The sequence below is a fragment of the Suncus etruscus genome, chromosome 11 (genome assembly GCF_024139225.1).
Source record: "Suncus etruscus isolate mSunEtr1 chromosome 11, mSunEtr1.pri.cur, whole genome shotgun sequence".
Classification (NCBI taxonomy): Eukaryota; Metazoa; Chordata; class Mammalia; order Eulipotyphla; family Soricidae; genus Suncus; species Suncus etruscus.
Genome location: NC_064858.1, coordinates 8,851,875 through 8,919,679, shown reverse-complemented (window position 1 = coordinate 8,919,679; position 67,805 = coordinate 8,851,875). Strand labels below are relative to the sequence as shown.

The window sequence follows — 67,805 nt, the reverse complement described above, 5'->3', positions numbered from 1 at the left end:
AGCGCAGCAAGTCCCAGTGCTCGGACACTGAGCTGGTGGAGGCCGACTTGGACTGAGGAAAGCCCCTACCCCCGCAGGCCCCGCAGACCTCTCTCTGGCTCTGACCTCACCATTGGCAAGGGGTGCCGCCCCCCACCCTACACACAGACATACCTGGTGCCCCAGCTGGGAGCGGAGAGCCCTCCTTAGGGGCCCCCAGCTATTTTTGTGCATAGAGACAGGTTTTTCCATTGTGTTGTTAGCTTCCAAGACGGGCCACGGGGCCACTGGCCGCTTTTAAATCAGCCACATCTAGTTTCCCTATTAAAAAGAGAAAAAGAGAGAAAGAGAGAAAAGGAAAAAAGTGTCTCAGGGGCAATTTTGCTTTGCCAATCAAAAGCTCTCCCCGGAGGACCCAGAAAACCAAGGGGGTGCTTCGTGGGTGTTGCTTATGAATACACAGGGCTTGGCTGTCGGGGCCCAAGCCCCTGGCCTCGCACCTGCCCCCCCCCCCCAGCCAAACTGTAGAGGGGCTCCCCCACGCCCTGCTATGGATGAGAGTTGCCTGGGACACTTGTGAATAAACCCAGCCTCCCGGGTGTCCCTCACCCTTAAGAGGCAGGGTGGGGGTCCTGGGGGAATTTGATTTTTGACAAGGGCTTCAGGTGGTTCTTCTCACCTCTGGGAGGAGGCCTCCTGCAAGGCTATAGAACAGGGAGCAGTGCATCTGCCCCAAGTTTAAGGTTGGGGCATGCTCCGGCATGGAGCATGGTTACCCTGGGCAGTTGGCAGGGAACTTCCTGTATAGAGAAAATGCACAGAGGCCTGGATTCTGAGTGTCTCTGGTGCTAGGACCCAAGAAAAGCCTTGGCACTTACCTGGCACAGATGCATAGAAGGTGGGGCACTTGAACGGTGGAAATGGGCTGCTGGAGTAGAATGACCGACTCAGGCCACTGAGCTTCAGGTAGATACTTTTGGGGGTACGTGGGCGCCTTTCCATTCCCCAACTGTCCTCATGGGCAGGGGCATTGCCGACCCCCTCTCTTTTTTTTTTTAACCTTTGCCCCTCATTTCAGAGGAACCATGGCTGTCCCTTTGGTTAAACTTGGTCTTTGTTAAACCCAGGTCTCCTGCACTCTGGCCTTGGGTGACCGAACCATTGAGAAGTTGGGTCTGAGTTTGGTGGCGGGGGTTAGAGGGTTCTGCTTAGAATTCAGAGTTAGAGTCCCATGTTCCCTGGTCACCTTCCATCGGGTAGATCTCTCCAGAGCAGCTCTTGGCTTCGAGACCCCACCCACCCTTGGCTCCCCGTGCCTGGTTCTTGAATCTGTTGCACTTTGAGAAATCTAAGTCTTTAGCACTTCTCCAGAACATTCGCCGGACACTCGTGCAATGAAGGGCAGAGACCTAGAAAAGAATGTGGCCCTCTCTGTCTCAGTGGCTTCAGCCAGGGCAGACACAAATACTACTAGTGGGTCTCTGCATGTGTGTGTGTGTGTTAAGGGTTCATTTAGGGGTACTGGCAGCACCTGAGGGCAGGACCTTGCATCCCCATACACACACACACATACACACACATAGCTGAGTAGTTTAGGCACTGATTGGGGGCCGTATGACAGAGGCCTAGCACCTGAACTTGTTCTCTCGACAATCACCGTGTCATCATGAGTCGTGTTGTGGCCCCGAAAGAGAAAGACGAGACTTGGCAGGCTCAGCCGTTGACCATCAAATTTCCCTTTGTTTCTTCTCGCACTCTGCTTTCATGGGCCCACGGGTTCCGTGCGTGTCCTCCTCACCCTGGTCTCCCAGCGCAAAGTGGCACTTTATCATCGTCCCCCATCAAAGTGGAAGCCAGGTCTTTTCGCCTCACCCCCCTAGGAGGAGCTGGGCTGGTTTCCTGCCATGGCCTTTGCTTCTCAAGCCTCTGTGATCAAGACTTGCTGGCCACCAACTCTTCCTGGGGGCTTTGTTGGCTCTGTTGGACACACCTTCTTGGGGGGCAGATCCCAATAGGACATGCCTTCTGGAGGCGGGGCTCCATCTTCCCTTTTCTTTTTGCCTTAGGACACATCTCCAAGGTTCTGACCAAGTGGCCATTGGGTCACAGCTCCATCTTGGAGGGAAGGGACAGCTCTGAAATCCCACAGCTTGTGTGTGTCTTTGCGGGGGGTAGAGAGGGGGTTGCAACGTGGGGAGCCTGTCCTGCCCTGCTTTGGAGAGGAAGTACTCAAGCCTATGTTTGGTCCCAGTGGTTTCCTGTTCTCAGCTGTGCCTGGGTGATACTTAGCTTTTTTTTTTTTGACTCACTGGAGCCCTAAGTTCACACCTCTGGTGCTCTACTAGGCATGGAAGTCGAGCCAGGATTGCGTCCAGCCCCAACCTGAAATATTTTTTGGTCCCTGGATGAAAATCCAGAGCACCGGCCTTTCCATCAGCCTTGCTTGCCTCCCCTCTTCTTCCGGGCAAGGCGTCTTCTTCCTCCCCAGCCACCCACCACAGCTAAAACCAAGCCTTTCTAATGAGAGGACAGACATCTTCACATCTGGCAGAGGACAAGACGGGCACAGACCCGGAAGATTCCACTGTAGGAATAAGACGCTGGCTTGTGGTTCGATGGTACAGCACCAGCCTGGCACCTGTGATGCCCTGGCACCAAGAAAGAGAAAGAGTGGAAGCTCATGCTTGACCCCAGCCCCTCATTTTTTTCCTCTCCTGAGCAAGTCGAAGACCCCAATGAATTCTTGGACCTGAGGAGATCAGAAATCTCAACTTAGAAATCCACACCGGCTCCTGAGAATGCCCCCACTGCTACTGGGCTGTCAGCTCCCAGAGGGCCATTTATCCGAGTTTCTGACTGCAGCCCTCGCAGGAAGCCCCCACCTTCCACACTGGAGGGCTGGCCAGGCCATGCTGCCAATGGGATGAGGATCCCAGCTGTGCTGAGTTTTTGCCCTGAAAGCAACTTCCTCGCACCCTCCGGAACTATCTCTCCGTCCAGAAAGCCTTAACTTGCCTCTCAACTCTCCCCAACGGGGGCGCCTGTACCACGGCACTGGAATATAAGCTCCTGCGAAACTGGGGACACATCACGTGGCCTGCAGACGCCAGGTCAGGTCAGGCCCAACCCTCCTCCCCGATTCTCTGCTGCCCAGGACCCCTTAAAGAGACGTGGGGGATCCCTGAGCATCCATCCAGCTCCCTCTCTCCCTGACCCAGGGTGGCTTCGCTTTTCTCAAATTGTATATGGAATTGAGGGACAGGGAGGAAAAGGGGGGGTCTCTGGGGACAAAGTGCTTCCTGTTGCCAATGTGGGAACTACTGTCTCTATAGGCTGGTCTTAGGGATCCCCACCTGTCCCCAGAGCCCCAGATAGTAGGCAGTGGTCCCCGCTTTGGGACAGGCAGGACCCCCCCTCCCCCAGACCCCCACATCCTCTGTACATGTACATGGTCAAACTTCTGTCTCGCTCTGAGTAAGCGGAACTTTCATTCTGAACCAGGGGTGGGTCCGATCTTTGAACTCAAGTCCCGTCAAAGTCCTGTTAATCAGTCACAAAACCGACCATGCCCTTTTGCTCCGCCTTCTGGTCCCCCATAGCCAAGAAATTTATTGCCATAAGTTGGGGTGCCTGTCCCCTTGGAGCATCTGTAGATGCTTGCACCCTCCCTGCCCATGGACACACTCCTTCCAGAACATTCCCCCCACTCTGGGGGTTGGGAGGACCAGGCCCCTGGGAGTTAAGAGTTATTGCTTTTTCCCCCCAGACGAGGCCTTTGGGGGGACTCTTTAGTTTGACTAAAGCCCAAATCCATGTGGACCCTGGTCCCACCTCTCCTCAGGTGCAGATAGCCTGGGGGGCCCCCACCGCCTCAGGAAGACCCTCCACTGTACCTGGGCTTTTCCTCTGCCACAGTGGCTGCCTTAGCGACGCGGGGTGATGGGGACAAATGTCTGTCCCCTCGCCCTGGCGAAACTCCAGTCAACCACGGCCTCCTTTCCGGGGGTCCACCCGCATCCTGGGTCCCCAGACCCTCCACTTCCACATTCCTCCTTCCAGTCCCTTTGCTTTTGGTTCCTTTTCCTTTAGACACCCAGAAACTTCTGGTATTGCCCTGAAAAAAATACAGTGCTTTTTACGTCTTTTTATTTTATGTATTCTCTTTGTTTCCAAGGCTCCAGGCCGCTGACCTTGAGGAGTGAGTTGCGGGGAGGGGAGGGTGGGAAAAGGGGGTTTTGAGGGGGGATGTTTAAGATCTGCAACTAGCAATGCAATTTTTTCTAAAGGTGAGACTCTATTTGCCTTTGTTAAGAAATTCTACTAAACAGCAGTGTCCTTGATCATTTTTTGTTGTTGTTGTTCTCAATACTTTGGGGTTCTCTTGGGATTCCGTGCCCAGTGATAAGCAGAAGTCATTCCAAATGTAAAAACTGTAATTTTGTTATCTTTCAGTCAACGGAATTTCTTTACTTAAAAAAATAAAGACTAAAAATTTGGCGCTGAGGCTTGATGGGTCTCTTCTTTCCCCTGGTGCTTCCTCTGGGTCCATGCACAACAACCAACTTTGGTTTTGGGGGATTTTTGTTTCGTTTGCATTTTTGGGGGAGGGAAGAAAGGGAAGGAGGGAGAGAGGAAAGAAAGGAAAAGGGAAGGAAGGAGGTAGGGAACAAGGAAGGAAGGAACTAGAGGGAGAAAGATAAAAAGAGCACAACAACCAACTTTGATCCCCAGAACTACATGTGATCCCTCCAGAACCTTCCTCCAAAAAACACCCCATGAGCACTTGAGTTCTAACTTTTTTTGTTTATTTTGGGGGGTGGTTATTTTTTTTTTTGTCTTGTTTATATTTTGAGTTTTTTGACCACATCAGGGGTTACTCCTGGCTCTGTACTCAGAAATCACTCCTGGCAGGCTCAGGAATACCAGGGATTGAACCTGGGTCCATCCTGGGTCGGCCACATGCAAGACAAATGTCCTACCACTGTGTTATCACTTGGATCCTTGGCTTTGATTTTGAGGCCACACTGAGGTGCTCAGTTGTTACTCCTAGTTCTAGAGCCAGGGGTCACTCTTTTTTTTTTGTGTGTGTGTGGTTTTTGGGTCACACCCAGCAGTGCTCAGGGGTTACTCCTGGCTCCATGCTCAGAAATTACTCCTGGCAGGCACCTCCATGCTACCTCTCCAGCCCCCCAGGGGTCACTCTTGACAGTGCTCAGGGATGCTAGGGATTGAACCCAGGTCAGCCACATGCAAGGTAGACACATCCTCCCCACTGTGATATCTCCCTTCCCTTTTTTTTGTTTGTTTTTGGTTTTTGGACCACACCCGGTGACGCTCAGGGGTTCCTGGCTCGGTGCTCAGAAATCTCTCCTGGCTTGGGGACACCGGAGATCAAACTGAGGCCTGTCCTGGATCTGCCGTGTGTAAGGCAAATGCCCTACCACTGAGCCACCGCTCCAGCCTCCTCTTCTGAGTTTTTAATAGAGGGTTTTTTTTTTTTTGGGGGGGGGGGGGTTGGGCCATACCCGTTGGTGCTCAGGGGTTACTCCTGGTTATCTGCTCAGAAATAGTCCCTGGCAGGCATGGGGGGATCATATGGGACGCCAGGATTTGAACCAATGACCTTCTGCATGAAAGGCAAATGCCTTACCTCCATGCTATCTCTCCGGCCCCCTAATAGAGAGCTTTGTATAACCCGGTCAATTGTGCACAGACCAGTGACGTGAGCAACCAGCCGTACACCCATCTCCTGGCTGGAAAACAAGGACCTTGCAGTGGAAGTCACATGTCCCAGTCCTGGGGGTAGGTGTTGGGGAGCATGGGTACAGAAGCAAAGCCAACTCAGGAAATAACCCACACAAGGTTAGAGAGATAAAACAGGTTCAGAACTTTCCACCACAAGCTATCTCCAAGCAGGCAAAAGATACCAGTAGGCAGATAGGCTACCTGTGGAATGGAAGTGGCAAGTAGTCTCTCTGATGCGAGGTCTTTATTGGGAAGAGTAGGGCCACCCCATGGGTAGAGAACAGGTAGGGGTAGGGAGCCAATCCAGAGATACTTCCTGCCCAGGAAGGTTAAGCACAAGCCAAGAATTATACTGAATATGGTAAAACCCAGTTACTCCAACAGGACCTGAGATGAGTGAGATCCTCACTCCAGGTGGTTTCATGAGAAAATCACTCTTGGAGGAGTCAGGGCCCAGGGTGCCACTTGGTTGGGTACACAGAGGGGCCATGCCTGGGCATGGCCAGCAGGAGTTGGTGCAGCTCACAGTCAGGTGACTTGCCCAGCCTACTCATGGTACCATTTCTGGGCCACCATCATTAGTGTTACTGCCCCATAACTTGACTTAAACAGCCTTCTTTTTCTTTCCTTTGAGGACCTTACTGGGCTCCTGGGGACTGATCCTCTGCTCCCAAATACACAAGCAAGTGCTCCCCCCTTACCTGCTGAGTCATTCCTGGTCCCTAGGGACGTGGGGAGCTATTTCCCTGTCCCATGGTTTCTGTAAGGTTTATTTTTCCCTCAGATTGTCACAAATCTAAAAAAAAAAGTTTCTAATCTCTTTTTTGAAAGCAGTTTTGGGGACTTAAGCACTCAGATTACATCTGCAAGATTATGGGGGGGGGTGCTTCATGGCGGCGGGGGCATCTAGAGGAGAGTGTTCAGTGCAGGACCCCACAGCTGCCATCTTCCCTTGCATATCTCTCATAGAGTCCAGAAGATCAGGGTCCCCCAAACTGAGCGCCTCTGTGCTTCTTTCCACATTCCTCTGGATCCCCTCACCTACTCACTAGCCAAAAGCAAAGTTGCCAGTTGCCCCTCACCAGCTCTGACAAGTCCCTGATGGTCTCTTTTATCGTGTTGGGGACAGTCCTTGAGGACTCTTAAGTTGCAAAGCTGGGTACTAAATGAGAATCTTGCAAAGACTGACTACAGATATCGGAGTAATAGCACAGCCGTAGAGCTTTTGCCTTGCACTCATCCAAGACCGGGACAGATCCCCGCATTTCATAATGTCCCCCAAGCCTGCCAGAAGCAATTTCTGAGCACAGAACCAGTAGTAACCCCTGAGTGCAGTTGGGTGTGGCCCCAAAACAAATAAACAACAACAAAAATGTAAAGAGTGACTACAGCCCTCCAGATCAGTACTGCCAGCCTCAGATATCAGGAGTACCCCAAATCCCCTGCATCTTCCTGGCCCTGGTCTCCATTCTACTGCCCACTCCTCATTTTACCCACACTTAGGGGTTTAAGTGGGACCCTCATCACTTAAAAATAAACAAAAAGCCTTTTCCCAGCTCTCATGGGGTCAGGATCTCTGAGGAGGAAGCCAGATGCTGGAGTTAGCTCCAGACTCAGGATTCGTCCCACAAAGAACACAAGAAGACGAACAGTACTGCAAATGCAAAGGAATTTATTCCATCATGCTGGGGTTCCTCAGTTAAGCAATGATCCCTTACTGAGCTCTCAGGCTTCTTTTATTGGCCATTGATTTCCATCATTTATTTCCACCATTGGGTAGTTGACGTTGAAGTTGATTGGCTGTTGTCTAGGGTGTTTCATCATGTCCTTTTATGACTAGATATCTCGAGTGGTATATTGTGGTTTAGAGGGCCTTGGGTTCTGCATCATTATTGTTGGGAAAGAAACTTAACATTCCCTTCTAGTTTCTAACACCAGGCCCTAAAAATAGGGTGCAGGTCATGGGGTCACCTCAGAGGGCTGTGCTTTCCACTGACGACCGGGGACCAAAGAGCTGCTCGGCCACCATGATGCCATTGTAAGCAGGCAGGGTTCCCCCAAAGTCCTCGGGCAGAATGTCCTTATCAATGTCCTGGAAGAAGCCAGATAGATCATCTCCGTGGACGAAGACCTGCAAATATGGGGGGAGGCAGAGCTGAGTGGGGCTCTCAGAGGGACCAGAGTGGCTACTGCAGACACAGGGGAGACCCCCCCAAGCCCTCCTGCCCGCCCTCATGTACCCGCTGTAGCAGCTTGTTTTTCAGCAGTGGTTTCACCAGATTGTAGGTAGTGGCAAAGTACCAGGGTTGATGGATGAAGTGGATAGCCTTGAACCGTGCTGGAAAGGAGCCCTGCCAACAGGACACTCCACTTAGAGCTGGGGCTCACTGTTCCTCCGCCCTGTCCAGCCCTCCCTCCTTTCCCAGATGGGCTAAATGATCTCGGGTGTGTGCCAAGGATGCCTGGCTGCATGGAGGGGGTCAGGTGCACACTCAGAAAACACCCCATTAGGCCATGTCTCTGCTGGACAGACAACCAACAAACTGTCCACTGGACAGCACACCAGGCTACAACAAACTGGCCAGCAGACTGCACACAGCATGAGCTCAGGGACTCGGGGCCAATGAAACCTGTTCCCAAGCCAATGGTCCAACTGGTCTAAGGCTGTTGACAGTGGGAGGGGCTCCAGTCAAAGGGTGTGGCTACAGGTTAGGGGTGGTGTCCTTATTTGGGCAGGGCTACAGGTCTGGGGTCCGATGTTCTACTTAGATGGGCGTGGCTCCAGCCCATGGCATGCTTCCAGGGTCTCCGCCCATAATTCATACCTTGGCATGGGCTGTTACATTTCCAAGAGTGCAGCACAGGACAGGAAATATGGGGTGGATGGATGATGGTTACTCTACTTCATTTTTTTATTTTTGGGCTACACTTAGTAGTGCTCATGGGTTACTCCTGGCAGTGCTCAGGGGACGCTTTGAGATGCCCGGGATCAAACCCAGATCTTCCGTATATAAGGCAAAAAAGCCTTCCCTACTATGCTATCGCCTCATGGGTTATCGACCAAACTCAGCCAGAGAGATCCAGGGTTCATGGACAATCTGACAGTTGAAGCCCCTGGGGTGGGTCAGGTGCTTGCCATTGCTCTGAATGGCCCAGTTGCTAGGCTGGGGGTGGAGGGGGCCCAGACCTGTAGCATGTCCACCATTTTCTTCAGGTCAGAAGTTCGCAACCCAGCCGCCTGCTGCAAGGTGAAGCCCTGGAAGTTCTCCACAATGCAGAACCCATTGATCTGTGTCTCCTCATTTTCCAGCAGCTTCTCCAGGATGAAGCAATAGGCCTGTAGGATCTGGGGTACAGAGCACAGGCCCGTGGAGACCTGCTTTTACCCCCAGAGGTCACACCACTCATGGTCCTGTGCAGGATGTGGACAATTGCACAGAGGTTCCTGGGACCTCCCACTTCTTGACCAGGGAGCCCCCTTGCTTGGCCCTGCAGTGGATTCTTCTTATCCTCTCCAGAGAGAAGATACATTAGAACAGCCAAAAATAGGGGCCAGAACCATGATACAAGTGGTAGAGCATTTGCCTTGCATGCACTGACCTAGGACGGACTATGGTTCAATCCCTGGGTGTCCCATATGGTCCCCCAAGCCAGGAGCGATTTCTGAGCGCATAGACAAGAGGAACCCCTGAGCGCCACCGGGTGTGGCCCCAAAACAAAACAAAAGAAAACAGTCAAAAATAAATAAATTCAAAAAGAAAGAGACCAGGGGCTGGAGCTATAGTACAGCTGGGAAGGCTCTTGCCTTGTATGTAGCCAATGGGTTCAGTCACCAGCATCCTATAAGGTTCCTGGAGCAGCATCCACTAGGAGTGACCAACCCCTGAGCAATGTTGGGTGTGACCCAAAAACAAACCAAACAAAAAATACTGCTAGCACAACAGGTAAGGCTTGCCTTGTACTGGCTGACTCAGGTTTAATCCATCCAGTATCTCTTATAGTCCTCTGAACGCCCCCAAGAGTGATTTCTGAGTGCAGAGCCAGGAGTAATATCTAAGTACTGCTGGGTGTGGTACAAAAAATAAGGCAAAACAGAAAACTAAATACAGAAATCACTTCTGGGGCCGGAGAGATAGTATGGAGGTAAGGCGTTTAAAAGCCTTGCATGCAGAAGGTTGGTGGTTTGAATCCTGGCATCCCATATGGTCCCCCGAGCCTGCCAGGAGCGATTTCTGAGTGCAGAGCCAGGAGTAACCTCTGAGTGCTGCCGGGTGTGACCCAAAAAAACAAAAGAAAAATAAAATAAAAATAAAAAAAAAATCACTTCTGCAGTGAGGCCTCAGGCTGGCTGTTAACCAGGCTGGGATTTATGCTCCTTAAGACCCACACACAACACAGATTCAACCCAGGTCCTCTCAGTCATTCATTCTCAGCTTCTCAGCAGATATGGCCCCAGCAGTCATTCCCCCTTGGAACAAACCCTACAGTGCAGACCTCCCCAGAGCCCTCCAGATCTCACCTCCTGGGAGGGGATTAGGGAGAAAGGAGTAAGGATCCCAGGGAAGCTGGAGAGGGGCCGCAAGACTGACCTCCTGAAAAGTGATCTCTTCGCTGTCCCAGTTCTCAATCTTGAAAATCAAGACCACACGGCCCTCTTTGTCCCTGCTGGACAGAACCCCCGGATACCCCGCCTCGATAGTGCAGCGAACAGCCTCGGAGCTCAAGTTATAGAAAAGCTCTGGATTCTGCAGCCGGAACTGGACGTAACCTGGTGGGCACAATACAGAGGAACCCCCTTAGGAAGTAGTACCCCTTCTCTCCTGCCCATATACATCACTTCCTGTCTCCCCCTCCAGTGCTATGGTCCCCACCCCTGAAAGGGGTCTTGATGGCTCACACCTGGGCTTAAGTCAGAGCGTGGAGACTGGACAAGGGCAAGGGAAGAAGCAGAGGCTGTTAACAGGTTCTGTGGGGTCATGGTCCCCCCACACACACACCTCCACGCCTCACCTTGGAGCAGCTCGTAGGCACGTCCAATGTCGAACTTGCGGGCTCGGATGAAGCGCAGGAGGAAGGCGCTGTCCTGGTCCTGCACTTTGTCAGCCACTGCAAGGGCCAGAGCCTGCCCGGACTCGGCCTGGGCCCTCACCACTTCCCGCAACTCTTGCACTGCCTCGGCCCGCTTCTCTTCCAGCTCATTCAGCTCATCCTTGGCCTGGATCCGGGTGGTGGGGTCAGGACAGCCTGTGGTGAGTCCTGGGTAGGGGTCCTTGGCCCATAAAAGCAGCACTTGCCCCTGCAACTGTCCCCCCACTTCCTTACACCCACCTTTCAGGCTCTGTGACAACTGGAGGAGTGAGGGTCAGCCACAGGGCTGGAGGGTTACCAGGCATGACCATGAGGGATGCCTTGTCTCACTTCTAGGACTAATAGCTTCTAAGGCTTTTTTTGTTTGTTTGTTTTGGGGCCACACCTGGCAGTGCTCAAGGGTTACTTCTGGCTCTGTGCTCAGAAATCACTGAGCAGTGTTCAGGGGACCCTAAGGGATGCCAGGGATTGAAGCCAGGTCAGCTGCCTGGAAGGTGCTCTTAATCCAGAAATTTCCAACGAACAAGATACCTAGCAGACCTTTCCCCAACTGCACATCCCTGGCATGCAGGGCCTGACCTCTGGAGTATCCCAGATCAGACAAGATGAGTGGGAAAAACGGGTGGGCTAGGGCGGAGCTAGATCTGGGACTCACAACACCTTTCTCTGGGTACTTGAGGCAGGTGTGATTCTGGGTCTCAGCTGGGGCAGGAAGTGGAAGCACACCCTCATCCCCTCACCTTTTGAAGGGTGTGTCGGGGTAACTGGTTGCAGGGGCCAAAGACAGGCCCATGATCCTTGGTGCTGAGCCGGGCCAGCTGGGCGCGAAGCTCCTGTTCTTCCTCGGACACCACACGGAAGAAGCCGGTCTAGGCAAAAAGGTGGGGAACTACAGATCACTATGAAACCCCGGAGGAGTAACAGACCACAGAGAGCCTGGTGTGGGGGTGCAAGAAAGACCAGAGAGTGGAGGAACAAGGAGGGAGGGTGGGAAGGTGGCTGGAAGGGTGTGACTCAGGCACCAGGAAACATACCTCTTCAGCCATGCTCACTCTCTCTGGACAATTGGGGTTCCTGGGGAAAGGGGGTTCTGGGCTCCTGATCTTGGTTCCAGTAGATGATCTCTTCCCTGGGTCAGGAAAACCTGCAAATAGCAGAACCACCTGGAGTGTCAGGTGGAAGAAATGCAGGTTCTTGGGCCCTCACCTCTGGGCTTCTGACACAGGAGGGCTGGGCCGGGGTCCTCAGAACCTGCATTTTCAAACAGCTGCCCTAAAAGGGCCCTTCGTGGCAAAGGCCTTTGAAAGGGATGAAACACATGAACGCTTGGCCTTGAAAGACATGTGGGTAGCTGAGCGTCTGAGGACATGCAGACTTTTCTCAGTGGCTACATGTGACTTTCTCCTTAGGATGGTCCTAAAAATAAACTCTCTTCTCCTGCTTCCTTTGTTGTTAAAACTTGAGCCATGATGCAAATAGTAGCCACCTTTTCTGAGCACCTAGCAGTGCTCAGTCAGTCTTGGCAGTGCTTGGGGGATCATGCAGTGCAGGGGGATGGAACTGGGGCTTCCTATATGCAAAGTCTGATGCTTGCCCTTGGAACTATTATCTCAGACTCATCTCCATCCTTACTTGGGTCCAGCCAGGCACCCCAAAATGAGCCTGAACTGTGTGACTTGGTCTTACACAGTGGTAATGCACTTCCTCCCAGAGGGGACCTTTCTTCCACCATAGCAAGGGGGTCTCTGTCCCTAGACTGCAGCATGGTCCCTGACCTTCCTCAATGTCTCATTCTCAGGAGGGACCCAACTTCTGCCCTGTCACAATACCCAATGTGCATCTGTGCTTTGCAAAACATGAGGCTTTTTTGTTTGTTTGTTTTTTGGGGGGCCACATCTAGTGGTGCTCTGGGGTTACTCCTGAGTTCAGAAATTACTCCTGGCAGGCTGGGGAACCTATGGGCTACCAGGGACTGAACCCGTATTGGCCGTGTCCAAGACAAATTCCCTTCCCTATTGCCCTGGCCCTTACATGGGGCATTTTCAAATCTATTCCCTGAGCAGGCCAGAGTGGAGATGGTGTTTGCCTTTGCACATGGCCAACTTGGATCTATCTCCAGCATCCCCTAAGGTCCCGAAGCCCTACCAGGAGTGATCCCTGAGCATGGAAAATCCTGGGATCATTATCTATCTAGATTTTTTTTCTTCTCCGCACCCCACTCTGGGCACCACAGCAACCTGTACTGAGCCAGTACTGGGCACCGACTTACCTCCCAAGCCAGGCAGCTCCTCCAGGAGTCCAGCTGGTGCCTCTGCCTCCTCCCTCCCAGAGTCGCTACTGGCCTGGCCTGGAGTGGGCTCCTCTCAGCAGGCTGGGATTACTGAATCACAAGGAACTTCTCAGCACCCCTTTTCCCTGTTAAATTAGGCTCCCAGGGAGGCCTGGATGGGGAGAGCGAACGCTCAGCCAGGGGCCCTCAAAGCAGTCCTTTGTGTGAGTTCTCCGTCTGCCCTGAGAGCCTGGCTCAGCCATGTGGAAACCGGGCACTGGGCCAACCCAGCCTCTCTCTCTCAGCCTCTGTCTGTTGCTGTGGGGTCTGAGTGGGTCCCCCATCCAGAAAAAGCATCGCTGTAAATGTGTACACAGTAATGATCAGAACAATGTGGCCAGTCCTTTCCCAGAGTTGTCCAGACAAGAGCACTCAACATCCAAAACATGCTCCAGCATCCAACCCCAGACCAAGTGCCTAGTGGTTGTCAGGTTTGGCGTTTATAGGTTGCACCTGGCAATGCTCAGACTTATTCCTGCCTCAGTGCTCAGGGGTTACTCCTCTTGGGGCTGAATGAGGTCAAATAATATCTGGGCCAGAGCAATAGCACAGCAGGGAGGGCATTTGCTTTGCACAAGGTTGACCCAGGTTCCATCCCAGCAAACCACATGGTTTCCTTGAGCACCATCAGGAGTGATCCCGGAGTGCGGAGCCAGGAGTAACCTGTGAGCACCCCTGGGTGTGACCCAAAAACCAAGAAAAAAAAAAGGTTATTCTCTTCCTTTCCAATATGACTGGTATTCTTTTTTCTTTTAAATTTTATTTATTTACTTATTTATTGATTAATTGGTTTGGGGCCACACCCAGCAGTGCTCAGGGGTTACTCCTAGCTCTGCACTCAGAAATCGCCCCTGGCATGCTGGGGGACCATATGGGATGCTGGGAATAGAGCCGGGTCCCTCCTGGGTCGGCTGCATGCAAGGCAAATGCCCTACCGCTGTGCTATCTCTCCAGCCACTATGACTGGTGTTCTTGTGGAAAAGACTCAGGTCTATGCAGGTGGAGAGGACAGGTGAGGGGACAGGTGAGGAGACAGCCAAGAAATGGGAGCTGCTCTGATACACTGGGATCTTTGACCTGGACCTCAGAAGCATGAAGAAGTGGATTTGCTGTTGCTGGTGAAAGTGCTCCATCTGCAGTGCTCATCCACCTTCCTTAATGCCACCTCATGAGATAGAACAGGAGTCAAAAGCCTGGGTTTGAGGAACCCCAAAAGGTCCTTCCAAACTGAGATTGGTCTGAGCTCAAAATTATTCCAGAGTGGGGCTGGCGAGGTGGCGCTAGAGGTAAGGTGTCTGCCTTGCAAGTGCTAGCCAAAGAAAGATCGTGACTGCGGTTCAATCCCCCGGCGTCCCATATGGTCCCCCCAAGCCAGGGGCAATTTCTGAGCACTCAGCCAGGAGTAACCCCTGAGCATCAAATGGGTGTGGCCTGAAAAACCAAAAAAAAAATTATTCCAGAGAGAGCAGATGGAGTACTTTGGATCTCGCAGAGGCATTTTTTATTTAAAAGCATTTTATTTTATCTTTTTTTTTTTTTTTTGGTTTTTGGGCAGTGCTCAAGGATTGCTCCTGGCTCTGTACTCAATAATTTCTCCTGCCTCAGGGACCATAAGGGATGCCAGGATTTTTTATTTATTTATTTAGTTGTTGGTTTTTGGGTCACACTCAGCAGTGCTCAGGGGTTACTCCTGGCTCTAGGCTCAGAAATCACTCCTGGCAGGCACAGAGGACCTATATGGGATGCCGGGATTCCAACCACCGTCCTTCGGCATGCAAGGCAAATGCCCTACCTCTGTGCTATCCCTCCGGCCCAGAAGAATCTCTTAATCTCCCCCTCTGCCCCTCAGGCAACCCCTTGGTTACCTACCATAGACCCCTCCCAGCTGTGGGTTGGTCTGATCATCAGGTAAGATTAGCATTTAGCCTGTTTTAGCCTGGGGAGGGGTACAATGGGCATGTCCTTCTGCTGCCTGGTCTTCATCCAGGTCTTCCATTGTGAAGATCCGGGCATTTTTGTTTTGTTTTTGTTTTGGGGCCACATTCGGCGGCTCAGTGGTCACTCCTGGCAGGCACGGGGAACCATATGGGATGTGGGGATTCGAACTACCATTGATCCTGGGTCAGCCGCTTGCAAGGCAAAGGCCCTATCACTGTGCTATCTCTTCGGGCTCCAAGATCTGGGCATTTTACAGAGATTCAGAAATGAAAGGACTGGGGCTGGAGAGATAGCATGGAGGTAGTGCATTTGCCTTGAATGCAGAAGGATGGTGGTCTACTGAGCCTGTCAGGAGCGATTTCTGAGCATAGAGCCAGGAGAAACCCCTGAGTGCTGGCTGCCGGATGTGACCCAAAAACCAAAAACCAAGAAAAAAAAAAAAAAAAAAAGAAGTGAAAGGGCTAAATGGCTAAACAGAGACACATAACAGGGCAACAGCTGGGGCCTGGGCTCGACACCTAAAAGAGCAATGGGGACCCTTCTCTCGCATGGCAGAAACAGGAGGAGGGGAGCTACACTCTAAGTCCCCCCTTGCAGGGAATCCTGTCTCAGAATTGTGAGCCTGGGACCTGGATTAAGCACCTTTCTGAGTCTATCACCAGCTGCAGCCTCTGGGCACCCCAGAGCAAGGGCCCCACCAGATGTGTATCCACTCAGTGGAGCAATAAAGATGGAATAAAGATGGAAATTCGACCTTTGTGCTCTTGTTTTCTAGTTTTCAGGTCACACCAGTAGTGTTCACAGTTAACTGGAAAGGTATAAAGTGCCAGGGATTGAACTCTGGGCCTCCTGCTTGCAAAGTATGCGAGCTGGCCCCTGAAATGTATTTTTCTTTTTTTTTTTTCTTTTTTTTTTGGTGGGGGGTTTTGGTTTTAGTTTTCTTTTGTTTTCTATTCTTCTTTTTATGGATTTTTTGTTTTGTTTTACTTTTATTTATTTACTTTTGGGTTTTGGGTCATATCCGGAAATGCTGAGGGGTTACTCTTGGCTTTGTGCTCAGAAATCACTCCTGCAGGCTTGAGGGATCATATGGGATGCCAGGGATTGAACCTGGGTCCATCCAGGGTAGGCTGTGTGCAAGGCAAAAGCCCTATCACTATGCTATTCCTCTGTCCCCCTTACTTTTCTTTTCTTTTCTTTTCTTTTTTTGTTTTTGGGTCACACCTAGCAGTACTCAGGGATTACTCCTGGCTATATGCTCAGAAATCACTCCTGGCAGGCTCGAGGGACTATATGGGATGCCAGGATTTGAGCTACCGTCCTTCTGCATGCAAGCCAAACGCCCTACTTCCATGCTATCTCTCCCTTACTTTTATTTGGTTTTTGGGCTATACCCAGTAGCATTCAGGGGTTACTCCTGAATCTGCACTCAGAAGTTACCCTGACTATATAAGATGCTGGGGCTCGAATCTGGGTTGGCCATGTGCAAGGCAAATGCACTACCCACTGTACAATCACTCCAGCCCCATACTTTTTCTCTTTTAAAACTAAGTGGAGAGGCTGGAGAGATAGCACAGTGGTAGGGTGTTTGCCTTGCACGCAGCCAATCCAGATGGTGGTTCGAATGTTGGCATCCCATATGGTTTTCTGAGCCTGCCATTCTGAGCGCAGAGCCAGGAGTAACCCCTGAGCGTCACTGGTGTGGCCACCCCCCCACACACAAAAAAAGTATATAGATTTGCTGTAGAACTGTCAAAGGTTTGTCAAAGGTTGTGGCTAGTTTTGAGAACTTCTGTAAGTATTGTCAACTTGGAAAAGTGCAGAAAGTCACAGTTGCCTATGACTTAATTTCAGAATTAAGCTCTAGTAGATCAGATTAGCTTGACTACTCAAAGAGCTGGTTGGATGACTTTTTGCCCGAGTGCATTGAAACCAAGTTCACTGCAAATAGGGTGTGATAGCACAGCAGTAGGGTATTTGCCTTGCACGTGGCCAACACAGGATAGGCCTTGTTCGAATCTTGTGGGCCCCTGAGCCTGCCAGGAGTGACTTCTGAACACAGAGCTAGGTGTAACCCCTGAGCACTGCCGGGTGTGACCTAAAAACCAAAAACATAAAAAAGTAACAGTTGCTTTAGAAAAAGTGAGAGAAAAATGTGTTGGCTGCAGGCTGAATGTTCATGTCCCTGTCATCCCCACCCCAACAATGCATGTATTGAAGCCCTAACCCCATCACCAGCCCCTGACCATGCTGACCCCTGATCTGGACCTTCTGGATGGTAGGACTGTAAGGTGTGTATGTGTGTGTGTGTGTGTGTGTGTGTGTGTGTGTGTGTGTGTGTGAGTTGGGATGTGGATGGAGGAGAGGAGAGATAGTTGATGCCCTGGAGTGCTCCAAGCACCCAAGCTCCGGCATCCAAAATAAAAAATAAGAATGTTCCCTTGGGTAAGCCAGGGAGCTTACCCCTGGAACAATGAATGGATAATAAAAATTGGTTGTGAAACTTATCATCTGCTGATAGGACAGACACTTGATGTGCAACTGGGCTTAATCTCCAGCCCCCACAGGGTCCCCTGAGCCAAGATCCAGGTGTGAGCCTTGAGCACAAATGGTGGAGGCCTCCACCCTCCAAAAAATAGGAGGCGATAGGAAAGTCTAAAATCTTCTTGGTGGTGGGAATGTTGCACTGGTGAAGGGGGAGGAGTATTCTGTTTATGACTGAAACCCAACTACAAATAAGCTTGTAATCATGCTGCTTAAATAAAGATTTATAAAAATAAAAATAAAAAACCTAAAATCATTATTAGGCTCTGAATAAATAAATAAATAAATAAATAAAATCTTGAATGCAACGCCAAGCTGGAGGCGGGGTGGGCGGAGCCTGTTGCTAGGGGGGCGGGAGAACTGTGCTTGGAGGCGGGGCCTGGTTGCTACGGGCGGCGGCGGAGAACGTGTGGGGCGGGATCTGTTGCTACGGACAACGAAAGTAAGTCTGAGAGGCGGGACCTAACCTATTGTGACGGGAGGCGGAAGGGAGCTTGAGAGGGGCGTGGTCTGTTGCTAGGGGCAGCGGAAGAGCGCTTGTGGAGGTGGGACCTGTTGCTTAGGGGCAGCGGAAGTGAGAACGAGGGGGCGGGACCTGTTGCTAGGGGCAGCGGAAAAGCGCTTGTGGGGGTGGGACCTGTTGCCAGGGACAGCGGAAGTGAGACTGAGGGGCGGGGCCCGGTTGTCGCACGCCGGAAGTACGTCACGCTCGGCTCCGAGCGCGGGTAATTTGGAGATTCCGGGTTGCGACTGAACGCAGGTAAATGGGTCGCAGGGTTCGGGGCTTGCAGGGCTGTCCAGGGCCGGCTGCACACTTGGCCCCAAGCCCTTCGTGCGACCGTCCGGCCTTCTCCAGGGCCTGCTCCTTGGGCCCGTGCTGCTAGGCGTGTTGCATCTTTGGGGGTGCCCCTGAGCCCCAAGGGCCTAGTTAGCAAATGCATTGGACGTGGCTGCAGCCTCCTGTCCCACTTGTGGCTCGTGTGCCCTGGACAGTCCAGTATCGGGGTGCACCACCCCAGTGTTAACAGGCCTCCTCATCTTTGGCCAGGCCTCTCTGTTATTCCCAGAGGTCCCCCAAATTCTTCACCTAAAACTGGGCCCCCCACTTCTTCACCTAAAACTGGGCCCAAGAGCCCCGGCTCCTGGGCAGGTTGGTTGCTCAAAAACAAGAGGTCCTGGAAGAATCAGTTTTTCCAGAAAATGTTCTGCCTAAGGTTGTTCTATAGTCGAGTGGGTTTCAAAACACAAATTTTATTTTGGGGGTGAGGCTTGCTTTTTAATCATGCCTAGTAGCGGGGCCCGAGAGATAGCATGGAGGTAAGGTGTTTGCCTTGCATGCAGAAGGACAGTGGTTCGAATCCCGGCATCCCATATGGTCCCCTGAGCCTGCCAGGAGTGATTTCTGAGCGTAGAGCCAGGAGTAACCCTGAGTGTTGCCGTTGTGACCCAAAAACAAAAAACAAAATCATGCCTAGCAGTGCACTGGGATTATTCCCCAGTTCTGTGCTGGAGGGTGGTGGTGCAGAGGGGGCCTGAGGATGGAAAACTCTGGGTACCCCCGCGGGCAAAACACAGGGCTCCCCTTAAAGGTTCTTGGATAAGTGCAAACGTAAATAGAAACTGTGCTGGTGAGCTTACTGTCATTTCTAAAGGCTGTTGGGGGAGTATTTCTGCATATATCCAACATCCATGGCAGCAGGGCACACTGACCTGAAATCTGGGGTTTGTGGGAATCAACCACACCTGAGGGAGGATGCACAGAGGACTGTTGAGGTGGCGACAGGAAAGCCCACTGAAAGAAACTTGGGCCTTACCAGATGGATAGGGCTTTAGAGTGGAGAGTTAATGAGAGTTGAGGGGTGGAAGTGGGGGTCAGACCCTGGCTGGGGGCATACTGGATAAGGCTCAGGACTGAGGAGAGAGGGGCGAAATGCCTGCAGGGAGTTGTGTGTTGCCCAAAACTTCCATTCGCTGCTGGGTGGAGAAGCTTGTAGTTTCTGGGAGAGAAAAGTAGGAAGCCCACCTTGTTTGCGTGCACATCTTGGAGCCTATGTTTGTGATGTTGCTAATAGCTCGGGGGTGGGGGGAAAGGGGACAGATGTAGTTTGTCTCTTTACAGATGTGTTGTCCCAGGTGTGGTCAGCCATGGACCAGAAGATTTTATCCCTCGCAGCAGAGGATCCGAAGAGCCTGCAGGGGTTTCTCGACAGCCTGGAAGAGGATGCAGTGAGTGTTCACAGCTTGTTCTAGGGGCAAGTCTGGAGGGTTAATCTGACCATCTTCCTGAGATGTCAAGAAATGGGAGGATGAAGAGAAAAGAGAGACTGGAGAGCATTTGTGTGTTCACTTGATGCAGATTTGGGTATCAGAGTCGTATTTCAATTTTACTTTTGGGCTGTGGTTGTTGAGGGGACCTAAGATTTGTCTGTGTGCTTTCTCTTGCTATAGAAATTAAATTCATTAGCACAGCCACTGCTATATATAGACCCTGACCCTTTTACTTGGATTTTTTGGTTTGTTTGTTTTTTGGGCCACACCCGGCAGCACTCAGGGGTTACTCCTGGCTATCTGCTCAGAAATAGCTTCTGGCCGGCATGGGGGACCATATGGGATGCTGGGACCCAAACCAACCACCTTAGGTCCTGGATCGGCTGCCTGCAAGGCAAACACCGCTGTGCTATCTCTCCGGCCCCTACTTGGATTCAATTAATTAAAAAAATTTTTGGTCATACCCAGTAGTGCTTAGGGGTTACTCCTGGCTCGATCCAGTTTGACTGTGGCCGTGTGCATGGTACTTGCCCTTCCTGCTGTCCTGTCTCTCCAGCCCCCAGGCAGCCAGCTTTACTGTTTGTCTGTGATTGCAGCTGACGGAGTTTTTCCAGCACCAGGCCTTGAAAGGAAAAGCTGTGGGGGCGCTTCTGAGAGCCATCTTCAAAGGTGGGTGTGATGTGTGGTATTCTGGTTCAAGCTCCCCACCGAGCTGGCCTTGCACACACTTTGCTTACGCTCCTAAGCCGCATTGGGACATTTCCTGTGGTTTTTTTCTTTTCCTTTACATTTTTTTGGTTCTTGTAGTTACTTTTTATTTTGACGTTGTGTCAAACCCGACAGTGCTCAGGGTTTACTCCTGTCTCTGCATTCAGGGATCACTCCTGGCAGGCTCAAGGGATCTTATGGGATGCTGGGGATTAAACCCAGGTCAGCATCATGCAAGACAAATGCCTTTTCCACTGTGCTATGGCTCGAGCCCCTGCTGCCTGGTTTTCCTAGGAAATAAATAGCAGGTCACACAGTCAATTACTGATTGTTGAAGCTCAGCTTCCTCTGGTCCAGTCTCAATCAGAGACTGGATTTGTGCAGCTTTGGGGTACGTGGGGGAGATGGGGAGCTGAGGGTGGTTGTAAGCTCAGTCCCACTGGGACCATTTACCCAAACTCATGAGCTCCTTGGAGTCCCCACCTGGTCGGGTCGGCTCCACTGGTGTGTCTGGCGTTGTCCCTCTCTGACCCTGTGTCTCTTTGTCTTTGCAACCACTACTCTGGAACAAGGTTCACCATGCTCGGAGGCTGCAGGAGCCCTGAGGAGACGTGGGATCTACTCATGCTGCCTGCAGCTGACTGAGTCGGGAGAACTGAAGAGAGACGTGGCTACCGAGGTTGTGGGGCTTCTGATGCTGGAGGTGAGGGGGACATGGCCAGCGGTGGGTGGGGGAGCAAATATGAGGGTCCAGCTCCTCTGAGGGACAACACAGGCACCTTACTCTTTCCCTCAGATCTAGTCTGGTGCCTACAGCAGACACACATGCCGGGCCAAAATGGATTGTGAGCCCATGGTCCAGCAGAGTAGGGGCCCTTGCATGCGTCCCTCTGGGATGGTTCAGGTTCTGGTAGTGGGTCTAGCCATTCTGTGGGACCCTGTGTCTCCAAAGAGGATGCAGGTGCCTCGGCCCCACTGTGTGATGCCCCCCCCCCCCCCGCAGGCCCATCATCTTTCTCGGGTACAGCTGGTGGCGTTGGTACAAGACTGCATCAACGTCGTCCGAGCTGGCAGCCTGAAGACTGGCACGACCCTGGAGCTGCTGCCTGTCCTTCTCACAGTCCTGGCTACCAAAGGGGACGAGCCAACTGCCGAGAAAGGTCACTCGGTGTCTTCCTGTCCCTTTCCACCAACATCCACCACCACCACCACCTGCCCTGCCCACTCGCTCTTGTTTGCTCACAGCCATGTTTCGTGTTTCCAGATGAGCCGAGTGGAGATGAGCAGAAGAAGGAGCTGGTCTCCAGCCTCTGTGCCACCAGGTGGGTCTTGGCCATGGGCACAGTCAGGCCACCCGGAGTTGGTCGCTGGTTTAGAACGGGACTCTGTTTTTTTGTCTGCACTTCCTTGGTATTGGCTCCTGGGAACAGCTTGGCCTCAGTTCCTCCCCAGCACCAAATCTTCCCAGCATGTGGTCTGCTCTGAGTGTTGAGCCCCGGCAATCCACAGATCATTGGTTTTCAAGAAGTGTCTTTTTTTCCTTCCTTTTTTTTTTCTTTTGGTTTTTGGGTCACACCCGGCAGCACGGGCTCAGGGGTTACTCCTGGATCTACACTCAAAAATCGCTCCTGGCAGGTTTGGGGGACCATATGGGATGCTGGGATTAGAACCACCATTCTTCTGCTTGCAAGGCAAATGCCCTACCTCCATGCTATCTTTCCAGCCGCTCTTTTCCTCTTTTTGTGGTTCTGCATGCTGGGGATTAAACCCAGGGCCAGCATGTTTGCTCTTTGGGCCTACACACAAGATCCCCATGTGTATGATTTCCTCCTCAGATGTGTACTTTCTGACTTTCACACTTGATTATGTACCTGGGCTCTCTCTACTTTTGGAGAAACCTGTGCTCTCCAGGAAATTTTGTAACGACCAGGGAGGAGAAAGCAGCGAGAAACCAGAGGGAGAGGGGTAGAAACAGTGTGCCATTTTATTCTTAGTCTGAAGTACACTGCTAGGGATGGGTGGATAGGTGAGTGTTCTGAAAGAGAGATAGGTAATTTACCTGACTGAGAGGGCCAGGAAGTAGGTCGGTGTTTTTAGAGAGAGAACACAGAAAGGTAGAGGCAGGGCAGGCAGCATCTTCAATGCTTTATATCTGGCCAAGACAGGCCAGCAGGCTCTGCTTCACACTCTACCCTAGACCTGTCCCTCCCCGTCAACTGTCACTTTTTCCTCAACTACCCCAGGGTAGGGGGGCATGTTTAGGGTGTCCAGGTTCAATTCCAAGGGCCTTTTCAGGAGGGTGTCTAGGTCCAATTACCATTACAAGAGATTAACTTTATATATCAACAGCATTGCTCTCCACCTTTCTTTTCATCTCCCTCCCCTTCCTCAGTACCTTAGAAATAAAGCCCATTTTTATTCACCCACTGCCAAAAAAAAAAAAAAAAAAAAAAACAATCCAGGGCCTCTCAAACATGCAAGATAAGTGCCTTATTGCTGAAACCTGATCCTAAATAAAGGCCCTTTTTTCTCTTTTATTTATTAATTTGTTTATTTATTTACCTATTTATTGGTTTTTGGGGCCACACCCTATGACACTCGGGTTACTTCTGGCTATGTGCTCAGAAATCGACGGGGGATCGAACCACGGTCTGTCCTAGGCTAGTACTAGCAAGGCAGATGCCTTACCAATCCGCGACACCGGTCTGGCCCCTCATTTTTCTCTTGCTATATCTTGGTAATGTTCTGTAGTTAGTTCTGGCTGTGGCAGGAAACCATGTGGCTTAGCCTGAGCCTCCCACATGCTAACATGAGCTCTCCACAGCCCTTCAGTGACTGTGTGTGTGTGTGTGTGTGTGTGTCTGTGTGTGTGTCTGTGTCTGTGTGGTGTGTGTTTGCATTTGCTTGTTTTTAATCTTGTTGCCCAGTGGTGCCAAATCCAACTTTAATATAATCAGAGTGGCCATTTTGATTTCTCAGTTGTGGAGTAACAGGTCAGCAAAGAGCCATGCTGGGCTTTCATCTCTGTCCTTTCCTTCTCACAGGTGGGGCAAACAGCATGTGGTCCAGCTCACTTCCATGTTTAAGTAAGTGCCCTCCGGCCTGCCCCTACCTCATAGTAATCAGAAAAGGAAGCCATGAGCTCAGGGGACCCCGTGGCCTCCCTGATAGATGTCTGGGAGCCACTGTTTGGTCTTGGAGTGGTTAAACTCTGAAACTCTCGCCCATCTGTTTTTGGCTCTGAAAATGAAAGTGTCTGTGGTCTTCTGTCCCCCTGAGATGACTTTGCTTAGGCAATAGTTTCTGGTCTGTGTCAGGCTCTCTTGAGGAAGAGCCTCGCTGGGGAGGAAGAATCGTGTCTTTCCCGGCTTCTGCTTAGCCGTAGCCTCCCTGCTTTGAATCTTCAGGGATGTGCCTCTGACGCCTGAGGAGCTGGAGACTGTGGTTGAAAAGGTGCTGAGAATGTTCCCTAAGATAAGTCTGCAAGAGATCCCACCTCTGGTATATCAGCTGCTGATCCTCAGCTCTAAGGTGCGAGCCAACTTGCCGTGACTCAGTTTCTCTCTGCCTCTGAGTGTGTGTATGTGTGCGTGCGCATGCACGAGAACAACAACGTGGTTCTTTCTTGCTGGGGGGCAGAGCATTCAGCGCATGAGTGACACAGCCAGTCCTGGTTTGTCTCAGACCAGAAGTATTCTTTCGGCTCTTGGTTGGGTTTTTTTATTTTGGGGTCACAACCCAGTTCTCAGGAGTTATTTCTGGCTTTGTGCTCCGGAATCACTCCTGGTAGGCTTGGGGGACCCTGTGGGATGCCAGGGATCGAACCTGGGTTGGCCATGTGCAAGGCAAACGCCCTCCTGCTGTGTTATCACGTTGGCCCTTTGGGTTGGGTTCTATTTCCCCACGTTCTACCTGCAACTCCTGTGTGCTGAGTGGGTGGATGGAGCACTCCGGAGACGAGCTGGATGGAACAGCTGTGGACACCTGCACTGAGGACACTTTGTCTATCTGTATTTCAGGGTAGCAGAAAGAGGGTTTTGGAAGGAATCATTGCCTTCTTCGACGAGCTCGACAAGCAGCACAAGGCGGAGCAGTGCGGGGACGAGTGAGTGCTAGTGGGGCACAGAGATGACACTGTGACTCCCTGTCACTTCCTGCTCCTGTGACTCCTGCAGCCCACTTACACCACCTCACTTCTGTGAGGTGCTCCCGACCCCACATCTGGAGAGGGGACGGGTCCGCTAGGCCCAGAGGATCATTCCCTGCCACCCTGCACCTGACTGGGCTCGCCCTGTCTATGTGCATGACCAGACCAGACTGCCTGCTGTCTCTTCCAGACTCCTGGATCTGATGACGGCGCCGTCAGGGGAACTGCGCCATGTGGAGGGCACTGTCATCCTGCACATCGTGTTTGCCATCAAGCTGGACCATGAGCTCGGCCGAGAACTTCTCAAACACTCAAAGGTTTGCTACAGATGCTTGGGGCGGGCTGGGGCCTTGGTGGGCAGTGCAGGTCACCTGGCCCTCTCCCTCCCTTCTCAAGCAGTGCTGGGGACCCAGATGCTGCCATTGGTCTGCACTGATGTCCTGGGGGACCAAGCTCGGCACCTCCCATGTGCAAACATGAACTTGGCAGTGCTCAGGGCTTACTCCTGGCTCTGTGCTTGGGACTCTATGGGGGTGCTGAAGGTCAAACCGGGTTGACCACGTGCCAGCTGGCCTTCCCTCTCTATACTTTTTTTGGGGGGCACCCCCATCAGTGCACAGGGTTTACTCCTGGCTCTGCGCTTAGGGATCACTCCTGGAAAGCTCAGGGGTTGCCAGGGATCGAATCTGGGTTGGCCGCGTGCAAGCAAACACCCTCCCTGCTGTGCTATCACTCTGGCCCTGAGACCTCCTCTCCGAGTCATCCCTATGGTGGGTTAGACACAGGTTGTGATTCCGGCTCTGCCCGCCACAGGCCGCACAGCTCGGGGACATCACCTTGGGACCCTTCAGCATTGCTCTCCTGCTCTCGGTTGCCCGAATTCAGCGGTTTGAGGATCAGGTTTGTCATCAGCACTTGGGTCCTTCTGGGATGGGTGAGGAGGCCCTAGCCTGCTGCTGGGGACCCCAGACCCCCTTTCCCCATGGTGTGGGTATATATGTGTACAGGCTTATATATTACGCATGTGAGTACATGCTATTGTGTATTCACGTGTGACTCTGTGTGTATGTTGTATTGCATTTGTATTCAGATGTATATACATGTCTGTATAGTTTGGGAGGCTGTCTATTTGGGGCTATGTGTCTGTGATGTCTGAGTTTGGAGGTCTGGGTGTGTGTATGTATATTCATGTGTGTGACTTTTTGCCTTTCTGTTTTTGTGTGTGCGTGTCTCTGCATATCTTTTATTTTTGGGGGGTGTGTGCCTACACATCTTTTTTGGATATATGTCCATTTCTGTGTGTCCCCATGTCTGTGTGTTTTGGGTATGTGTGTGTGTGTGTGTGTATGGGTGTGTCTGTTCTGGAGGGTATGCTTTTGGAGTGTGTCATGTTTGGCAGTGTGTGTCTCTGGAGATGTGTGTATGTTTGTGGTATATGTGTGTGTTTGGGGGTGTGTCTTTTGGGCATGTCTGTGTTTGGGGGGGTGTATGGGTCTTTACACGTTTGGGGTGTGTATATTTGGGGGAATGTGTGTGTACATTCATGCCCTGTCTCACAGGAAGTATGTTCCTCTGAGGCATATGGGCTCACACCCATCTCTGGGTGTCCTGCCTGCGGTGAGGTGGAAATAATGGTCCCAGAGCATGACCTGGACCCCAGCAGCTTCGTGACAGCGAACCCAGGGTGCGGCTCTGATTTTGCCCCCATTGTTCCCTTTCCCCGGAACCAGGTGTTTGACCTTTTGAAGACTTGGGTTACCAGGAGCTTCAAGGACAGTCAGCTGCTCCGGGCTTCCAAGTTCCTCCAGAACCTCTTCCCGCATCGCACCTGCGCCTCATCTATCCTCTTGGAAGTAGTGAACAACAGGTGAGCTGGGGTCCCTCCTTTTATTAGAAACCCTGGGCTGTTGTGGAGTCACGTGGTAGAAGTGAGTCCTGTTTCCCTTTCCACTCTTCCTACTCTTTACTGGCCCAAGCGAGCCATGACGGACTATGTAGGTCAGTAAACTCTTTAAGTTTACTCTGAGACTGGGGTGCTGAATGAGCTGTTTCACACAACTGACAAGTGGTGTTAGCCAATTCTGTTTATTTTTTTTTTTGGGGGGGGGCATACCTGACTGTGCTCGGGGTTACTCAGCCAATTCCCTTTAAAGACAAATTAAGGTTGCCTAAAAGATAGCATGGAGGTAAGGCATTTGCCTTGCAATCAGAAGGTCGGTGGTTCGAATCCCGGCATCCCATATGGTCCCCCATGCCTGCCAGGAGCGATTTCTGAGCATAGAGCCAGGAGTAACACCTGAGCGCTTCCAGGTGTGACCCAAAAACAAACAAACAAAAAAGACAAATTAAGAGGCCACAGAGAACATAGTGGCACAGAACACTGGCTATGCACACAACAGACTTGGATTTGCTTCCCAATATCTTCATAGGGTACCCTAAGTCCACTAGGAGATTTCCCTCAGTGCAAGGCCTGAAGTCAGCCCTGAACACTGCTGGGACGGGACTTCAAATCCCAAATAAAATTAAAACACCGAAAAGACGCATCATCATCCAAGGTCATTTAAGTTTTAGGCTGTCTGTCAGCTATAACCTTCTACTGCCCCACACTTTCTTGGTGGAGGAAATGCCTTTTTTTTTTTTTGGTTTGTTTTTGTTTTTTGGGCCACACCCGGCAGTGCTCAGGGGTTACTCCTGGCTGTCTGCTCAGAAATAGCTCCTGGCAGGCACGGGGGACCCTATGGGACACCGGGATTCGAACCAACTACCTTTGGTCCTGGATCGGCTGTTTGCAAGGCAAATGCCGCTGTGCTATCTCTCCGGGCCCAGAAATGCCTTTTTTTAAAAGGCCTCTTTATGCTGGAAACCCTTCGAGGCTGCTCTCTTGGCTGGTTCTGAGAATCCTGATTCGGATTTGTGGCCCAGGAGTCCAGAGCCAGCTCGACCTGTTGGCACATTTGAACCCTCCATTGTCATCTTCCTGGGCAGCTCTTTTCTCTGCTATATATCATTGTCTCCTTTTAGTTACCCCAACACACTCTCCTGTTGGATCCAAGAAGCAGGTCAAAGCTCTGGGAATTCCTCACCCTTTTCCCTCTCCCTGTAACATGCTGCAAAGTTGTGTCTGGCTGTTAACACTCTGCTGCCCCTTGGGTCCTTCAGATCCAATGGTTGTTATACTTCAACATCTCTGCCCTCTTGTGTTTTTGAAGATTCTCTACTTTCTGGGTTTTCCTAGGATTTCATGTGTCTTTCCCATGACTGGTCTACCTGGATTTGGTTGTTACTATTATTATTGTAGAATTGCATATTAATTATAGAGTCCTGGGGGCCAGAGAGATAGCATGGAGGTAGGGCGTATGCCTTGCATGCAGAAGGATGGTGGTTCGAATCCTGGCATCACCAGGAGTGATTTCTGAGCATCGAGCCAGGAGTAATGTCTGAGCACTGCCGGGTGTGACCCCAAAACCAAAAATAAATAAATAAATAAATAAATAAATAAATAAATAAATAAATAAATAAAATAATACACTCTAGCCACCATGTGTGGCCTTTAGGCTAACTTTTTATTTCTTTTTTCTGGGGGGGGTCACACCTGGCAGCGCTCAGGGGTTACTCCTGGCTCTATGCTCAGAAATTGCTCCTGGCAGGCTCGGGGGACCATATGGGATGCCGGGACTTGAACCACCGTCCTTCTGCATGCAAGGCAAATGCCCTACCTCCATGTATTCTCTCCAGCCCCGACTTTTTATTTTATTTTGGTTTTTGGGTCACACCTGGCAGCGCTCAGGGGTTACTCCTGGCTCTATGCTCAGAAATCGCTCCTGGCAGGCTCGGGGGACCATATGGGATGCTGGGATTTGAACCACCATCCTTCTACATGCAAGGCAAACACCTTACCTCCATCTGTCTCTCCGGCCCCTAGGCTAACCTTTTAAACAGCCTCTTAAACTGCTCTGGATTTAATCCTGAATCTGCCATCTCTCCATGCTGCCTACTTCTTTTATTTTTTTTTGGCCACGCCCAGCAGTGCTCAGGGGTCACTCCTTGCTGTCTGCTCAGAAATAGCTCCTGGCAGGCACGGGGTCCATATGGGACACCTGGATTCAAACCAACCACCTTTGGTCTGGATCGGCTGCTTGCAAGGCACTGTGCTATCTCTCTGGGCCCCATGCTGCCTACTTCTGATCAGGCTTCTTGCTGAAGCTCTCTGATTTTTCCTCTGAATCCTCTTTCTGTCCCTGAGGCAACCCTTTTGTTACCTTCCATAGACCCCTCCCAGCAGTGGGCTGGTCTGACCAGCAGGTAATAGCATTTTGCCCTTGGAAGGGGTTATAATTATTATTACTATTATCATTCCTCCCTGCAAGAAAGATCATGGAGTTTCTTGGCCAGGTGGCAGAAAAGGGGAAACAGAAGAGCCTGTGATGCGGCCTTGGGGAGATGTAAACAGGACTCGGCTTTCTGCCCCTGCAGTGCCCACGGCTGGGATCACGTGACTCAGGGTCTGCTGCATTTGGGCTTCCTGTTCATGGACACCTACGGGCCAAAGAAGGGATGTGAGGGGAAACCTGTGGAGAGTAGTGTGATCCTTGCCAGGACGCCAGGTCATCCTGCGTGCAAGCTGGGTGCTAGTATCCTGCTGGAGACCTTCAAGGTAAGGCTCCTTTTTTTTTTTTCTTTGGTTTTTGGTTTTTGGGTCACACCCGGGATTGCTCAGTGGTTACTCCTGGCTGTCTGCTCAGAAATAGCTCCTGGCAGGCACGGGGGACCATATGGGACACCGGGATTCGAACCAACCACCTTTGGTCCTGGATCGGCTGCTTGCAAGGCAAACGCCGCTGTGCTATCTCTTCGAGCCCACGGATAGTCATTTAATTAACAAGGTCTTTGACCTTGTGTGGCAGGAATCACCCTTTCTTATTCAACCTGGATCTCAGAGTTCTGAGTCCCCATCACCATGGGAACTGCCTTTGTGCCGCACTTCTCTGTCTGTGGGACCAAGAGCCATCTTTCACTCACCTCCAAACCAGATTGGTGCATGGCCGCACTCTCTGGCTGACCCCTAGCGCAGCTCCTCCTTCCCTTTCTTCTCTCTAGATCCACGAGCTGGTCCGACAGGAGATCCTGGAGCAAGTCTTCAACAGGGTGGTGACCCGAGCATCTGCGCCCATCAGTCATTACCTGGGTACTGGACCTGCGAGATTCGGGGGCCCTGGGGGGAGAAAAGCTCTTGTTGGCTTACCAGGCCCATGAGATGTAAGTCTACTCCCAGGGCAGAGGGTGTCAGAAAGGAAAAGGCAGATGAGCTCACTGGGCGTGCAGTGGTCTCGAGTCATCTGCTCTGTGGGTACCGGTTTTTGCCCACCATGCTGGGCCCTAGTCTGGGCTCCTGGCCCTGGTCTGAGCTTCACTGTGCCAGCTCAGTTCATGTCCCCCAGTGCAGCATTCCTGGCCAGTGCTTGCTCGGTTCTTTGAGCCCTTTGAAACTCCGATGACCTGCCTGGGTCGCTCATGACTATCCTCTCCTTTCCCTTACCCAGCCAGGCCTGCTTTATTTCTCTGCTGCAAACACCCACTTTTGGGGAGGTTCTGTCACTTATGCACCCCTTTTCCCATCCCACTCTAACTCTTGGTAGTTTTCATCTCTTTGTATCCCCACTGTCCAGGGGTTGAATGTTTGCCATGATCTCTGTGTATGATGGCAGCTGACTTACTTTTTTTGGTTTTTTTGTTTTCTTTTTGGTTTTTGGGTCACACGGTGGTGCTCAGGAGCTCTGTGCTCCTGGCAGGCTCGGGAGATCATATGGGATGCCGGGAATCGAACCAGGATCTATCCAATGTTGGCCCCATGCAAGGCAAACACCCTACCGCTGTGCTATTGCTCTGACCCCGCTCTAAACTCTTTTTTTTTTTTTTTTTGGTTTTTGGGTCACACCCGACAGTGTTCAGGGGTTACTCCTGGCTCTATGCTCAGAAATCGCTCCTGGGGCCGGGAAGGTGGCGCTAGAGTTAAGGTGTCTGCCTTGCAAGCGCTAGCGTAGGACGGACCGCGGTTCGATCCCCCGGTGTCCCATATGGTCCCCCCAAGCCAGGAGCGATTTCTGAGCGCATAGCCAGGAGTAACCCCTGAGCATCAAACGGGTGTGGCCCAAAAATCAAAAAAAAAAAAAAAAAAAAAGAAATCGCTCCTGGCAGGCACGGGGGGACCATATGGGACGCCGGGATTTGAACCATGGACCTTCTGCCTGAAAGGCAAACACCTTACTGCCATGCTATCTCTCCGGCCTCGAACTCTTTTTTTTTTAACCCCCTTTTTTTGGGGGGGTCACACCCGGCAGCGCTCAGGGGTTACTCCTGGCTCTACACTCAGAAATAGTTCCTGGCAGGCTTGGGGAGCCACATGGGATGCCAGGATTTGAACCACTGTCCTCCTGCACGCAAGGCAAACGCCTTACCTCCATGTTATCTCTCTGGCCCCCTGAACTCTTTCTTTTGCCTGTATATGGCTGTTTGCAACATATGGCACTCACTCATTGAGAAAGGACACCAAGCACAGCACATACCGTCTTTGTGTTCTGGAGAATCTTTCTTCACTTATCTGAGACTCTCCCACAGACCTGCTTTCCAGCATCGTCACCTACGCGCCCTTGGTCCTTCACAGCTGCTCTTCGAAAGTCATAGAAACCTTCGACTATTTGTCCTTCCTGCCCCTCCCAACGGTCTACGGGCTGCTGAGGGCAGTGCAGGTAGGATTCCCACCCAACCCAGGGGACTTCCACAAACCCACCCTGAGTGGGCTCTCTGTTTGGGGGACTTGGCGGTTCAAACTAGACCATTCCTGGCTCTGCTCAAGGTGGTTGGCTGAGTGCAGGGCAAGTCTCTCGTCCCCATACTGCTGCCCGCCCAGAGCAGATTCTCTAGACTTAACCTGCATCTGAGCAGTGTTGTCTCGCTGTCTCCTTAAATGCTGTTCAATTGTACCTCACACGGGACACGATCTCCAGCTCTTGTCTAGTTTCTGCTGTCTTTATTTGTGCTTTCCTCCTTTCTCATAACTCAGTTTTTGTGTTAAAATGCGCTGAGGGCACACGGCTGACCCAGGATGGACTTGGATTTGATCCCTGGCATCCCATATGGTCCCCTGAGCCAGGAGCTATTTCTGAGTGCATAGCCAGGAGTAACCCCTGAGCGTCACCGGGTGTGGCCCAAAAACAAAAACAAAAAAAAATGCGCTGAGGGATTTGTTGTTTTGGGAGTGCCCAGGAATGGTTCCTAATTCCTGCCAGTGACTGCTGTTTCCAGCCCTCTTAGAAAATTATTGATAATACAAGTCCAGTTCATGAGAGTTGTTTCTAGCCTCCCTTGTCCTAAGAAAATGATCAGAAACTTGAGTCCAGCAAACAGAAAGATTTTCCCGCTTAGTTTTGTGAGAGTGTTTTTTTTTGGGGTCACACCCAGCAGCGCTCAGGCATTACTCCTGGCTCTAGGCTCAGAAATCATTCCTGGCAGGCTCGGGGTCCATATGGGATGCCGGGATTCGAACCACCGTCCTTCTGCATGCAAGGCAAACAAACGCCCTACCTCCCTGCTATCTCTCTGGCCCCGTGAGAGTGTTTAAGACTGGGCTCCTCAAACTTTTTAAACAGGGTCACTGTCCCTCAGACTGTAGTTTAAAAAAATATATGAACAATATTGGCCCATGGCCCTCGTTTGAGGACCCCTATTCGAGACTGAGAGAAAGAGTTGAGAGACAGGGGAGGGGAGTCGGAGAGTGTGGTGCATGTCCCACACATGTGCACTGCAGCCTGGGATGAGTTGCCTAATGAGCAGAACAGGCAGCAGTGACAAAAACACCTGGATAAATGTCCTTGGTGGGCTGCACGGGCTGTAGTTTGAGGACCCCTAGATTAAGACTTTCCTGCTAAGTTTCGTGAGAATGTTTAAAACCTTCCTGCTTAGTTTCCTAAGAGCATTTCAGGAACACCTCGTCCTTGCTACTGAGCGTCAGAGGCATAGAAACATGCGTGAGGGGCCGGAGAGATAGCGTGGAGGTAAGGCGTTTGCCTTTCATGCAGAAGGTCATCGGTTCAAATCCCGGCATCCCATATGGTCCCCTGTGCCTGCCAGGAGCAATTTCTGAGCCTGGAGCCAGGAGTAACCCCTGAGCACTGCCGGGTGTGACCCAAAAAAAAAAAAACACACACACACACAAAAACCCCCAAAAACATGCGATAACCTGAGAGCCCTCCTGGGCTCTCTCCCTTTGCAGCCGCTTCTGAAGGTCAGTGTGGCCATGCGAGACTCGTTGATCCTGGTGCTCCGGAAGGCTATGTTTGCCCGGTGAGTGGCACCCACCAGCGGCCCATGAACATGCATTGTATGGCGGGCAGCATGCAAGTGACCCATGGGCTCTACCTCCATGCTTGAAGTTGCCCCGGCTTCTTCAGACTCATAAAGCCCTCAACCTTGTTTGTACTGAGTTGGCCCGGTCGCACACAAGCATACTGCCATGGGGGATGGGGGACAGAATGATGTGGGGAGGGGAGCTTAGCTGCATCTCCCTTCTGCAGCACAGACTCCTGCTGCCTCCCTGCTTCCTTGTCCATGTGCTTGTCCCATGAGCACTGCCTGGCCTGCCCCTGGACTCCTGGTTCTGAGCCACACCCTGCTTACTCTCCATTTCGCCCACTAGGCAGCTGGAGGCCCGCAGGGCAGCGGTGGCTGGTTTCTTGCTGCTCCTGAAGAGTTTCAAGGTGCTGGGTAGCCTCGCCTCTTCCCAGTGCAGCCAGTCCATCGGCACCAGCCAGGTGAGGCCTCACACGCCATGACTTAGGAGCTAGGGCTGAGCCAGCTAGGGTGAAGCCGAGGACGAACAGGGCATAGGGCCTGGGACCAGATCCGTTTCCTTTCATGCTGCCCCAACCATTTGGAGCAGGGGTCTCAAACTCAATTTACCTGGGGACCACAGGAGGCAAAGTCAGGTGATCCTAGAGTGCAAAGTCAGTAGTAAGCCTTGAACATTGGGGGGTGTGACCCAAACAACTAAAACAAAACAAAACAAAAAAAGATTCCTCTAGGGCAGGGCCACAAAATGTTGTACAGAGGGCCGCAAATGGCCTGCGGGCCGAGAGTTTGAGACCCCTGATTTGGAGCCTTGAGTTCAACATGGGCACTGCCCAGTCTGGGTGGACTCGTGCCGTGGGCAGAGATGCCCGAGTTGGACAGTGCAACAGGAAAGCAAGACTGGCATGCACGGCTCAGGAATCCCCCCTTGTTATCATGCGGAGCTGTTTCGGGTGTAGTTGGATTCAGTGAAATGATTCAGACATCACTAGTGGGGGCCGGAGAGCTAGCACAGTGGTTGGGCGTTTGCCTGGCATGCAGCTGATTCAGAACGTACTGTGGTTCGAATCCCGGCATCCCATATGGTTCCCCCGTGCCTGCCAGGAGCAATTTTTGAGTGCAGAGGCAGGAGTAATCACTGAGCACTGCTGGGTGTGACACAAAAACAAAATCATCACCGGCAGCATCTTTTGCCTTTTTTTTGGGTGTGGGGAGCTTGAGATTGAAGCTGGGGCTTAAAACACAAAGAGCATCTGCAGCATCTCCCAGTGTCTCCCAGCATCCCAGCACCTCCCACCTCTGAGCTCGTGTCCCCATCCTCTCCCTTGCTACTTTTCTAGTTTTTGTTTGTTTGGTTTTGATCCATACCAGCGATACTTAGGGGTTACTCCTAGTTCCGTGGTCAGAAGTTATTCCTGGCAGTCTTGAAGGACCCTATGGGATGCCAGGGATTGAACCTGGGTCAGCTGCATGCAGGGCCAGCACCCTCGCAGCTGTGCTATGGCCCCAGCCCCCTTGCTGCCTTTTTGAGATTAAATGGCTTACATTCATGGCCAGAGATAGCTCTCGGACAAATTGTGTTAGGTGCTGTGCTGGATACTTTAATTCACAGTCCTTAACTCCAGCCAGACTTGGTCTCATTGGCCTCAGTATCCTTGCCGCCCCCCCCCCCTCCCCCGATCTCCCAGAAATGTTGGCAAACCTGCTTTCTCTCTCGCAGGTCTGTGTGGATGTCCACAGCCGCTACAATTCCGTAGCCAATGAGACCTTCTGCCTGGAGATCTTGGACAGTCTGCGGCGATGCCTGGGCCAGCAGTCCAACGTGCGTCTCATGCTCTATGAGGTATGTCTGCACCGGGACCCCACCCCAAGCTTCAGTGAGCGTTTTCCTGGTAGTAACATCAGTTGGATTTTTTGTTTTATTTTGTTTTGTTTTGATCACACCTGGTGATTCTCGGGGTTACTCCTTGCGCTATGCTCAGGAGTCCCTCCTGAAAAGCTCAGGGACCCAGGACCTCAGGGATGCCAGGGATCGAACCCAGATTAGTTGCACGCAAGGTAAATTCCCTCCCTGGCATGGTATCTCTCCAGCCCTAAGTAACATTATTTCTGATGCCAGACTATCGATTTCTCTATTTTATCATCATATATGATTTGCAAAACATGACAGATGTGTTGGTGGTATTTAACGTGGTTGGGACCAGTGATTGTTGGTGGTGGGTCCAAAGTTTAAGGTGATGTCAGAATAAGAGAAGCTGTGAAATCACCCCACACACCCTATTTTCAACTCCAGGTAAACAGGTCTGAAGCAGGTAGCTGTGAAGAATTTTTTTTTGGGTTTTTTTGGGGGCCACACCCGGTGATGCTCAGGGGTTACTCCTGGCTATGTGCTCAGAAATCGCTCCTGGCTTGGGGGACCATATGGGACACCGGGGGATCAAACCACAGTCTGTGCTAGGCTAGCACAGGCAAGGCAGACACCTTACTACTTGCGCCACCACTCCAGCCCCAGCTGTGAAGAATTAATAAACCAAGCTAGTCAGGAGACAATCATGGGTTTAGTTGGCTTCTTGCCTCATGATCCCTCTTTGCATGCCAAGCCAAACCGAAGCATCTTTTTATTTTACCAGTACAAATTTGCCAGGAGGGGGAGGGTTGAGTGTATCCAGGTGGACTTTTTTTTTTTTTTTTTTTTTTGTTTTTTGTTTTTTGTTTTTTGTTTTTGGGCCACACCCGGCAGTGCTCAGGGCTTACTCCTGGCTGTCTGCTCAGAAATAGCTCCTGGCAGGCACGGGGGACCATATGGGACACCGGGATTCGAACCAACCACCTTTTGGTCCTGGATCGGCTGCTTGCAAGGCAAACGCCACTGTGCTATCTCTCCGGGCCCCCAGGTGGACTTTTATAGGGAAGTCAAAGGGCTTGTTGAAAAGAAAGAGAAGAGAGGGGCCAGAGAGATAGCATGGAGGTAAGGCGTTTGCCTTATATGCAGAAGGTCGGTGGTTAGAATCCCGGCATCCCATATAGTCCCCTGAGCCTGCCAGGAGCGATTTCTGAGTGTAAAGCCAGGAGTAACCCCTGAGCACTGCTGGGTGTGACCCAAAAAACAAAAAAGAAAGAGGAGAAGAAAAGAAAAAAAAAGGGAAGGGGCCGGAGAGATAGCACAGTGGTAAGGCGTTTGCCTTAGACGCAGGACGGTGGTTCGAATCCCGGCCAGGAGCGATTTCTGAGCATAGAGGGAGTGAAACGTAACATTCTCTGGGAGCTGGGTTGAGGTTTTATTATCCCAGAGTTCTCAGAAGGGAAAGGGAATTCCCATTTCCCTATCCAGCAAGGACAATGGAAGTATTTTCAGTCGTATCGATCCGCAGTAAATAATCCACACAGACAAGAGGGTAATAAGAGGCAAGAAGGCCGGACACAAAACCCTTTACCAACTAGCCAGCTGCTCCAAATCCCTGTCTACTTTTCCTCCTATTTATTCAGATCCAAACAGCGCCCCCTACCTAAAAAGGGAGGAGGCGGAAAAGCAGGCAGAGAGTACAGATACTAAAGAGAAATATAAAAGCCTCTTGGTACCTTTGTTTTGGGTAAAAGCAAGATGTGATGTAACAAGAAGCTCATTTCTTTTGGGGTGGTTCTAAGCCACACTCATCGACCACCCAGAGCTTACTCCTGGCTCCGCACTCAGGAATTACTCCTGGTAATGCTCAGGGGACCCTATGGGATACCAGGGATTGAACCTGGGTCGGCCACGTGTAAGGCAAATGCCCTCCCTGCTGTGCTATTGCTCTAGCCCAAGTGAAGCTCTTGCCATTTTCCCACGTTTAGTCTGGATGGTTAGATATTTTAGGTTTTGAAATTTGCAGGGATCATCTCTGTTTTATTTTCAGTGGGCATATTTTGGCCCTCCCTTTGTCTTGAGACTAACTCCTTTTGTCTCAGAGTTGGTTCTCTTGTTGGGACTTGGTTTATAGCTGTTTTCTCAAGGGACACGGGAGCTCCCGAGATAAGACTCAGGGTACGAAATGATAGCACAGCGGTAGGGCATTTGCCTTGCATGCGGTTGACCCAGGATGAACCCCAGGTTTAATTACTGGCTTCCCATATGGTCCCCCGAGCCTGCCAGGAGCAACTTCTGAGTGCAGAGCCAGGAGTAACCCCCGAGCACCACTGGGTGTGGCCCCAAAACCAAAAATAAATAAATAAATAAATAAGAGACTCAGAGTACAGAGCTCAGAGAGACCATCTCTGAAGGGTGAAAGAGAGAAGGTGCTATGAAAGGATTTAGACTGGGAATGATCGGGAGCACCTCCCAAGTTTTTCTTCCCCTCTAGGTAAAGGGGACTCAGAATGTACAGGCAAATTACGGTTACAGTTTGCTCAGGGGACACTCTTCTGGAGGCTCTAGGGGGTGCTGGAGATTGAACCTGGGTCAGCATCATGCAAGACGAATGTCTTCCCTGCTTTGCTCATTCCATCCACTTACCTGAGCGATTTTACTTTGGAGAAGGAGAAGGGGTGGGTGAGAAAGTAGCCTGTTCTCTCTCATAATGTGGGGCTGGGGGCCAGGAGGCCTTTTAGAGCCCAAATGGGCCTGGATAGAATGTCCTGCGAAGGCCTCTTTAGGGAGGAGAGAGGGGAAGCTGGGGTGCCCCATGGAGCATTGCAGGGCTGATCCGAGTCTTCCTTCCCCAGGAGGGAACATCTGGCCCAGCCTTGTAGCACTTTCTGTGGGTCTGGGCCCTGTTTTTAGTCATCAGCGATCTCCTCTCCTTCCCTTCCCTTCCCCTCTCGCTTCCCCTCTGCCCGACTTCCCCCTGGCAGCCGTGTCTCCATGTCGCTCCCTCTGTCCTGACATTTCCCAGCGGCACGTCTCCCGGCACTGGCATTGCTGACATCTCGTGTTTGTTCTCTGCCCCCACCCAGGGCTTCTGTGACGTCCTCCGCCGGAACTCGCAGCTGGCAACCTCAGTCATGCAAACTCTGTTCTCCCAGGTACCATCTCCTGTGAGGGGCACAGCCAGCCATGTTCAGGGCTTAGTTCTGGCAGTCTTGGGGGCATTGCATGGGGTGTAAGGATCGAGCCGATCATTACAGGATAAGGATCCCTTTTTTTTTTTTTTTTTGTTTTGTTTGGGGGGGGGTTCACACCAGGTGGTGCTCAAGGGTTACTCCTGGATCTATGCTCTAGGCAGGCTCGAGGGGGGACCATATAAGATGCTGGGAATCGGGCCCGGAGAGATAGCACAGCGGCGTTTGCCTTGCAAGTAGCCAATCCAGGACCAAAGGTGGTTGGTTCGAATCCCGGTGTCCCATATGGTCCCCTGTGCCTGCCAGGAGCTATTTCTGAGCAGACAGCCAGGAGTATCCCCTGAGCACCGCCGGGTGTGGCCCAAAAAACAAACAAAAAAAAAAAGATGCTGGGAATCGAACTGGGGTCCGTCCTGTGTTGGCTGCATGCAAAGCAGACTTCCTACCGCTGTGCTATTTCTCCGGCCCAGGATAAGGATCTTCATCCTGCTTCTTCGTCCTCAACACTTCTCTCAGTCTTGCATCCCCCATCTGCGCTGCATCCTTCTCGGGCTGTAATTCTTTGTCACTCTGCTCTGTTTTCTGGCATTTCGTTGTCATTGATTTCAGGGTCTCTAGCTTTCAAGAATTAGGTTGGGGTGTTTGCCTGCCTGCCTGGGATGGCACCCCCCCCAAATAAAATCAACAAGCCCCTATAAGAAGTTTTCTTGGGGCCGGGCGGTGGCGCTGGAGGTAAGGTGCCTGCCTTGCCTGCGCTAGCCTAGGACGGACCGCGGTTCGATCCCCCGGCGTCCCATATGGTCCCCCAAGAAGCCAGGAGCAACTTCTGAGTGCATAGCCAGGAGTAACCCCTGAACGTCACAGGGTGTGGCCCAAAAACCAAAAAAAAAAAAGTTTTCTTTCTGACCATCTGTGTTTCTTCAAAGTTGCTTGACCGGTAGGCCCAAGGGTAGATGCTTTTTGCCACTTCCAGCTGTAAAAAATAAACTTCACAGTTGGTGCCCTGGGGAACATGTATGAGCCCTGTGTCTGTCCTATTATGAGCCCCATGTCTGTCCTGCCACACGCAGCTGCAGCTGTACTACGAACCCGATCCAGATGTGCTGCCGCCCCTGAAGCTCGAGGCTTGTGTGGTGATCCAGGGGGGCCAGGCCTGCCTGCAGGAACCACTGGTGAGCCTGGAGCCCCCTGAGACCCTACCCGGCGGGGAGGCCCTTTTCCCGGCCCCGTCCACTGTCCTTTGTAGACCTTCCCTGTCCATCTCGCGTGTTTGGTGGCAACAACCTTCGAGTGAGACTGAGCCTGGCTCTGGCCATCTCCATTGAGGGGTTTGCTCCTTCTCTCCCCCCTCCCACAGGACTCACTCCTGTGCTGCATCCAGCAGTGTCTGGCCTGGTACAAGGCCAATGTGACACTGCTCCAGCAGGGCAGCGGGCATGACGCAGAGGAGGATGGGGACGAGGACCAGGATGGCTTCTACCAGGCCCTCGATGACATGTTCGAGTCCCTCACACGGAGGATGGTCAAGAGTGAGCTGGAGGACTTAGAGCTGGTAGGTGCTCGTCCCTGCTGAATTCATCCACGTGGGAGTTTGAGTCCCTCAAACTGGAGCAAGTGCCCCTCTGAGCCTGCCTCCCATCTAGACCAGCCTCTTTATTCTCATGTTTTAGTTTTTGGCCCACACCTAGCCTTGCTCAATGCTGACTCCCGGCTCTGTGCTCAGGAATCACTCCTGGCAGGTTCGGGAGACCCTGTGGGATGCCGGGGATTGAAACCCAGTTGGCCACGCACAAGGCCAATGTCCTCCTTGCTGTGCTGTTGCTCTGGCCCCAGCCTCCTCTTTCTTTCCCCGGGGATTTGTGTCTTGTAGGACAAATCTGCAGATTTTTCGCAGACCACTGATGCTGGGCTCAGAAACAGCCTCTGCGCATCTCTGGTGATGGGCGTCTGTGAGGTGCTCATGGAGTATAATTTCTACGTTGGTAACTTCAGGTGAGCTGGTGTGGTCCTAGGCCTGGGCAGCTCATTTCCTGTCGCTCTACGCTTTGTCCCATCCGAGCTTTAGTTTCCCGGGCCCTATCATTGGGAGCCATCGGGGAATGCTGTCAGCACTGCATGGGGTGACCACGGGCTGGACCGTCCACTCGGCCCCCAGTGAAGGTTGGCGTGGGGATACAGTCCAGCAACTACTTGAGGGTACCTGGACCTGAACTGGTGGTGCCCAGTCGTGGCTGTGGGGACACAGATGTTGGGGCTTGATTTCAGATACCTCATAGCTGTTTGTCCTCCCTTATTTCAGCCCCTGCAATGGGCTACGCAGTGTGCAACCCCAGTGTCACATAGCTGTGGACAGTCTGTGTACCGAGAACACAGCAGCACATGCAAGGCTGGCTGGCAGCCTGCAAACCACCTTTCATTCATCCTTGTCTGGACCCCTATAGCTGAAAGCTCCTGGTCTCCCTAGGCCAGTTTAGTGGAGGTGCTGCAGTCAGGCATGTGAACTGCAGTCACTGGCGGTCAAATGTGCACAGAGAAACACACACACCCACCTTGGCAGTCCAGTGTACGGATGGACAGACATACACACCCCAGGCAGGCGAGTGGACAGGCGGATGGATACACACAGACACACTGACATGCATATGGATGGGCACATAGAAAGACATGCACACACTTGAGGAAGTACACACCCACATACTCCAGGTGGTCAAGTTTGGACAGACAGTCCATGCAGACACAGAGACATGTGCACACACACACACACACACACACACACACACATCAGATGGTCAAATGTGTGGACGAATGGACACAGAGACACACACTGGCCTTGCAGATGGACAGACATATACACCCTTGCCCCATCTCTCCCCCCTGCAGCAAGAGCAAGTTCGAGGAGATGCTGGGCTTGTTTGCATGCTACAGGAAGGTCTCGGATGTCCTGAGTGAGAAGACGGGGAAGGGCCGGCCGAAGAGTGGCAGCAAAGCCCATGAGAGCCTCTTGTCCCTCCGCTTCCTGGCTGACCTGCTCACTGCCCTCTTTAGGCAAGACCCACCAGCTGGCACGGGACAGGGACTATGTCCCGGGAGGCCAGCAGCTGGGGTGGTGGCATCGTGCTAGGGGTGCTTGGTGAGGACCGGGAAGACACAGGAGAGAACCAGAGTGCGCAGCAGCAGGATGTAGGCACTGCTGGTGACCCCTCCCGGTGTCTCACAGGGACAACACACAGAGCCACCAGGAGAGCCTGTCGGTGCTGCGGGCCAGCGGGGATTTGGAGCGCTATGCGGTGCAGGTGGCCCTGCAGAAGCTGCAGCAGCTCCAGGACTTGGGTTGCATGGGCAGCCCCAACGGCCAGAGCCCTGAGAAGCTCTTCCAGCATGTCTGTGCCATCACTCGGTGAGCACCTGGCTGTTTCCGTGGCCGGGGCTATCCTGTCTTATTTGCTGGGTCCCGGGGTGACCCAAGGCCGGATCGGACCGTCTCCCTGCAGGGTGCTCCTGTGGCATTACACATCTGTCCCTACGACCGTGGAGGAGTCAGGCCGGGGCCGGGAGCGCGGCAAGAGCGTGTCGCTGCTGTGCCTGGAGGGGCTGCAGACCGTGTTCAGGCTCCTGGAGCACTTCCACCCTCCCAAGGTCCAGCAGTTCTTAAGTGCACTAGGTGGGTGACTGGCCTGTAGCGGGGGCAGGTGCAGGTGGGGCTTGGCTTCCCCAGAGCCATCCTGGGAGGTAGTTGCCGCTGGCTGCTTCCTGGGCAGAGCACTTGTGTCCATTCCCTTGTGCAGAGGTCACGGAGGAGGGTGCCGAGGCAGAAGTCAGCGTCACCCAGAGGGCCGCCTTCCAGATTCGCCAATTCCAGGTGGGGAAAACACACACACGAGAGTGTGTCAGACTCTATAAACAGCATGGAGCGTCCAGGCCACTTTCTGACATCCCTGAATGTCCCACCCTCAGAGGGCCCTGCTCAACCTTCTTAGCCTCTCAGAGGCCGATGCGAGCGGCCGTGAGGCCCTGCTGTTGGTGAGCATTCTGTCCGGCCTGTGCAAGCTGCTAGAGCCCAGCTCTCCACAGGTAGGCAAGATGCCATACAGGGGGAACCCCTATTCCCAGGCCCTATGCCCCAAAGTGGGTGTGTCAGTGCTGGAGGTGGGCACAGAGTTAGGGGCTGCCAGAAAGCGTGTGTGACCCAGAGTGGTGGGAACGAACGTGGCCTGTCTAGGCCTGATGGGGGACCATGGACATTTGGGGGTGGTCCCCTTCTTGTCTAGCTCATGGCTCTTTTCTTTGGGGGGTCATACCCAGCAGCTCTCAGGGGTTACTCCTGGCTACAGAGCTCAGAAATTGCTCCTAGCAGGCTTGTGGGACTATATGGGATGCAGGGAATTGAACCGGGGTCCGTCCGGTGTTGGCTGCGTACAAGGCAAACCAATGCCCTACAACTGTGCTATCGCTCTGGCCTGAGCTCCTGGTTCTTAACTCGTGCTCGTTCTCTAGTTCACACAGATGCTGACCTGGACTATGAACATCTGCAAGGAGAAGAGCTGCAGTGAGTCTTGGGGGTGGGGTCTGAGAGCGGCTCCTTGCCTGAGACCCTCCTGGGCCAGAAACTCCTGATGTACCTCCCACCTTCCCTGGGTTGCCTGCGAAATGCTCTTCTATGCCCAGGGGTTGGGGGTCCTAGCATGGGGTGTGGAGGCATATAGGAAACCTGACTGATGTGCTTAGACAAATGTCAGGGACAGGGAGGCCATGGCTGTAAGTCCTGAGCTGGCCCTGCCTCCTCCCCAGAGGACTCAGCCCTCTGCAAGGCCCTTCTGAGTCTGCTGCTGTCCCTGCACTCGCTCTGCAAGAGCCCCGCGGCCCTGCTGCGAGACCTGGCCCAGGACATCCATGGGCATCTGGGCGATATTGACCAGGTAGGGGCCTTGCTGGGGGTGTCCAGGAACTCCCCCTTCTTTTTTTTGGGGGGGGGTCACACCCAGCAGCTCTTGGGGTATTTCTGGCTTTGCACTCAGAAATTGCCCTTGGCGGGATTTAGGGGACCATATGGGATGCCAAGAATCTAACTGGGGTCAGTCCAGGGTTGGCCGAGTGCAAGGCAAATGCTCTACAGCTGTGCTATTGCTCCGGCCCACTCCTTCCCTTCTTGCCGCACCACTGCCTCTCACCCCTGTTCCCCCCAGGACGTGGAGGTGGAACAGACCAACCACTTTGCCGTGGTGACCCTGAGGACGGCCGCCCCAGCTGTGTGTGTGAGTGCTGCACCCCTGCCTGGTTCTGCTGCCCCTGCCCACCCGACCCCATTGTCCTGCTCCTGCCACCAACCATGCAGCCCCATCCTGCCCTTTGCAGCTGCTGGTGCTGAGTCAGGTGGAGAAGGTGCTGGAGGAGGTGGATTGGCTGACTGTGAAGCTCAAGGGACAGGTCGGCAGGGAAACAGTGTCAGGTGAGTCAGCCTGGGCATCCAGGATGGCACCCCAGTCCTCTAGCCCGTCTATGTACTCATGTAGTGTCACATTTTCTAGGAGACTGGTTGAGGTTTGATTCCCACAAAGCTTCCAGGGAAGGAAGGCAGTTCCCATTCCCCTGTCCACCCAAGACAGGGGAAGTAGTTCCCTGTAGATCCGCCATACATAATCCACACAGACAGGATGGTAAAAAGAGACAAGAAGGTTGAACACAAAATCCTCTGCCAACCCACCAGCTGCAAAAGAATCCCATCCTCCTAGCTTAACTCCTTTTTATTCAGATCCAAACAGTGCCCCCTACCTGAAAGGTCAAAGATGGGAAAGCAGGCAGGGAAACATAATACCAAAGAGAAATATTATGAAAGCCTCTAAATACTTATCAAGTCCCCCCTTTTTAGTATTAAAAATATAATACAACGCGCTAAATAAGTAACATACCCTAAAAGTACAAGGGAAGCCTAAGCTAACAAAGGGCAGCAGTTTGCATAGGCGCATTATAAGGAAGATATAATGAAAAACTTCTGGTTTGGGGGTCACACCCAGCAGTGCTCAGGGTTTACTCCTGGCTCTATGCTCGGAAATCACTTCTGGCAGGCTCGGGGGACCATATAGGATGCCGGGATCCGAACCACTGACCTTCTGCATGCAAGGCAAACACCTTACCTCCATGCTATCTCTCCAGCCCCTGTAATGAAAAACTTCTAAACCTAAAGACAGGGTGTACAAAACCAGAATCAATTATAAGCTCTTCGCCGTCACCCTACACCTACAGACCTGCAGGCCAAAGAGGCTGCAGGCACAGAGTTGAACCAAGAAAGGCCTCACCAGCACCCACCACTCTAGGACTTTATCGTTAATAATTAATACCACATGCATGCGTGCATCAGGGGGAAGTGCTTTGAGCTGAGTTTCTAGGGCACGGGAGAGCTGGAGTGTGTGCATCTGTCTGTGTGTGTCCTTTGAGCTGGGTTTCTGGTGTGCGGGGCAGCTGCCCCCTCGGATCGAGCACACTGCCCTGCTCCTGGCTGGTCAGGTTTGTGTCTGTTTCCCGTTGCCTCTCTTCCCCCTGGGGACTGAGCCTGTCTCCTCCACAGAGGAACTGTTGCAGGCAGCGGAGAAGGCCGCAGTTGTGCAGCTGGGCACCCTGCTCACGGCTTTCCATGAGCTGCTGCAGACGGCGCTGCCATCAGGGGGATGCGTGGATGCCCTGCTGAGGGGCCTGTGCAAGATGTACACCATGCTGACTGCACTGGTCAAATATGTGAGTGGACAGCCAGGACCCTACAGGGCGGGTTCCTTCCAAAACCTTCCTAGACCTTCCATCTCGTTTCTTTGCTTTTGGGCCTTGCCCATCGATGCTCTGGAACCCTATGGAATGCTGGGGATCAAACCCTGGTTGGCTGTATGCAAAGCGAACACCCTCCCCACTATGCTATCACTCTAGCCTCCCTTTTGTTGACGTTTGTTTTTTTTTTTTTGTTTTGTTTTTTGTTTTTTGGGCCACACCCTGTGATGCTCAGGGGTTACTCCTGGCTATGCGCTCAGAAGTTGCTCCTGGCTTCTTGGGGGACCATATGGGATGCCGGGGGATCGAACCGCAGTCCGTCCTAGGCTAGCGCAGGCAAGGCAGGCACCTTACCTCCAGCGCCACCGCCCGGCCCCTGTTGACGTTTGTTGATGACTGTGCTCTGTGCTAAGGAGCTACCCTCCATGCCGGACAGTCGAGCCAGCACCACCCACTATACTCTCCCCAGCCCCAGAGGTGCTGGTGGTGGCTTTGGAAGCTACTCCCAGCTCTGTCTGGGGAACTATGTTAAAAAGCAAACAGACTCTCATTGTGCAGCTGGGGCCCAGAGCATGTCCCTCTGCAATTTTTTTTTTTTGTTTTTGGGTCAGCGCTCAGGGGTTACTCCTGGCTCTATGCCCGTGCCTGGCTGGCACGGGGGACCATAGATGCCGGGATTCGAACCACCATCCTTCTGCATGGAAGGCAAACGCCTTACCTCCATGCTATCTTCTCTGGTCCCCCTCTGCAATTTTTTTTTTGTTTGTTTGTTTTTGGGCCACACCCGGCATTGCTCAGGGGTTACTCCTGGCTGTCTGCTCAGAAATAGCTCCTGGCAGGCACAGGGGGCCATATGGGACACCGGGATTCGAACTAACCATCTTTGGTCCTGGATCGGCTGCTTGCAAGGCAAACACCGCTGTACTATCTCTCCGGTCCCCCTCTGCAATTCTTGAGTGAGCTTGTCTCCTCTTCCTGCCTCTGGGGTGTCCTTCTCTGTCCCCTGTGTTTCCAAGGTACCCCCCTGAATTGGCCACCCTCTCAGTCCATCCAGGTGTGTCAGGGCTCCAGGGGGATTCCCAAGAACATGGAAAAGCTGGTGAGTTGGACATCTTTCTCGGGGAAATGGTCACTCGGTCTTTCCCTACCTGGGAGAGTTCAGTGGGTCGTGAGTGGAGTTGGGGTGCGGCAGCCGCTCCTAGTGGCTCTTGACCAACTGGTCCCGGTGGCTCACTGCAGGTGCTAGAGACTGGTTTCTCAGGCCCTGCTATGCTGGGGACCTTGAGGTATCCCCACAGAGCTCAGGGGCCTTATGGAGCCTGGGTCCTCCCAGTGATGTGGCCCCTTGCGACCTGTTGCAGGTGAAGCTGTCAGGCTCTCACCTGACCCCCGTCTGCTACTCCTTCATCTCCTACGTGCAGGTCAGTGTGCCCTGAGCCTGGGAACAGGGACTAGCCATTGCCGCGCCCCCCTCCCCCCCAGTTCTCTGTGGGGGGAGAAACAGCCTTTCTTGCCCCATTGGCCACACTCAGGGCCACTGCTCAAGCCTGAGTTGGGCTGGCAGGATGGGGAACTCAGGAACATGCCCTGTGTCTCTCCCGCAGAATAAGAAGAGCTTCCAGACGAAAGGGGAGAAGGGCAAGGAGAAGGGCACAGAGGCCACGGCCATGGTGAGTCCCATGGGATGGGACATGCGGACACCCCAGCATTGATCCCCGGTACCATGAGATCCCAGGGTAGGCAGACAGTTGTCCAGGGGGCCAGTTTTGTCCACCCTTAGCCCAAAGCAGAGCATTGACCATGTGCCAGGATTCGAGCCCAGCCTCCCACTCGTGGTCTGGCTTCTTGGAAAAAAAAAAACAAACAGCTGCCTATTGGGAATGTAGTATTCTGTGCAGCATCGTGATGAGCCACATGCCCTTTAACCCCTGAGAAGGGGCAGGAAGTGGGGCCCCACATGCCCCAGAGCACAGCAGACCCCGCGGCTGCAGCCTTACAGGCTGTCTCCCCACCCCAGGCCCGAGCTCTCCGGGAGACCAAGCCCATCCCCAATCTGATCTTCGCCATCGAGCAGTATGAAAAGTTTCTCATCCTGCTCTCCAAGAAGTCTAAGGTAAGCTGCGATGGGCCCCAGAACTCGGGCATGGCTGGGAGAGCCAACCTGTTATAGCTTCGCTCTCGCACATCCAGGTCAACCTTATGCAGCACATCAAGCTCAGCACATCCCGAGACTTCAAGATCAAAGGCAGCGTCCTGGACGCAGTGCTCCGTGAGGAGGAGGAGGAAGAGGAAGAGGAGGAAAAGGAGGAGGAGGTGACTTCCAGCCCCCTTCTCCACGGCGGGAAAGCAGGAGGCAGACACAGGGTGGGGCAGTGAGGAAGGTCTGGAGTTTATTCTCGATGCCTCAGTGTCCCCCCATCCCCCCTCACCCCTCTCAGGGCACCGAGGAGCCGGAACCCTCCAAGGCAAAGAGGAAAAGGAAATCCTGAGTCAACAGCGTGAGCCTGGGGGCTTGTCAGCACTGATGCCCGTCCCACCTAAGGCACCTGGTTGAGGGTTCCCTGAGCAGCCTCCCTACCAGCCCTTCCCTTTGCAGGAGCCTTTCCCTGGCCGGAGCCTGAGTCTGCGTGTGGGCCAGATCAAGGCGGACTGGGGTGGCTACTTCTCTGGCTTGGGCTGCGGCTCCAGGGAGCCTCCAGTGAGGTCAAGGATTTGGTAGATGTCCAGGGCCTCCCCTGCAATGATCAGGAGACAGAAGGGCAAAGCACTTTAACTTTACGCCACAATAAAAGCGTTTTCGCACACATATTCCCGACACTTGCCTTGGTACCTCCCGCCCTCTCCCGTCTCCCCTCTCACCCTGCGGGACTCCGTATCGCCGCTCCAGCCCCGTGGGGTTGGATGGGGTTTTACAGTCCATGGTCACTTCCTTCCTGAGGCAGCAGTCGATGTCCACGGCGCTGAAGAAAGCCACAGACTGTGGCAGGTCGTCCAGCCCCAGCTTGTGGGCGAACATGCACCTGGGATGGAGGGCAAGGCTGGAGGGGTCTACTCAGGTGTGCCCACCCCGCACCCCATCCATCCAGGTGGGGGGGGGGCACGTTGCCTAACACCAGGGACCAATCACCCACCTGGTGAGCAGGTTGCTGATCTGCAGCGCCAGCGCGGCCCGGTACCGGTCCTGCTCGCGCACCAGGTAGCGCACCTCGTCATGGATGCTGATGCAGAAGCGGCCGTCAATGGCGAACTCCTCCAGCAGCCACCTCATGGCCACCAGCAGCAGATGCAAGTAGTCCACGGCCGAGCTCTGCACCACCCAGTTCACGCGGCTGGTCATGAACTGTGTGTGACAGGGAAGGAGCAACGGGGCACTCAGTAAGCCCAGGCAGGGCCTTGCTCCCTGAGCCCCTGCCCAGCTGCCGCAGCAGTACCTCCCCCTGCGCCACCGCCGGCTCAAGGGCCCGGCTGATGCGGCAGCCCAGCACCGGTGTGCAGGGCTGCTCCGATGTGGCTATGCTCTCCAGCTTGTTGAACATCTCCGACTCAGTGCCGCCCGTCCACGCCCGCTCGGCCACCACATCCCACTTCTTCCTGCGAGACCTGGCAAGGGGGGCCCCCCAGTCAGTCAGTCACCACATGGAGTCGGAGACCATGGCTGTCCTGGCCAGGAGGGGGCACTGGCTGACCTGCGGGCCGCCTCCCTCTGGATGGCACGCAGCTCCGGAAGAGCTACCCAGCCGTCCTCACTCCTGTCCACGTGCAAGTCCAGCTCTTGCACCAGCCACTCGCCCTCATCCGACAGCCGGTACCTGTCGCAAGAAGGGGCAGGCAGGAGGAGCTGTGCGTGTGGACCTGGCACCCTGGAAGAGTGGCTTGACCGCATGGGCAGTGAAGGGTACTCACCTGCGAAGCCCCTTGGTGGCCGCATACATCTGCTTGGCCTTGGCGGCTGCCTCTTCAGCGGACAACCGGTGGTTGAACTGCATGAGTAGGCGCTCGGCGAAGGGCTGGCCTGCGCCATAGATGCGGCCATAGTTGAAGACTTTGGCATGCTCCCGGCTGATGCCCACCGTCGCCGCTGTCTTGCTGTGGAGGTCAGTGCCCCGGCTCTTGCGGCCCTGCAGTGTCATCCACCCAAAGGCCGTGCAGCCTGGCAGGGGGCTGGAGTTACACCCCCATACCCCAGCCAGAGCCCCCAGCCCCACGCCTTGCCCAGCTGTCTGGGTCCACTCACCGTGCATGCCCGCGAAGTGGGCATCACCCAGCACAGCTGCGATCCACAGCTCCTGGGAATCCACATCGGCACCCACCAGCACGTACCCGGGCGGGGCCTGCACCATGGCCTTCAGCTCACTGCCTACTCGGTCAGCCTGTGGGAGGCATGGGCGTGAGGCCAGCCCGAGTCTTTCCTGTCCCAAGTCCCTAGGGCGTCCCCCTTGCCGTCTACACACCCGGGCATTACTGGCCGTGAGCCAAGTGGGCTCCACTGCACGGCGAGTGATGGTCCCCGCGGTGACCACCTGTGGCAGGATGGCCCCGTAATGACCTTCCTCGTCGTAGTTGGGGTGCCTGGCAGGAGATATGTGAGCCTCAGAGCTGGCTCTGCATCGAGAACCAACATGAGCCAGACTAGTCTCCCCCGACCCCGGCAGCCATACCTGGTCACAGCACGCGGCAACGCAGACTTGGGCAGCCAGACCACCATCTGGGAACTGTGGGGGGAATGGGGATTCACACAGCTGTCTAGGGGTCCCTCAGCTCGGGGCCCCTGCCCGACAGGAAGACGGTGGTGCCCGTGCATGGGGCAGGGTTGGGTGGCCCACCTGATCCGCTTGTGCGCATTTCTCCAGAACGACACCATCTTGTTGATCTCCAAGGCACGGGGCCCATTGGCGCCACCTGGGCCGGCCTGCAGGGTGCCGTCCTCCATCTTGGGCAGGAAGTCTTTGGCGAAGGGGCTGCCCACGTTACAGCTGCTCCCATCCTGGGAGCACAGACAGCATCCTAGCCTCAGTTCTCTTTGCACCCCCTGGCACAGAGCCTAGAAGTTCAGGCTGCCCTGGACCAATGACTGGACCTCAGGGTCTATCCTGACATGCACTTGGACAAAGACATAGACTCACATGCACCAAACAAGACAGGGATGTGCACACACCTGCACACATGGACATATGCACATGTGTCATGACAGACATGCTCCTGGTCAGCTCCCTCTGGGTCTAACCCTCCAGGGGGTGGCCTCATCAAGCCATACCCACATCCCACCTTATGAGGCAGCTTGAAGAACCAGCAGCCAGGCATCTCCACGTCGTCGTAGGGGCCATTGCCGTGGTGAGCGCCAGGCACCGGGCACTGTGGGGCCACATGCCTAGGTCAGGCCTTGCATTGGCACAGGCAAGGGAGGGGTGAAAAGGGCCTGAAACAGTGGGCAGCTTGGCCCAGTGGAGTCAGGGCCTCCGGGACAGTCTTGCTTCCTCCAGGAACCTCCCAACTCCCCACCAGCCTCTGGGAAGACGGGTGTGAGGTTCTCGGTCCCCACTAGTACCCACCAGGAATCCCACACTAACACTCACTGGAGCCGAGGGGCCACCCGGACCTGCGTCTTCTTCCCACTGCTCCATGCGGGCTTCGGCCTGCACCTCACGGCAGCCCAGCTCCTCAACCTACAGGGTGCAAGGAGCAGCTGGGGTGAGCCAGCGTCAGGCCAGCAGCCTGGGACCCCCCGCAAAGCCACCCAACCAGCCTCACCGTGGGCCATAGAGCGCTGCCCTCAGCCAGCATGAAATCCTCAGCCAGGCTCGCCTCTGGCCATGGCTGCTGACCCTGCACCCGGTGGTGCTTCCGGGACAAGGCAGCAATGGCTCTGGGTAGGGAACAGCAGTGGGCAGGGTGACTCCCAGGCCCTCAGAACTGTGGCACCAGGGGCCACAGTCTCAGGCCTCCCCTTACCCTTAGGAGCAGGGGGGAGGAGGAGTGAAGCCACCCATAACTTTGTACCCAGAAAACAAACATCAGCAGAGCTGCCAACTGCATGGGTGGAGAGCACGGGGCAGAGGATCAGTGAACGCATGCAGGGGTGGGGGTCAGGGAGCACATGCAGGGAATACGGATCCACTCGGACCCAGGCTCCTCTCATCGCTGATGGGTGAGGGCTTGGAGGCTGCAGCGAGGGAGAAACTGTTGCCCTCTCCTGTACGGAGGGGGGTCCTCATCTGTGGGACCTCACATCTAAGGACAGGCGCTCACCTGTAGGGGTAGGGGGCCGGGCCCGGAGGAAGGTTGTCACGCCGCCCGGGCACCAGGTAGCCCCAGCCGTGGCGCTCCGAGTAGTGCAGCGGGAAACCGTCCCAGGTGAGTGCCATGAGCTTGGGCGTGACCCGCATCTGCAGGCTGATGAGGCTGGGGCCAGGAACCCACGCAGGGTCATTCAGCCGAGGGCAGAGCTTCCGGTACCACCTGCTCCCGATGGAGATGCTAGGAGGTCAGGGGTGTGGCGGGAGGACCTCCCTACACCTCGTGGCCACCCAGGGCGAGCTAGACACCCAGGACTTGGAACTCTGTGGTTTATGGGTGCTGTATTGGCCTCAACCCCTGAGCTCTGTCTGCCACCTTCTCCCAGAAGCCCTCCCTGACTGCTTCACTCCCTCTCATCACAGGAAGAAAGATCCTGGATTTCTTCTGTGTGGCACGACAAAGCTCACCCAGGGTGGCCAGGCAGATGCTGGGTTCTCTTGGGCAGCAGCTCTGTGGTTCCCCGCAGCTGGTCCAGGCGGGCGCGGGCTGCGGCTGCTCGCTCCAACTCCTCCTCCTCACTGGGAGGCCCCGGGTCTGCTCGGGCCAGGGAGATGATGCACATGCAAGGGGGTTCCTCGGGAAAGCCATCCGCCCCCTCTCCATGCCCCAGCCGCCCTGCTCCCACCTTCCTGGTCCAGGAGCTCCCTGGGAGGCGACTGGTTGCTCTCAGCTGGCTCCTTCTTCCGCTTCACTGTCTTCGCCTTCTGCTTAAATTCCTGCACGCTCCAGTCCAGGTCCCAGAGCCAAGGGTCTCCCTTGTACCTGCAAAGCCAATGTTCAGGTGGGTTCATGCCAGGCTCCCAAATCCATCCTCCCCCTCACCTCTCTTCACCCCCTCACCGCTCCCCGGTGCCGAGCTGGCAGGCGGCGTCAGCCAGGCCCATAAGCGTCTTTTTCAGCTCTCTCTGTAGCTCCTCGTAGGTGCTCTGGGCCTCCTCCAGGTAGCGCTCCCAGTTGTGGTTCACAGGCAGGTAGGACACCCCCATCTCCAGCATCCCTGCCAGAGTCACGGGATGGGGGCACCTGTGGAGACAACCCAGCCGCAACACCCTGTGCAAAACGTGGCCCAGTGCTCCCTCCCTTCTGTGCCCAACCCTGTTTTTGTTGTTGTTGTTCTTTTGATTTTTGGGTCACACCCAGCAGTTCTCAGGGGCTACTCCTGACTCTGCGCTCAGAAATCACTCCTGGCAGGCACGGAGGACCACATGGGATGCCGGGATTCGAAACGGCTGCGTGCAAAGCAAATGCCCTACCCCTGTGCTATCTCTCCGGCCCCCCCTCTGTATTTTCTGTTTTGTTTTGTCTTGGTGACACTTAAGCATTACTTCTGGCTCTGTGCTGAGGACCCTATGGGATGCCAGGGAGGGACCGCCGGATTGGCTTTATGCAAGGCAAACACCCTCCCTGCTGTGCTATCACTCTAGCCCTTCTGTGACCTGACACATCCAACCTTAATAAAGTCCAGGGGCTGGAGCGATAGTACAGTGGTAGGTCATTTGTCTTGCACGCGGCCAGTCCAGGACGGACCTTGGTTCAATCCCCAGCATCCCATATGGTCCCCCCCAGCCAGGAGCAAATAAAATATAAAGTCCTAGGTTGAGGTGAGGCCTTTCTCGGCACAGTGCCTTTATCCCACCCGCCGGCTAGTCTGGAGAGTACAGGATAACGGTGGACAGAGAAATAATCAGACAGTCAGTTCAAGTTTCATCGGAAACAGCTCGGTTTATTCTATGGCCCATTCCGCCACATGCATTTCCTCACATGGCTTATTCCAAGCCGCTTCCTCTATCCTGCTCCTCCCCTGGCTCTCTCCCTTCCCACCAGCCAAACTTTATCATTCCTTATTCCAAACTACAGACCTCTTCCAGATGTGGGTAGGTCTGACCATTCAGGTAGGATAAACAGGAAGTTAGGGAGAGGATACCACATGCAGCCACAGGCAGCTGGCCAAGTCCCCCCTGTACAAGCAGGAGCCCCCCAGAATGTGAATGCCCTTACCCCGCCTGAATTCTGGGCCACTCATCCACAGTCTGTCTCCCCATACAGGTCTCGGGGAGCCCTCACCTCTCCAGGAAGAGCGGGAGCTGCTGCTGGAAGACCTCGTAGGTGGCCCACACATCCTGGGCACAATATTCCATCAGCTCCTAAGGGTAAGGCAGGAGCAGGCTGGGTAGGTGGCTTGGACGGCACCACTGGGTCCCACCCCAGGCCAGGCCCCGGGCAATCACCTGGAAGTTGCCACGAATGTCCTTCATGCTACCCTTGACGAACAGTTCCCGAGGTTCCTTTTCCAGCGGGGCGCCCCCTACGTACAGCTGGTGCACATCAGCCAGGTTGTTGACACTGCTCACATCCAGCCAGTCCCAGGAAGAGATCTGGGGGTGTAGGGTGGGAGGTCAGAGGAGGTGGGGTGTGCTGCAGATCCATGGGAATGCTAGGGAAGACCCTCCCATTGATCCTCATCCCCTTCTCCATGCTCACCGCTGGGCCATTGCTTTTGCTCGAGGATTTGCGGCCCCATGGTGCTGTGGACGGCTGGGCCCGGGGCCTGCCCTGCTTGGCGGCCATCCAGAGGCTGCGCTGGAAGCTGCTGAGTCCCGAGATGGCCATGTGCAAGCTCATGGTGTCCAGGAAGCGTGTGTGGGAACCCTGGGGGACACCCGGCGCATAGCGTCAGCCAGCCTGCAGCACCCCAGTTTCTGGGCCACAATGCAGAGGGCACCCTCCATCAGTTCTGCCCACAGCCCTGTCCAGGGCCCAGTAACAGCTCAGCAAGGACTTTGGGGGCTCAACCACAGGTCTCAGAGCTATGCAGTTTCCCCTGTCCCTAAAATAGGCCTCATCTCTCATATTGAGAAGGGTAAGGGCTGACATGGGGACTGCGTACTCTGGGCAACCCAGACCCTCTCTGCCTGTGTCTTACCCAGGAACACCCATGGGACCAGGCAAGGCTAAGCAGCCATGAGGCTGTGCAAATAGACCAGCTCTAAGGAGGCAGTACCGGGGGAGCCCATGGTCCCCTCCATCCCCGCACCCCTTGCTCCCAGGCCACACCAACCGAGGGTCACACTGCCCAAAGGGCCCCGCTACCCTGCCTTGAGAATGGGCCGCTGGGCCCAGCTGTGTTACCTGGATCAGATATTGCTCCCGGATGTGAGCGCGGTCGAAGCAGACGTTGTGTCCCACCACCAGCTGCTCTGTGCTGTCCCGAGGGGCTGTGCGTCCCAGGGGTATAAGGTCAGCCAGCGACAGCCGGTTGGCCCAGGAGAAGCGCTCTTCCACCAGCCGCTGGCTGCACCAGGAATACCTGTGGGCACAGGGCACTCGGCACTGCCAGGGCAGAGGGGGTCTGCCCAACCCAAGGCCCTGAAGGGCTGCTGCCAGGCAACCTGCCCAGATATCAGGAATGGCCAGTGAGGTCCAGAGTGTGGCCATTAGGCCTGCAGGCCCCTCATATCTCTTATTTCTTCTCAGTGTCTATTCCCAGAATCAGGAAGGAGTGAACCCTAAAGGGTGCCACAGAAACCAAGAGGTTTCTGAGGTGTCACCCCCTACCAGGGTAAAATGCTAATATTACCTGTTGGTCAGACCAGCCCACTTCTGGGAGGGGTCTATGGGAGGTAACAAAGGGGTTGCTTGAGGGGTGTAAAAGGAGGCAAGAAGCAGCTCGAGGAGCTGGCAGCATGGAGGGATAAGAAACAGGTTTAATCGTAGGGCTGCTTCTGGAGCCTGCGTAAAAGGCCACATATGATGGCTAGGGCCTTGAATAAAGCTGATGTCTCCTGAACCTGATTGCCGGTGGATCATTTCCTCACTGCTACCCTGACCTGCACACCTGGCAGGTGGGAAGGGGTTGCAGGCGCCTGACTCCGGGCTGGAGGAGAAAGGTCTCACCCTCCATCCAACACCATTCACAACCATCCAGGACTCTATAATATGTAATTCTACAAATAGGATAGGGCTGGGGTGACAGCACAGCGAGCCCTTGCCTTGCTCACCTGTGGCCTGGGTTTGATTCCCACCATCCCATACATTACATTCCCCCCGAGAAATTCTAGGCACTTCATGGGATCAAAAGTGACGACCCCTAGACAGAGAGCAGGGAGTTTACCCCTGAGCACTGCCCAGGGGGATAAAAATAAACTCAAGTTCAGGACTCAACCAGAGCCCCTGAATTCATCCACACCCAGATCAGTGTCAGAGGCGCCTTCTCCCCTAAATCACATGGAGTAGCCCTGAAAACTGGGAACAGGATCCCGGGGCCCTCGAGGGGTGCCCCCCACTCACCAGGCGGAGGGGGATAGGGCCACCGCCAAGGTGGGGCAGGTCCCCTCGGCCATGCAGACCTCCACGTCGAACACCAGGGCCCGCTCCTCGGGGGTGGCCACAGGTTCGGCTTTCCCCGTGGGGCCGTATCTTGTCCAGCCGGGCGCCCAGGCCCAGCTGCTGGGCCGTGCTGGCAGCCGCGCCTGCAGGAGCCCGTGGGCCGCGTCCAGGTAGGGCAGGCTCTGCTTCTGCGCCAGGCGGCGAAAGTGCTGGTCCAGGCTGTCCCCGTAGAGGGGAGGCAGGCGCAGCTGAACGTCGGGCAGCGGTGTCTCCGGCTGTCCCCAGAGCCCGTGGCGCTGCAGGTGCTCCACGCTGCGGCGCACCATGGCTTCATCTTCGGGGGTCTGCGTGGTGCGCCCGAAGATCTGCTCGTGTAGGCCCCGGGAGAGCATCTGAATACGCAGAGGGTTGTAACGTCGCTGCTGTGACTCTTCATCTACCAAGGACCCGTGTGCGGTGGAGCCAGAGGTGGAACTGCAGGCCCGAGGATGACAGTGATTGCTGCTGCTGCTGCTGCTGCTGCTGCAGCCCGGAGCTGGGCCAGATCCGGGCCAGGGCGCAACGGATGCGCCTTGTGGGCCTTTGCCCAACGTCACCTTCTTCCAGAGCAGATGCCTCATGGTGGCCGATCCTGGGCGCCCCTCGCTGGGCACTGGCCCACCTCAACTTGCGCTCCAGCGGGGAGACGCGGAGGTGCTTTGTGCCAGCGCGCACAAGGCCCTCACCATCTCCGCCGTGCGTCCTGGGCGGGCGTCCTGCAAAGGGGACAAGGCACCCCGCGTCACTGAGGCCTCGTGCATCCCGCTGGAGGTTGGGGACAGCTGCGCCAGGGGGGCTAGGAGACCCTGGCCCCGCTCCCCCGCCCCGTGGTGGGCCAAATGCGCTGCGCTCCCCGGGGAAACTGAGGCACGCGCGCGCCTGCAGTGAGCGCGGGGGGATTTGGGGAGGTTGGAGAGGGTTGGGGCGAGCCGGGGGGGAACCCCCTAAACCCTAAGGGCTGTGACCAGGGCTGAGTCCCCCTTTTTTTTCCTCCCCCAAGACCCCACTTGCCGCTTTGACGGTGGAACGTCACTTTGGGGAGCACCTGCCGCGTCTGGGGTTGGTTGGACGCGGGCTTTGGAGAGGAGCCGCGCGCGCACCCGGCCCGGGATTCGGGGGGTCGGGCCTGGGCGCAAGGCGAGCAAGCTGAGGCTCCAGCACGGGCGTGCCCAGGTTGCCGGGCGCTAGATCCCCGAAGACCCCCGCGGGAAGTCTAGGGGACCCCCCACCTCCCAGAGCTGAGCCGCGTTGCGCCCCGCTTTAGGTCTTCTCTTTACCGCCCGGCCAGGAAACGCGGCGCCGCGCGGCGAGTGTGGGCGGGGCCTCACGGAGCAACCAATGAGAAGCCGCGTTCTGAGGGGCCGGACCAATAGGAAGCCGCGTTCTGAGAGAGGGCGGGGCCCTTCAGGCAGACAGCTGCGGGGGCGGGGCCTCCGAGCACAACCAATGGAGAGCTTCGCTCCGAGGAGGGCGGGGCCCAGGACCAACCAATGAGGAGTCGTATTTCTTTATGGGGCGGGGCCTTTAGAGGCGGCCTTGGGGGAGCACAGCCAATAGAACACTTATCTCCTAGAGAGGGCTGGGCTTTCATAGCTAGTCGCGGGGCGGGGCCTCCGAGCACAGCCGCCAATGGGACGCTTCGCTCCAAGTTGGGGCGTGGCCTTTACGAACAGCCAATGGAAGAGTTGAGAATGGATCGGTCCGCCTGCAGGGGGAGAGAAGGCTACTTCCGGGCCCGCCCTTCCGCGGAAGGCGCGGGTTTCCTGGTCCGATCCCCCCCGTGCTCGCGCAGTCAATGGGTCGGTCCGGGGCCGGCCGCAACTTTCACTTGTAGCGAGCCTGAGCCCCCGATTGGCCAGGTGGCCGCGTGGCCTAATGGATAAGGCGTCTGACTTCGGATCAGAAGATTGCAGGTTCGAGTCCTGCCGCGGTCGCAAGGGTTAGTTCAGTCATTTTTGCGCGCTTACGACCAGCGCGACGCGTTGCTCCCAGGCCTTTTGGCTCCTACACTACACCCCACCCCGGCTTGCACAATGTCAGGGCCAGGCGCCCCCCAAAAATGACACCCTGAGTCACCCAAAGGCAGACAGGCTGTGACCTGCTAGAGGGACAGGACCTGGGACAGGGACACCCCCTCTTCTCAGCATGTTGCATTCTTCATGGAGCCCTTTTAGATGACAAGGGGTCCTCCTATTCAGGGGTCCCACCTGAATGTGTAACTTTGTTGTTTGTGTTTTGGGGGGCCACACAGGGCAAATGCTCAGCTGTTACTCTGGTTCTGTGCTCCAAGGACCATAGAAGGTGCTGGGGAGTCCAGCCCAGGTGGGCCCCCTACAAACCAAGAGCCCTACTTGGTGTACTGCATTGCTCCAGCCCCTATTTTTAAGTATTTTATATCATTTTGTTTGTGTAACTGAAGGGACTGAGTTCTGGTGAGTATTGATGGGTACTAGGACCTACCTAGGAGGGTACTTACTTGGTCCTGTTGGGTACTGAATCCTGGAGGGTGCTGTGTTACACACTGCGCTTACCCAGGGGCCCTGGAATTTTGTGCCTCATAACATCACTGCCTTCACTCTATCACTCTTCTTTCCTTTCTTTATTTGTTTTATAAAGACAGGCTCTTTGTACTAAGCCTCTACCTCAGGGATGGCATATGTCCTTTCATGCAGAGGGTCAGAACTCTGGACCCAGACCTCCACCTGTCAAGAGGGCCAGTCCATCCTATTTATTTATTTATTTGTTTATTTATTGGGGGGCTGGGAAGCACTCAGGATTCTCCATGAGAAATCACTCCTGGCAGACTTGGGGGAACCTGTGGTAAACCAGGGATTGAACCTGGATTGGCCATATGCAAGGCAAACACCCTACCCATTGCGCTATTACTCTGGTCCCCAATCTTATCTTTTAGACTACCATTAGCACTGCTGACGGAGCTGGCAATGCCAGGGATCAAACCCAGCAAGGCCTCTGTGCTCCTGGGTCAAGCGTCCCCCCAGCCTGTTCTTGCACCTCTGGATGGAGTGACTGACCGACTTGCCAGGAATCCCTGCTGTGGACAAGCTGGGTTCCCTCAGATCCCCTGTCTGTTCCCAGACCCCCCACCTCGGCACTGCAGCTCTTCTTTCAACACCTTAGAAGTCTCAGGACATTTAGGAATAAAAGCCCAGCTCACACATTTTAGGACTCCCTGTGTGTCTCCCGGTGGGAGATGAGAAGTGAAACAAGTAGACAGGCCTGGGATTTAGCTTCTGGAAGGTTCCTCAGGTTTTGCACCTGAGAGAAAACAGGTGCCCTTCCCTGCAGCTTCTCAGCCTCTGCTCTGCATTTCCTTCTGAAATCTCTGGGTCTCCCCACACTCCCCCTCTGAGGTTCTTCTGGAGAGCTGACTCACTAGGAGTCTTGTCAGCTGCCAGGTGACAAGATGGCAGCCCATCTCTAGAATGTTCCTGAGAGCTCTGCCAGGGGATGACTAACCCAGGGGACTGGTTAGTCCCACTTAGCTGAAACCAATGCCCACAGTTGGGCATTGAATGTTGGGGAATATCACCCCAATATCCTGCTCTACCACCTATCCTGCTCTACCACCTGATTGCTGCCATGGGTTTATGTAATTTTACATATTTGGGGGAATACTAGAGAGGTAAGGTTTTCACATTTCTTTTTTTCTTTTTCTTTTTTTTTTTTCTTGTTTTTTGGGCCACACCCGGTGACTCTCAGGGGTTACTCCTGGCTATGCGTTCAGAAGTCGCTCCTGGCTTGGGGGACCATATGGGACACCGGGGGATCGAACCTCGGTCCATCCAAGGCTAGCGCAGGCACCTTACCTCTAGCGCCACCGCCCCGGCCCCGGTTTTCACATTTCTTATCCAGATTCCATCTCCAGCTCCCCATAGGGTCTTCTTTTTTTTTTTTTTTGGTTTTTGGGCCACACCCGTTTGACGCTCAGGGGTTACTCCTGGCTATGTGCTCAGAAATCGCCCCTGGCTTGGGGGGACCATATGGGACGCCGGGGGATCGAACCGCGGTCCTTCCTTGGCTAGCGCTTGCAAGGCAGACACCTTACCTCCAGCGCCACCTACCCGGCCCCATCCCATAGGGTCTTCTGAGCCCTACCAAGAGTAATTTTTGGTTCTGGAATATTTGGGGGGGGGGTTGGGGTTTTTGGGTCACACCTGGTGGCACTCAGAGATTACTCCTGGCTGTGTACTTAGAAATCTCTCCTGAGGGCCCGGAGAGATAGCACAGCGATGTTTGCCTTGCAAGCAGCTGATCCAGGACCAAAGGTGGTTGGTTCGAATCCCGGTGTCCCATATGGTCTCCTGTGCCAGGAGCTATTTCTGAGCAGACAGCCAGGAGTAACCCCTGAGCAGTGCCGGGTGTGGCCCAAAAACCAAAAAAAAAAAAAAAATCTCTCCTGGTAGGCACGGGGTTGGGGGGGAACCATGTGGGATGCTGGGAATCAAACCTGCATCCATTTTGGATCAGCCACGTGCAAGGCAAATTCCCTAGGCTGTGCTATCTCTCCAGCCCCACCAAGAGTGATTTCCCTTTTTTTTTTTTTTTGTTTTTTGTTTTTTGGGTCACACCCGGCGGCGCTCAGGGGTTACTCCTGGCTCTATGCGCAGAAATAACCCCGGCAGGCTCAGGGGACCATATGGGATACCAGAATTCGAACCACCATTCTTCTGCATGCAAGGCAAATGCCTTACTTCCATGTTATCTCTCCAGCCCCTCCAAGAGTGATTTCTGAGCTCAGAGCCAAGAGTAAACGCTGAGCATCACTGGGTGTGGCTCCAAAACAAAATTGCATATATATATATATATATATATATATGTATATATACATTTTATTTGGTTTTTGGGCCACACCTGGCGGTGCTCAGGGGCTACTCCTGGCTCTCTGCTCAGAAATAGCTCCTGGCAGGCAGGGGGGACCACATGGGACACCGGGATTCGAACCAACCACTTTTGGTCCTGGATCGGCTGCTGGCAAGGCAAACACCGCTATGCTATCTCCCCGGGCCCGGTAACCACTTCTGAGCTGTGCTGTTCTGGGGTCTTAGAGCGCTCGAAATAGGATCTTTGAAAACTCTTCCTGAGAGATGACTGGAAGAACTTGTATGGACTGAGGAACCTTCCAGAAGCTAAATCCCAGGCCTATCTATGTGTTTCAGGTCTGCTTCTCATCTCCCACGGTGACACACACAGGGAGTACCAAAACGTGTGAGCTGGACTTTTGTTCCTAAATGTTTTGAGGTTCCCTAAGGTGTTGAATAAAGAGTCACAGTGGCAGAGTGGGGGTTCTGGAACAGACAGGGGGTCTGAGGCGACCCAGCTTGTCCACAGCAGGAATCCAGAGAAGGTAGGTTAGTCGCTCCATCCAGATGTGACCGTGGGTCTTCCTGAAATAAGGTCTCAGGCCCGGGTAAGAGAAACTGGAGTTCCTTTAAACCTGGGTGCCCGCCCCCACTGCCCAGGAGCCCCACTGTGGAGCGTTTCTGATGGACCAGAGGTTCCAGGCACATGACCAGATTGTTCTGCTTGGAGCTTTGGACAGCAGCTGTCCAGAGGACCCCCCTTGTCCCCTTGATCCCTAGAACTCCCACCAGAGGGCGCTGCTGGACTGGACGCCGGGCCCTGGGCTGGCTGGGTTTGTCCAAGGGTCGAGTGGGCGACGGGGAACCAGGGGCAGTGGGGAGTCCTGGTTGGACAAAGTGGGGCAGAGCTTTACTGCACCCCAGGAACTCACAAGAGACCAGGTGGGTCTGGCCCAGTGTGCAGACATGTAGTTCCGGCTCCCTAGTTTGGGGGAGTACCTAGAACCCCAGTGGGAAGGTTCTGACCTGGCTCCAGGCACATGCCTGGCCTCCTCTGGGGTCTTCCAAGCTGGACCTGCCCTTTCCAGGGGTTCCTGCCTGCCTGCACTCCCCTGGCTTTTCCCAGTATCACTCATGGCCCTGTACCCCAGATTCCCAAAGTGGGCTTCCCTAGAATGAAGCACTAGGCTTTTCTCCAACTGGACAGATGGACCCAGAGGGACCCCCAGGCCAGGTGCTTTTAGCACCCCATGACCCCCAGATAGGAGGGACAGAATAGGGCTGTGCTGACCAATCCTTCCCCGAGTGTTCCTTTGGCGGGGCCTGAGCCTTAGAGCACCAGTGGGTTCTGCTTGTCTTTGGTCCATGGGGGTTGGGGGCCCATCCTCTGTCCAGCAGATTGGGAGGGTTCCAGGCTTATGAGTGGAATTGGTACTATCTACACTGGAAACTTTGGGGTTGGATGAACCTTAGGAACCACCTGGGGTGCATCTTGGATGCATGACTCTCCTGTACTGAGCCCCCAAATGGAAGTACCTCATCCCAGCTTGCAACTCAGGGGAGATTTGCACTCTGGGAGGAGAAAGAGGAAGGCTCATCGCTGGGGGCTCCTCTACCCAGTTTGGCACCCTCGGGGAAGCCAAGCAGACAGGGACAAGCCCCCCAGAAACTTCGAGGACATGTGACCCCCCCCAGAGACAGCTGAGGGCAAGTGGGAAGAGGGGGGGCCCGGAGCAGGGTTCGTGGCCCGGGTGTGGCCTAATGGATTCAGGCTGGCTGGGCAGAGCGCAGCAGAGCAGACAATGGAGTCCCGGGGTGACCCAAACAAAGAATTTGGAAGTAGTTGAACTGCACAACACGTCCTGGGCCTGGGTGCCTCCTTTCAAACCCATCGCTGGGAGAAGAAAAGAAAGCGCTGGGGGCAGAGGGAGCAAGAACTGACCCGGGGGGGGGGGGAGTGTTGGTTGGTTGGTACTTGGAGCCACTGCAGCCTCCAGACACCGGGAATTCAGAGAAAGGAGAACAGATTCGAGGCAAGGAAAGGCCCCCAGAAGATTCTCTTCTCAGAAGGGAAGAGAGTTCTCCCTTCTCGGAAAGGCCTGGGAGTCAGGGCAGAACCCTGGGGTGAGGGGGTGGTAACTGGAGGGAGGGAACTGATGCAGGCAGAGGAGGCTGAGATGGCAGCGAGATTCTGTGCATGGGGAGTCTCTGGACACCCCATCTTTCTGGCTATCTTGCAGGTGTCCCCTCTGGGCTGCCCAGCAGGAAATCTGTTCAGTGCCCCTTCTCTGAACCCCTTCTCTAAGCAGATAATGCCCCCCACTCTCTCCATTTCAGGAAGACCACAACTGGATTCTTCTAATGAATATTTAGTGTGTGTTTTTTTTTCTTTCTCCTTTTTAAAAATCAAGCCTGTAGGGTAGAAATAGAGACCAATGATTATTTTTCATTTTTGATATTTCTTCTGAGCGTTCTAAATTTTTTGCTCCACCAAGAACCATCATGATGGGGGGGGTATAAAAATGCATAGGGGAGGGGAGCAGGCAAAACCCTTTTCCCTTTTCCAGCTCAGTTCCCAGTAGGTTAGGAATGAGAAAAAAAGGTGGGGTGCCCTGGAGTCGACTCTGGGCTCGCGCCTAAGCGGTCTGCAAGGGGTTAACCGCGTTGCTCGTGAACTTGGCCTGTCTGACTGGCTGGCGCGTGATGGATGGCGGGACCCGCTGACAAGTTCAGCCGCAGGGACCTCCCCTGCTGTGCCGGCGGGGACCCCCAGACGCGCGGGAGGCCGGGCGCGCGCGCGCGCATGGGGGGAAAGCCTTAACCAACTTGCCTCCACGCGCTTCTCCCACACGCGCTTCACCCGAGACCCTCGCCGGTGGGGTCCAGAGTTTCCCTCCGCTCCGTGCCTAAGGCCGGGGGTGCCCCCCGATGGGCAGCGGGGCGCTGAAGCCCTCCTATCCGCAGGCCGAGTTCAGCATTTGGACAGCGGGTTAGGGTTAGGGCAGGCGGCTAGAGCGCACCCCGGAGCTTTGGAGAAGCTGGGCGCGCTGGGCGAACACCCCTTTTCGGGTTCTCAATGGGGGACACACGTTTTACCCCGAGTTTTAAAGCCCAAAGGTCCTCTGGGGCGCATAGGGGCGTGCGCACTGGTTAGTTAGCCCAGCTTACCCAAAACTAGAGGTGGAAGAAGAGAAGATATGGGCACCCCAGTTCCATGGGAACGACCCTCTCCTGGGTCTCCATGCTCCGCCAAGGCACCCCAATGTGGACCCCCCCCCCAAATCCCAGCTTCCAAAACGCCACCGCGCTGACCTCCACCGTCTCCCGGGTGGGTGTCCAGTCTGGTGCGTGCGGGGCTGTTGGCGGATGCGGGGCGCGCACAGAGCCAAGCCGGGGCCCCGCGAGGGCTGCTCTGAGCCCCTCGCCGCCCCCCTCCGTGGCGCAGAGGCGGGGGGAACCGCGCTGACGTCACTGCGGGGCCCGGAGCCGCTCGGAACCGCTCAGAGCCGCTAGCCGAGCCGCGCACGGCCGGCCGGAGGAACCCCGGCACCGCACTGCCTATCTCCCGGACCCCGCAGCGCCCGAACACCTGCCCGAACCCGGGGACCTCCGCGCCGTGGCCTCGCTAGCGGGCACCGCCGGCCCCTCCGAGCTCCTCCGAGTAAGTGCCGCGGCCCGTGGGTTGTGCGCGCGCGGCTTGGGCGCGCGACTAGGCAGCGTGCTGCGGACGGAAGGGGGCTGGGGTGTAGCGGGAGCCAGGTAAGGGATGCGTTCTGAAGCTGGGGTTCCTTCTCTGGGCCTCCACATACCCCTGTAAGTCATCCCGGACAAGGTCAGGGGTCTTGGGGCCAGGGAGAGCAACGCGGAGGGCAGACTTTGGGGTCCTAGATGGAGAGGAGGGAGTTGGAGTTGTGGGGCCAGAGGAGCAGAGAAGGGCGCTTCTCCAAGTGAGGGTCCTCAGATAACTCCGTTTCCCCGCCCTGACTCCCCTCGGCCTTCCCAGTGCACCCCCTCTCCCCAAGAACCCAGAAAAAAAAGTGGTTTCCTGGGGAATATTTGGGGGAAATCAGGCACCACGCTACTCTCCTTCTGGATGCCTGTCTGTCCCCCACAGATGAGGGGAAGTTTGGAAGATTGTTTCTTCTCCGCTGGCCCCCCCAACCAGAGCCCCAGAACTGGCCTTTGGGTCAGTATGCTTTGGGGCTGGGGCAATGGGATGGGGGGGGCTTCTGGAGCTTCAAGGGAGCAGGGAAAGTGTGAGGTGTAGGGGGCACCATGTCTGGGTGTCTGGGGAAAAAAACTGCCTTCCCCCATTCAGATCAGCCTGGTCCTCACCCAGTGGAGAGGTAAAACTGCTGAATGTGCACACCCCCCCCCCAATCTAGTCAAATGAGGGCAGGTGCTGAGAAGACACCCTTCTCTTTGTGCCTGTCCTCAGATCCTGAAGGAATTGCAGGGGGAGGGAGCACAGAGATGGGGGCATCTGGCCTTCAGACAGGGGTGAAGAGAGGTGGACAAGGCCCAGGGGTGACCATCGAAGCTTTCCAAGGGCTTAGCGGATTAGGGAGCCGCCCGCCCTTTCCCCACAGCCTCACACTTGAGCATAAGCTTCTGAATCGGGTGCAACCAGAGGCCAGAGCTGAGCTGACCTTAGAGCAGAGAAGACTTGGATCTGGGGTTTTGGAGGCCAGAGGGGGTGAAATTTTCTGTAAAAGAGTATGCTGAGCCCAGCCATTGGGCTCCACACCGGGTTTCTCCCCATAGGAAGATGTGCAGCATCCAAAGGGGTCTTCAGGAGCCAGAGAGATTGGGGCTGCCTGGAGTAAGCCAGGTGCCCCTATTGATATTGGGGTTCCCCAGAGGAGGCCAGGGGTTGAGAAGGGGCCCCTCTAAGCCTCTGGATTGGGCCAATCCAGGATGCAGGTGGGGCTATGAGATGACCCCAACCCCCTTCCCGCTTATCCAGTGTCCTGACTTGGGAGTCAGGGAGTAGATTCTGCACTGAAGGTGTGGACCCCCGACCCCCAGAAGCTGGATGCTGGAACTGGAGTCTTTGGAGGATGCATGTGTGTGTGTCAGGGCAGTGGCAGCAGTTTTCTCCTTCTTCCTTCTGTCACTGCTGTTTCGATGCAGAAGGAGGAGGCCTGTCTTCAGCAGGGACTTTGGAGACCGAATTCTCTGTGCACACTCTGGCCCAGTGAGGGCACCTCAGAGGAACGACTGACCCTGATAAAGGGGCCTGAACTCTGCCAGCTTTGTGATTCTTGTCACACTGGACGTTGCTCCTGTTTTGATTCAGGATTGCAGGGAAGCAGGCTGGGGAAGTTTGGCTAGTTGGGGAGAGAGATTGGCACGGCAGGCTCAGCACCAAGGCCAGGGCCCTCCTGCCCAGTGTCTGGATAGACAGCACTCCTGCCTGTTTGCTTTCACACCCTGCTGGTGTGAAAGACCTAGACTGAACTAGGCCTTGGCATGGAAAAAGCTTTTGGAAGCCACTAGAAGAGCAGATGGGGTAGCTGGGGGGCAGGGCAATACCCTCAGCTGGAAATAACTGGTCCCCACCAGGGCCTCCACCCAGGGCACATCCTGCCCTATCTACTGCCAGTGCCCTTCCCCAAGGATCTGGTTTCAGTACCTTCTTTCTGGAATGGGGGCTGTTAAGGCAATGCTGGGGGCTGGTGAGGGGAAATAAAACACTTTCAGGACAGCTGCCCTGCCCCCTGCAGCAGGAATCTTCTGGCCAGCCTTACCTGCTCCCCAAGAAGGAACTCAGTTTCCCAAGAAGGGAATAGGGCAGGCTGTGGTGCCAGTGGAAACCTCTGTTCCTGTGCCCCTGTGCCCCTGTACTCAGACTTCCAGCTCAGGCCTTCTCCGGAGGCCTAGAGCCCACAGGAGCCATTTTGTGCAAGATGCTTCTTCGCTTCTATTTCTGAGGCTTCCTCCTGATTGCTCCTATAAATGCCCCCACCCCCTTTTTTTGCCCCCCCTCTCCAGCAGATGTGCAGAACCTCCGAGCCTCAGGGACCCCTCCCTCCCTACTGGCTGGCCCACACAGAAACCGCCTGCCCACACATAGCTGGAGAAGCAACTTCCAAGTTCGGGGGAGCCAGGGAGGGAGCGGGGCCTTCTCTCTCCCAGAGAAGGTTGTCTTGGGGATTAACTATGTCAGAGCCAAATTCAAGTGGGGTCTTCCCTGGGGGGGGGGGTGCACTGCAGTCTCCTCTGGAAGCAGGAAGGAGAAATGCGTGCACTGGTATTCACTGGCTGGGAAGGGAGTGGGGTACAGGGCAGGTTGGATTGGGAGTGTGTGTGGATAAAGATAGGGGGGACCCCAGATGCTGGAGGAAATCACAAAATCTGGAAGTTGGCACCTAAAGAGGTGTCTTTTTTTTAGGAGTGGAGGGAGGAAAGGAAAAACATATTAATCATAAAAACCTCTCCAAACCCCCCTGTTCCCCCTCCGCTTTGGAGCCCAGTCCTGGAGGATTTGTCTGACATGACATTAGTTTGACACCCCTGGAAATGGGCCCTTTGTGGGGATCTCCTGAGCCCTGAGTTTGTAGGGAAAAGCACCTTTCCAGGCTGTTGGGCCATTTTCCTCTTCCCCTGGCTCTGTGCTCTGGGTTTCTGGAAGTGACCATGGTTCTCTGAGAAAGTCTGGATCACGGTGGTTGAAATATAATGTCCAACTTTGGAGAAATGGGTTGATAGTCCCTTGGCCAAGAGGAAGCTTAGAGAGGGTCAGACAGTCCAGCTCAGCCAGGTGATTCTGGGGGACTCTGGGTAGCCAAGAGCGGAATTCGTGCCTGGGTGTTGCCTTTTTGTTTTTGTTTTTGTTTTGGGGGGAGAAGAACATTGACCGAGACCGGGCAGCCCAGTTAAGGATTAAGGCAGCTTCTCGACAGGGGCACCTTGGTGCCCAGAGGCAGGAGAGGTGACCCCGAGTCAGGCTGGACCCCTGAGGGCCGGGATTCTCCACTCAGTGGCCAGCGGAAGGTACCCCTCTGCGCCCTAGAGTGAACCCGAACCCTGCCATCCTGCGGGTCCCCGCATGTCAGCCTTGGGACGCGCCAAGTGTGAAGGTCCGCAGGGGCCGGGGAGTCCGAGCGAAGGGAAGCCGAGGCTTTGGGGGACACGACTTGGGCTCTTCGGAGGGAGGCTGGGGGGCCTCCCGCGGGGCGGCCGGGGGCCTGGGGAGGCGGTGGCCGCTCAGGCCATTGTAAGGTGGGGCGGTGTGGAGCGCGGGAAGGGGGCTGGGATTTGAACGGGAGCCCGCGATTGGCCGCGATGGCCTTGACGTCACTTCCCCGCGGGGCGAGGAGCCTGCGAGCCGCGGGCCGGGTCGGTCCTGGGCGCTGGGGGTAGCCAGGGCGCAGAGGATGCGGGCGCGCGCGGTGCCGGCTCCTCCGTGCGCCCTAGGCGCGTGCCAAGCGGGGCCACCGGAGAGGGG

The 67,805-nt window shown here is 54.6% G+C and overlaps 4 protein-coding genes and 1 non-coding gene across 5 annotated transcripts in view; 3 read left to right on the top strand and 2 right to left on the bottom strand.

Moving 5' to 3' along the window:
* The window catches only part of ABHD2 (abhydrolase domain containing 2, acylglycerol lipase), an 11,649-nt gene extending 11,339 nt beyond the window's left edge, over nt 1–310 (top strand). Inside the window, exon 10 of the mRNA XM_049783261.1 lies at nt 1–310. This exon is cut by the window's left edge and continues 141 nt beyond it. Coding sequence (XP_049639218.1) covers nt 1–56 — 56 coding nt within the window. The 3' untranslated portion in view covers nt 57–310.
* Nucleotides 311–7,376: 7,066 nt separating this feature from the next.
* RLBP1 (retinaldehyde binding protein 1) lies at nt 7,377–13,164 on the bottom strand. The gene is made up of 8 exons (XM_049783281.1): nt 13,082–13,164; nt 11,847–11,956; nt 11,553–11,681; nt 10,735–10,939; nt 10,314–10,492; nt 8,912–9,070; nt 7,965–8,075; nt 7,377–7,855 (listed from the first exon to the last, which is right to left on the bottom strand). Exons 2-8 carry the CDS (start codon nt 11,856–11,858, stop codon nt 7,697–7,699), a joined length of 954 nt encoding a protein of 317 aa, XP_049639238.1. The 5' UTR covers nt 11,859–11,956; nt 13,082–13,164; the 3' UTR covers nt 7,377–7,696.
* Nucleotides 13,165–19,745: 6,581 nt separating this feature from the next.
* Nucleotides 19,746–47,380, top strand: FANCI (FA complementation group I). The gene is made up of 37 exons (XM_049783247.1): nt 19,746–19,849; nt 20,488–20,560; nt 21,172–21,302; nt 21,603–21,769; nt 21,874–21,921; nt 23,644–23,685; nt 24,007–24,130; nt 24,619–24,704; nt 24,937–25,063; nt 25,560–25,646; nt 26,477–26,613; nt 29,220–29,400; nt 29,844–29,931; nt 31,362–31,492; nt 33,016–33,086; nt 33,439–33,553; nt 34,810–34,932; nt 38,019–38,087; nt 39,194–39,295; nt 39,481–39,675; nt 39,994–40,115; nt 41,004–41,168; nt 41,341–41,520; nt 41,615–41,784; nt 41,909–41,982; nt 42,078–42,194; nt 42,618–42,669; nt 42,912–43,039; nt 43,307–43,375; nt 43,476–43,611; nt 44,704–44,852; nt 45,922–45,975; nt 46,238–46,297; nt 46,481–46,546; nt 46,894–46,989; nt 47,067–47,189; nt 47,315–47,380. The coding sequence occupies exons 1-37, from the start codon at nt 19,769–19,771 to the stop codon at nt 47,363–47,365; spliced, it is 3,990 nt and encodes a 1,329-aa protein (XP_049639204.1). The 5' UTR covers nt 19,746–19,768; the 3' UTR covers nt 47,366–47,380.
* Nucleotides 47,381–47,534: 154 nt separating this feature from the next.
* On the bottom strand, nt 47,535–67,391 carry POLG (DNA polymerase gamma, catalytic subunit). Its single transcript, XM_049783943.1, is given in 31 exon segments — nt 47,535–47,611; nt 47,736–47,896; nt 48,008–48,216; nt 48,308–48,476; nt 48,563–48,685; nt 48,780–49,026; nt 49,111–49,246; nt 49,328–49,445; nt 49,535–49,588; nt 49,700–49,860; nt 50,142–50,255; nt 50,444–50,539; nt 50,625–50,739; nt 51,123–51,332; nt 51,578–51,704; nt 51,796–51,932; nt 52,011–52,193; nt 53,235–53,314; nt 53,399–53,545; nt 53,652–53,819; nt 54,300–54,477; nt 55,458–56,031; nt 56,093–56,251; nt 56,547–56,661; nt 56,765–56,951; nt 61,145–61,239; nt 63,186–63,309; nt 63,668–63,826; nt 63,927–64,076; nt 64,165–64,239; nt 67,384–67,391. Coding segments are annotated over 31 exon segments (4,656 nt in total).
* On the top strand, nt 57,397–57,469 carry TRNAR-UCG (transfer RNA arginine (anticodon UCG)). The gene has a single exon. It is a non-coding gene; the product is annotated as a tRNA-Arg (tRNA).
* Nucleotides 67,392–67,805: the final 414 nt, after the last annotated feature.

What these genes read in the sequence shown, in the direction of transcription:
- RLBP1 (XM_049783281.1), bottom strand. An exon ending in CCCGACACACCCTTCAAAAG is followed by an intron (nt 10,940 to 11,552) that starts GTGAGGGGATGA and finishes ACCCGGATCCAG; the next exon opens with GCCAAGGATGAGCTGAATGA. An exon ending in AAGAGATCACTTTTCAGGAG is followed by an intron (nt 9,071 to 10,313) that starts GTCAGTCTTGCG and finishes TCTGTACCCCAG; the next exon opens with ATCCTACAGGCCTATTGCTT.
- FANCI (XM_049783247.1), top strand. Translation starts at nt 19,769, where the DNA reads ATGGACCAGAAGATTTTATCCCTCGCAGCAGAGGATCCGAAGAGCCTG. An exon ending in ACAGCCTGGAAGAGGATGCA is followed by an intron (nt 19,850 to 20,487) that starts GTGAGTGTTCAC and finishes CTGTGATTGCAG; the next exon opens with CTGACGGAGTTTTTCCAGCA. An exon ending in TCCTGCTGGAGACCTTCAAG is followed by an intron (nt 29,401 to 29,843) that starts GTAAGGCTCCTT and finishes TCTTCTCTCTAG; the next exon opens with ATCCACGAGCTGGTCCGACA.